We start from the raw sequence: 72089 nt of genomic DNA, 5'->3' as shown, positions 1-72089 counted from the left end.
GTTGGATAAAAAGAGAGACTCTGCAAACTACAGCTCATATACATCCGGAACATCAATCACATCCTTTCTAGACACAGAGGCTTAGGTTAATATGATGAGCAACAGTCACTCCAATGACCTCAAACCTGGCCACACACTGCAACTGACAAAAGTGAAAATATTATCTTATGGAGGAACAGACTCTCTTCCACTAGAAGGTGTACTTCAATGCTCGGCATCCTATGGAGGCACACCAGGGAATGCCAGATCATTTGCTGTGTGTAGGATAGAAATTTTATTCAATTGCTCCATGGCTGAAGTTGATAGAATTTGCTGCAGCCATCCATTTGAGGAGTGTGGAAGAAGTACTGACAGACTTCCTACACCTTTGCAAAGTCCTTTGCTAACTAAAAGCTCCTCCTGTTTCACTGAACATCAATAAGCACTGAACCTATTTGCAATACAGGACCGTCAGATCTTGCTTCACCTTTGTTCCGCTATTGAAGCTGACCTAGTTTGAGGATTTTAAGGTTATCGAGAATGTCCAATGGCGCACTCTCTGGGTCTCCCCCATGGTAGTTGCCAGTAAACTCAAACAACCTGGACATATCAGAATTTGCATTGACATGTGACTGTCAAACAAGGCAATAAAAAAACGAGATACATTACACCAACAATAGAATAACTCATGAATGACCAAATGGAGCTTTCTGACTTTCAAAACTTAACCTAAATTGTGGATACTACCAGATTGAGCTCAGCAAAGTGTGCCAGTCCATAACCACATTTTCTACTCGCATTGGCCGCAGGTGATACAGTCGTCTCAACTTCGGTATCTCATCGGTGGTTAAAGTTTTTCACAATTTGATCAGGGAGGTCCTATCTGAATTAGTTAAATTATAAATGTCAGCTATGATATTGTAAATTTTGCTTGCGCTGTTCAAGAATGCCAGAAAATATTAAAGGCCGTGCCTCAAAGAATTACAGGAATGAAATTAATGCTCAACTGCAACAAATGCTGCTTCTTACAACAAGAAGTAGAGTTTTATGGTCACACTTTCTTTGGCGATGGCATAGGAGTAGACCCTGCCAAAAATGTAGACATCAGAAATGCTGTGGCTCCACAGTCCTGTGCTGTGGTTTGCAGTTTTCTGGGGCTAGCCACTTACTGCAGCTGGTTTATATGCAACCTCGCCTGGTTTATATACAACCTCGCCTCTTTAGCTGTGCACTAAGAGAGTTTACCAAAGCATCGACCCCATGGGCCTGGGAAGCGAAGGAAGAAAAAGCCTTTTGTGATATAAAAAATGCTCTGCTACACACTTTGACTCAGCCAGGGGGCCGGAATGTATTATGGATGTGAGCCCCATCAGTGCAGGTATTAAACAGCACACAAATACTGATGTGTGGAGACAAATTGCCTTTGCAAGCCGGGACCTGAACAAACACAAAGAGACCCTATGTGCACATTGTAAATGAGGTGTTAGCCATCAAATGGATGCATCCATTTTCTTCTATATCAATATGGCCAATCATTTAGAGTAGCAACAGACCACAAACCACTCATACAATTGTTTGCAAGGACAGCACCCACTGCGACTAAGGAAGTGGGTACTGCAACTTCAAATATTTAAATTCCACTAGGATTTAACCCGGCTGTATCAACCCTGCAGACTAATTGTCGCAACACCCCTGGACTTTACAAGACACACAGTCAGAAGCCAGGGCAGGAGCAGACGAATATGTAGAGAGGATTACAACTTTTAACTGCACATGCAACTTCGGACTTGAGGAAGTAACAGAAGCCACAAGTTATGACTCGTGACTCCAGAGGGCATGCATAGCAGGAAGGTCAAATTAATGTAAAGACTTTCTGCAGAATGTAAGTGATTACAAAGACACAATGTTATAATGACCGTAAGGCACTCTGGCATGTGCACAATGAGATCACCAATGATGGCATTCTGTTTCGAGGGCGCAGGCTAGTCATTCCAAAAACACTAGGATGTCAAATTGTGCCAATTGCCCATTCAGGGCATTAAGGCACAAACAAAACAAAAGCATGGTGTTGTGCAAAGGTATGGTTCCCTACCATGGACACCAGTGTTGATGAACTAGTTGTCTGGTGCCATTGGTACCAAGCCCACAGCATGTCAGACAGATCACCACCTGTTCTTACGAAAGAGCCCATTGCGGTTCCATGGCAGAACCTAAGTGTGGATTTTGGATCACTGCCAGATGGTCACCATTTGCAAGTTATAACTGATGACTCTTCCAAGTTCCTGGTCATTTAGCTACTCACCAGTTCTAATTTTAAACTAGCACGAAACTGACCAGATAAGATATTTGCCACTTTCTACCTTCCTAAAACTTTCAAAACTGTTACTAGTCCATATTTAGAGGGGGCGACTTCAGACCATACATTTTGTGGCTTTGCTCATCAAAAGATAACACCCTGGTGGCCCCAGGCCAATAGTGAGGTTTGAAAAGTTCATGAGAACTCTAAACAAGGCCATTTGCATAGGTCCGGAGCAACAGGACAGCGTAGATTTAGTGATCCACAAATTCCTGGGAGCCTATCAATGGACACTTCACAGCACCACTCCGTGCTCACCAGTAGATGTCATGCTCATACATGTTGTACAAGATGCTATTTCTCATGCAGACTCATGAGTACCTCCACCCCTCAGTCTGGGTGTGAGTCAGTGCAGGAGAAGAAGCAGCAACGCACAAGCCAACCAAGCCCACCTCTCAAGATAGTCAGCCATTGCTGTTGGAGATGTTGTGCTGGTGCGCAATAGACAAAGTAGGGGCACATTCTGTCTACCATTTGGAAGGCATTCATGGGTGGTTCAAACTAGGCAAGGCACTCTAGGCACCGCAGCTCGGGGTGGCAAGCAAGTCACAAGAAACATTTCAAACTTTAAAATGTGTGATGGTGACACTCAACTAGAGGGCATAGGGCTCAGCTGATAATGGGCATGTGATGAGATCTGGCAAATTCAGGAAACAGTATCATCTCTTGATCACCTGAAGAGCCCCCGTTGAGAGGAGGGAGTGCACCTTGTTAGAACTGGCTATTTCTGGTTGGCTAAGGCTGACGCCAAAGCTAGGCAGAAACCACCATTCTAGTCAGGGCAAGGGAGTCACACGCCAAGATAACCCCTGCTCACCCACTTGGTAGCTTGGCACGAGCAGGCAGGCTAATCCCGGAGGCAATGTGTAAAGCATTTGCGCACGCACACAACAGCAACAACATCCCAGGAACACCACAAAAGGAACTCCACACAAGGTTATATAAAAATAACTTTTGTATTGTCAAAACACATCAGATAGTAATCACACAATATTCATTGTGCCAACTGACACGGGCAATATTCACAAGGGATTATTTACAGGACAGGGCCATAGGGGCCACTGTCAGAATCAACACTTTATAGAACTAGAAATACTGTTAGAAATAGCACTTTGTAGATCACAGAACAATCAAAAGTTTCACACATGATGCATAGAACATTCAGAGGTGTAGGAAAGACACATGATGTATAAACATACATTCAGCGGTGTAAGGAACAAGGCACATGACGCATCAAAACACATTCAGAGGTACCGGAGAAAACACATGATGCCTAAAACATTCAGAGGTGTAGGTAAGAGACATAATGCATAAATCACATTCAGAGGTGTCACAGGCATAATGGGATAGCACATTACGCATAACTCACATTTGGGCCTAACCAGTAAAAACTACAGTAGGCAATCTCTCACTAGTCTAAACACATTAGACACTCCCCCTAAGCATAGCTCACATTTAGGGGCGTAACTCACATAGTGAAATAAACTCTCACTAACATAAACCTAGACAGGTAAAATAACCTCATAATCACACTGCGCAAACATCACCTTAGGCAATTACAATCAAAACATAGTAATCACATTGCGCAGAAATCACATACCAGCCCCCCTGGCCAACTGGCCATCCAACAAGGGGACTCAAAAAGCCCTGTGTCCAGAATGTCAGGGCGCGCTGCCAATGCAGCGCTAGTCAGGGGTGCGCCACCGGCGCAAACCTAAACATTGCAGCTGCCCACTAATTGCTGGGCAGCTGCGAACACCAACAGGGCCTAAACGTTGCAGCTGGCACTAAGTGCTGCACAGCTGTAGAAGGCCTGGCACCTCTGTGCCATCTCTGTCCCACACAGGGACTCTCTCTCCCTTGGCGCCTAAACGGTGCAGCTGCCCACTAATTGCTGGGCAGCTGGAGACAAAACTGCGACAGGGGCTCTCACTATCCCTTAGGAGTAAAGTTGCGCCACACTGAGCCACCTGGCTCTGGAACCACCACTGTACCAACGATGGAGCCCTCTAGCTCCTGACCTCAACTATGCCCCTCTAATAAAGCATGGGCCCCTCTGGGCCCCGGCAAAGACTAGTCGCCAAAGGTTGGGAGCCATCTGGCTCTTAACACAAATGTCCCACACGTTGGAGCCACACAGGCTCTGACACGAAGCCTGCCTTGAGCCTCGCAGGCTCCTAAAACAATTGTGGCCCCTTCGTTGGAGTCCCCCCTCTGGGGACTCGTGATCAGACGAAATGCCCCCTGAGCCTCCCTGGGCTCGTCAACAAATGTGGGCATTGGAGCACTGGGGCTCCGTCGAAACGTTGGGGCGGCCCACTGCCATCTGGGGCCGCCCTACCTCCACCCTCGTCCTTGTGCCTCTCTCCGGCACCAACAGCAGCCCCCACGGAGCCCCCCAGCCCTTTTTACTCACCGGGCTGTTCCTCTGGCGGGGGCTCCTGCTTCACTCGCAGCGGGGGCAGCTCCTTCAGGCGGCGGCGTGCGCGGGGCTCTCTCTCCTCCACAGGAGAGCCCCGCCTTTCTCTTTACCCGGACCCTTCCTCCGGACCGAGACAATCCGGCCATGCTCCGGGAGGCGGGGTGGGCTCCCGTCTTCCCGCGTCGGGCATCTCTCGCTTGCCCAATCCTATCGCGGCTCGCTGGACGAGCCCCCCTATGGCGAGGCAGCTCTTCCGGCGCTGTCCAATCACAGCGCGGCCTCAATGGACGAGCCTCCCGCAGCCAACCAATGGCTGCACGGCTCCTCTGAGAAGCTTTCCTCTGCGGCTCAATCCCAATGCGGCCCCGGGCCTGATGGCGGCGAGGTTCTCTGGCGATTTTTGGCCCCGGGCAGCGGCGGTGATAGGCAACCCGGGCTAATTGAGGGGTAGGCTCCCTCACAATCGGGGGCCCATCGCAAGGCTCCAGGTTCAAATAAAAACGATCACCATGCAGATGCAGGGTGGGCTCCTGCGCACTTGGGGCACACAAGGGCAGGAGTGCTTCCCTTCGAGGGAAAACAACAGCGCTCTGCCCAAAAATAACGATTCAGAAAAGGGGGTGGATGATGAACAGAGTGTCTGAATTAAGCAGACCACTCTTACCCAGTCCAAAGATCAGGGCTTGATCCATCACCGTTATTTAGCTCACTGCACCATCCCAGCTCAGAACCTGGCTATATGCAAATCAGTGTGTCCCTGGCCCAGTGCATCATGGGAACAGGGCAGACTAAACTACCAAGCCAATTCTTCACCAGAAAGGAGACAAGCTTCCGGGGACCGGTTTCTGGCATTTCAGCCATCGTCGGCCCGGCTTGCTTGAATCCCGATGGTGCAGTGAGCAAGGGACTCATGTCTGAGTATACCCTGCCACACCTATAGTGGCCAAAAACGATTCAGAAAAGGGGCTGGTGATGAACAGAGTGTCTGAATTAAGCAGACCACTCTTACCCAGACCAAAGATCAGGGCTTGATCCATCACCGTTATTTAGCTCACTGCACCATCCCAGCTCAGAACCTGGCTATATGCAAATCAGTCTGTCCCTGGCCCAGTGCATCATGGGAACAGGGCAGACTAAACTGCCAAGCCAATTCTTCATCAGAAAGGAGACAAGCTTCCGGGGACCGGTTTCTGGCATTTCAGCCGTCGTCGGCCCGGCTTGCTTGAATCCTGATGGAGCAGTGAGCAAGGGACTCATGTCTGAGTATACCCTGCCACACCTATAGTGGCCAAAAACGATTCAGAAAAGGGGGTGGTGATGAACAGAGTGTCTGAATTAAGCAGACCACTCTTACCCAGTCCAAAGATCAGGGCTTGATCCATCACCGTTATGTAGCTCACTGCACCATCCCAGCTCAGAACCTGGCTATATGCAAATCAGTCTGTCCCTGGCCCAGTGCATCATGGGAACAGGGCAGACTAAACTACCAAGCCAATTCTTCACCAGAAAGGAGACAAGCTTCCGGGGACCGGTTTCTGGCATTTCAGCCATTGTCGGCCCGGCTTGCTTGAATCCTGATGGTGCAGTGAGCAAGGGACCCATGTCTGAGTATACCCTGCCACACCTATAGTGGCCAAAAACGATTCAGAAAAGGGGGTGGTGATGAACAGAGTGTCTGAATTAAGCAGACCACTCTTACCCAGTCCAAAGATCAGGGCTTGCTCCATCACCGTTATTTAGCTCACTGCACCATCCCAGCTCAGAACCTGGCTATATGCGATCACCATGCAGACGCAGGGTGGGCTCCTGCGCACTTGGGGCACACAAGGGCAGGAGCGCTTCCCTTCGAGGGAAAACAACAGCGCTCTGCCCAAAAATAAAGCGCTATGCCAGAAGTCAAAATCAAGCGCTCCTTTGCGCAGAGAGAGACCCAGGGGCATTTTAAAACCACGCAAGCACCCACAAGGTCAGCGCTGGGGCAGCCCCCAAGTCACTAGGGCTACAAGCAGTCCAGGAATAATAAAGATGGAGCAAACCAGCTCCCAACAAAGAAGAGTCCTCCAGCCTCCAAGTCCATCAGGTATCCAGGGGCTGGGCAGGGCCCAGGGAGGCAAGCCTTCCCCTGGGCCCAAGCAGCAGCACACCCCTGGCAGGATTCAAGTCAGAAACAAGAACATTTAGGCAGGGGACACAGCCCCTTTTTATACAGTAAAATCCTTTGTCTAGCAGGGTGCAGGCAATGTGAGAACCAGCTACAACTGGTTATAGGGAACTCCTTTCACAGGCCAGGCTAGGGACATCAGACGCACCACAGGGGGTGGAGCCAGCATTGTGTGGGGAAAGCCCAGCCCTATTCAGGCTAAGTATGGGCGGAAAATCCATTTCGCTCGCGGATTTTGCGGATTTTCGGTAAATTCGCAATCCGCGAGATTCGCGAATTTCCCGCAAAATCCGCGAGCAGCGGATTTTATGGCTTGCTCGCACTGTTCGCGTGAGTTCGCGGCTTCCCAGTTCAATTTCGCGCCCCGCGAATAAGCGCTAAATTGCAGAAATACGATCTTAGCAAAACTGAAACTACTTACCAGGTTCAAAAGTTCAAGCTCATCATTAGTAGCCATTTCCTGTAGTGCTTCCTGAGGGGCCCCTCCAGAGTTCAGTTGCCTACTTGCAACTATTATGTGACCCTGCTCTGACCCTCAGAATAGTTACACATATGCCACAAAGGTCCTGAATTACAGCTAAGGGAGACAAGCAGGAGCCAGGCTGGAAGTTCAAATCCAGTGACACATTAATCAGCCCCTAATTCATTATTGTCAGTTGGGGCAGGGCAGGTGTTGTAACTAATTTTGCAACAATGAAAGCACTTAGCAAGTGCAAAAGATCACTAATCAGGAAGGACTAAGGAAGCAGGTGCCAGCTAAAAAAATATTCTGTGACACATTAATCAGCCCCAAATTAATTCAGGTCACTTGAGGCAGGGAAGGTGTGCTTTGCTTTGCCACAATAATGTACACTGGACAACCAGAGGGTGCTGTGATGAAACAGAGGGTGGGATGGGTGAGCCAGAGGGTGGCATGTGGTGACAGAGGGTGGCAGTGATGAAGAAGAGTGTCCCAAACAGGCTGGACACGTAGAAACAACAAGTTCGCAAAACTTGCGACCCAACAGGTAAGTTCGCGTTTGCGAAATTGTACAAAAACCCTCGCGACCTGGCAGAAATCCGCGCGAACACACACAAAAAAAAGAATCTGCAAATTCGTGAGAATTCGCGGATTTTGCGGATTGCGAGTTCGCAAATCCGCAAAATTCGCGAACGCGAGATTCGCAAAATTCGCCCATGCTTAATTCAGGCCCAGGTGCACCCCTCCCATCACATCAGCATGCTAAACACTCCATTCACCACCGGGGGCAGACCCTCCCAGACTCTTGGAGCCAGGCTCACCAGCCAATCACACGCCAGACACAATTTACACAAATATGCCAACTTCTAAAAGTGTTATCAGACAGGGGTTGACCCAGTATAGTCAAAGGACCTGGGTATTCAATAGTATAGAAAACAGTTGGTCCTCGACATAATTTTGACATATAAAACAATTATTGCATTCGGTTAAGTTAATTTTCTTCGAACCAAGACTGAATCTGTATTGTTAGTTCAATAGGTAATACTAGCCCACATTGACAAGATATCATACAGTAAGCACCAACAAACCATTAGAACGGGGAAAAGTCCAATCAGATTGGCATGTTTAATGTACAGTACAACAAAGTTTAGAATTCAACGTATCTTTATACATATATTTACATTAATGATGAACCAAGATATATTTCTACAATAAAAGAGAAACGTGCACAGAGAAAGATTAAAGTGTGTGCTCAAGTGAATGATCAAGAGGATCAGAGAAACATAGTATAGGTCATTTATATACAAGAAAATTGAGCCTGCCCTAGATAACGCTTGTAAAAAATGTACTTCTTTTTTACTAGCTTGTATGCTATATACAGTTCCGTAGTCCTTAATTTGCACAGTTGGCAAGGGGATTTGGAATTGGGGCAGGGGGCAGGGGTCAGTAGGTGCAGGCTCCCACAGGGAATTGTCATCAACGTTTCGACCCAACCATACAACGGGTGGTTCAAGTCCTCAACAACGGGTCTTCATCAGGACGGGATTGAGGGGGGGAAAAATACAAAAATTCTTTCAGAGTGCACGTAGGTTAAAAACCATTATCATTGGGCACCTGTAATGATAAATGAAAAAATGGGGCTACGTATCACTAAATCATATCAAATGAGTCCATTATTGAGGGTCATGGAATTGCACTCACCCTTTTGTGGTGCATCAACATCAGTGCGACGTTTGGTCCGCACTCGGAAATAAGTAGTTCACAAGTTATAACTGTAAATAAAGAAAGGAAAAGGTAGCCATTAGTGCTACACAGGTTATTCCCATGTGAGTTGCTTCACACATAAGGGAAGATTTTTCATCATCAGTTTTGAACAGCAGTCTCACTTAAAATTATAACATCTCGTGCATATCGCATCATTTACTCAGGGTTCCTACAATAGGTGGAAGAAAAACCACTAAAGCGTGTAGTGGATTATTTGTTTACGGCTTAGTTCACCCAATTTAGATTGGCTGTGTGTACAGTCCAAGTGTAAAAACCGGATAAATCTGAGGTATCTATACAAACTCATAGTCAAGACTCATACACATTAGTACTCACCCACTGCGTTAGTTCGGGATGTTTTCAAAGAGTTTGACATCAAGTGCTAAAAAAGAGCGAGAAACGTCTCTGTTAGACTCCGAAGCTATGGATATATACAATAATGCTAGATGCAGTGTAATACAGTTGAGGGTTCGAATTGAACCTACCCAGATTCGCTGTATCCAGCACGGAGAGATTAATCCTCTAACTGAGCGTGCCGCACGGCTTGCCAGCTCCACCTCGCGTTATGGAATGCGGAAGCATACCGCTGCGACGTAGCTACCCTAGTTACCAGGCACTCACGTCGGTTGTCTGGTAACTAGGGTAGCTACGTCGCGGCGGTATGCTTCCGCATTCCATAACGCGAGGTGGAGCTGGCAAGCCGTGCGGCACGCTCAGTTAGAGGATTAATCTCTCCGTGCTGGATACAGCGAATCTGGGTAGGTTCAATTCGAACCCTCAACTGTATTACACTGCATCTAGCATTATTGTATATATCCATAGCTTCGGCGTCTAACAGAGACGTTTCTCGCTCTTTTTTAGCACTTGATGTCAAACTCTTTGAAAACATCCCCGAACTAACGCGGTGGGTGAGTACTAATGTGTATGAGTCTTGACTATGAGTTTGTATAGATACCTCAGATTTATCCGGTTTTTACACTTGGACTGTACACACAGCCAATCTAAATTGGGTGAACTAAGTCGTAAACAAATAATCCACTACACGCTTTAGTGGTTTTTCTTCCACCTATTGTAGGAACCCTGAGTAAATGATGCGATATGCACGAGATGGTATAATTTTAAGTGAGACTGCTGTTCAAAACTGATGATGAAAAATCTTCCCTTATGTGTGAAGCAACTCACATGGGAATAACCTGTGTAGCACTAATGGCTACCTTTTCCTTTCTTTATTTACAGTTATAACTTGTGAACTACTTATTTCCGAGTGCGGACCAAACGTCGCACTGATGTTGATGCACCACAAAAGGGTGAGTGCAATTTCATGACCCTCACTAATGGACTCATTTGATATGATTTAGTGATACTTAGCCCGATTTTTTCATTTATCATTACAGGTGCCCAATGATAATGGTTTTTAACCTACGTGCACTCTGAAAGAATTTTTGTATTTTTCCCCCCCTCAATCCCGTCCTGATGAAGACCCGTTGTTGAGGACTTGAACCTCCCGTTGTATGTTTGGGTCGAAACGTCAACGACAATTCCCTGTGGGAGCCTGCACCTACTGACCCCTGCCCCCTGCCCCAATTCCAAATCCCCTTGCCAACTGTGCAAATTAAGGACTACGGAACTGTATATAGCATACAAGCTAGTAAAAAAGAAGTACATTTTTTACAAGCGTTATCTAGGGCAGGCTCAATTTTCTTGTATATAAATGACCTATACTATGTTTCTCTGATCCTCTTGATCATTCACTTGAGCACACACTTTAATCTTTCTCTGTGCACGTTTCTCTTTTATTGTAGAAATATATCTTGGTTCATCATTAATGTAAATATATGTATAAAGATACGTTGAATTCTAAACTTTGTTGTACTGTACATTAAACATGCCAATCTGATTGGACTTTTCCCAGTTCTAATGGTTTGTTGGTGCTTACTGTATGATATCTTGTCAATGTGGGCTAGTATTACCTATTGAACTAACAATACAGATTCAGTCTTGGTTTGAAGAAAATGAACTTAACAGAATGCAATAATTGTTTTATATGTCAAAATGATGTCGAGGACCAACTGTTTTCTATAACTTCTAAAAGTGGCCCTTCTACACTAGACACAATCATGCCGCATATATCATTGCGCAGCATTCAATCTCACGAGTTCGCACACACCAAACTCGACCCTGCACTCCCCACACATCAGGAACTACCATGGGCATACATATTCCCCATTCATTCCTATGGGAGGGCAGGTCACTCACCACACATACACAGATAGCTCACACACTTTACACTGTACCACAGTGAAAAAGTGCGCAGAGGCCTAAAATCACCAACACCAGGTCACAGAAACAGGCTAGGAAAAAGCAAAGAGTTTTGGGGTGAACCTGCCAAAAGGGCTGGGTCCAGCACACTTCATCAGCTGGAGAGACAGAGTGAGCTGAAGGAGGAGGTCTCCTCTCGACCAAGGGGCTATCCGTATCAGTTGAGGCCACATACCCAGAAACCATGGAAGCTGAGAGACTAAGTATAACTGATATTTCTAGCCTAATAGTTATATTTTTTCAAAGTTATGATACATGTAAGTTGAACTCCAAAGGAGGTAGTTTTGCTTGATGTAAAAGAAAACAATGGGGGTGGAACTTAGCGGATCAGGTGATCCACAATGTGACTGAACACACACTCACACATCCTGACTCCAGGTGTGGCATCAAGGGTTAAAAATGAAAAACAGAACAAGGGCATGCATAGACACCTTGGATTCCTCTCTTGCATCCCATATTTGTGAGTCATATTTTTGCTATACTGACAGGCCCAGGTCACCTCTCAAGAGATGCTTTTCATTGAACATAAGTAGCTCCTATTAAAGAAAAGGTTGGAGACCTCTGGTAAGGTATTTGTAGATCGCAATGTTTGGACTCTTGATGCCTCATCATCTGCTCTCTAGAGCAGTGCTTCCTAAATGTTTTAGAACCACTATCCAATTATTAGAACATTAAACGATTGCAACCCACCTAGCTTTAATGAGCAATATGGAAGCAATTATTTAATGTAACTAAATCATCATGTGGTAGCACACTCATATTTACAGACAGCACATTTTCCATGGAAATGGCACCAACATTTGCACAGACATACCGTTTTACTGATAAAACTATATTGAACACAAATGATAATTTGATTATTCATCATTAGTCAATCACCAAGTAAATGGCCTTTAGAAAAAAAAGAGCGTTATCAAATATTTGTTAAAAACTACAAACATCAGCCATTACAGAATCAGGTATGACTTCCCATGCAGTATATAACTGTAGAGCATCCCATGCCAAAGAGGTATCATATACCCGTAAATATAGGAGCATTGGATCTGCAGTGTAATAATAGAAAGAAGATAGTATATTTTGATCTCGAATTAATGTGGGATGATCCATTAGGTTGGTTATCGCAGGTGCTTAAAGTTGCAAGACTCAACTGGAGGTAACTACCCAAACATGGAAAAGTGGTGGAGGGGGGACAGGGGCGGGTCAAAGAGGTGAGGAGAGGACTTTGGAGAGGGAGAGAGCAGGGGCAATTCTTCCAGGGCAGCAGTTCAGCAGAGTGACTGTCCTTGCAGCAGCACACCAGTCCTGACAGAGCTTTCTTACAGGTCTAAAACGGTCAGATTTGATGGGGTCGGATACCCAGTACTTATACCTAGCTGTAGCTTTCGAAGTGGGGTGATTTCCAAGAAGAGTCTATGAAGTACAAAGAAGTCCTTTCTTCACAGCCCTGACTCCAGACTATCTGTAGGAGGTAATCAACACTTTTCATCTTAGGACACTGCCTATTCAGGTGTAATTATAAGCTCCTCCCTCCCATCCTGCTCAGGATGAGCCATCAGGATGCAATGGGCCCTAAGACACACCTAACCTTCCTTTGTGTGTGGTTCTCTAGAGGGAATGCACAAAGTCAAGCTGTCATCCACCCCAGACGTGTATTGGAGACAGACTGCAGGCACATAGAAATTTAAGAGCAGAGATATGACAAGTTTCTAAAGTGACATTTCTAGATTAGTAATGTTAGCTACAACTTTACCAGTAAAGAGGCTTCATCATTACCATTCCAAAGATATAAAACATGCCACAGCTACTCCTTCTGAATCACAAATTGCAGCTTAGAAGTAATAAGGAATTCCCAATGTTAACCTATAAGAAGGGTAGGCCTCACAGTAGTGAAAAAAGCATTAAGGTGTTTTCATCACCAGGACATACAAAACTTAAAAGTACATGTCCTTTCTTTTACTTACACAGCACCCTGCTGTACGGGTTACCTAGGCAAACTGTACAAATTACTTTTCTGTAATAAAATAGGAGTTTAAGACTTGGCAAGGGGTTTTAAATGCTGAGTCCAAATGAAAGTTAACTGCACACACAAGCCCTGCAGTGGCAGGTCTAAGACATGTTTGAAGGGCTACTTGTGTGGGTGGCACAATCAGTGCTGCAGGCCCACTAGTCATATTTAATTTACAGGCCCTGGGTATATGGTATACCACTCTACAAGGGACTTACAAGTAAATTAAATATAGCATATGTGGACAAATCAATGTTAGCATGTATAGGGGGAAGCACATGCACTTTAGCACTGGTCAGCAGTTGTAAACTGCTCAGAGTCCTAATTAAATTCCAACAAGAAGGATAATCAAAAAGAGGATGTAAGCAGGCTAAACGTCTGGGGGAAGAGCATCCTAAGTCTGAGAGGTCTAACAGAGCCATTACTGCCTTGAAGAGACACTTTGATCTGCAAATGAACCCTCATTTTGAATGATTGAAATCCAAATAAGCTTGACAATGTGAGATTGAACCCATTCAATTTTTCCAAGCTATCGAGTTACAAGATTCACAAAGTGTGACATGCTCCCCATGTCCAGGGTCACTACTAGGGCCAGTATACAGTCACAACATGTGCCTGTGTTTGAATCATTAGAGGCTTCTCATGCATGGATGAAGATAACGTCCTCCCACTAGAAGCCCATACTAAACAAGACATCTTCAAATGGGCACACATTAATCTATCCCTCTGGGGAAGGGTACAGATGGTTGTGGTTTTCTGGTTTAATTATCTTTTTGGTATGTTTTCTTTTTGACTTGTCCGGTGGAGCCTTGCTGCCATTGATGCAAATGTTAAGGCATATATCTGGAGTGGGCACAAACTCAAGCTACAGGCACCCAGGCTGTGGGCAGACACTGAAGCAGGGGGCCTGTGGCTGCCCCACATGTGGTTCTAGAATCTTGCATTATATCTGCCACAACTAATCTCCTATATGTGTGCCCTGAAAAGGGCGCCATGGTAGGTCTGTTTCGAGAGAAGCCTCATTGTTTGTCCGCCTTTATCACTGCCCATGTATCTTGACACCTCGGCTTGTGCAGTAGCCACAAACCTGATTTTACAGGCCTCGCTTGTGACATGAAAAGAGGACCACAAACGTATGGCGCTGCCACCTCTCCTGCATCACAAAGCCCTGCTGTAGAACAATTAGGCCCTATAAAAAGGCCGGAAACCTTTCTTCTGGGCACCCTTGCATGGAAAGGGCTTCAAAAGTATAGATCAACTATATAGTGACAAGACCCTCAAACAGTCCCACGCTCTGAGTCTGGAATGTGGGTTTTCGAACCACTGATCACTGGTGGTGCCGCCAACTGGTGTATTGCCATCAAACAACCCTGTAGGTGCCCTCCATACGACTGTATCCTTCCCCTGTCCTTTGCTATCTTGATTCCATGTGCCAATTTAGAGGAGTGGTCTCTAGATTATGTGGGGTGTTTATTAAAATCATACACACAATCCCCAACCTTATTGTGAACAGGCTTAGCTAGCAGATGCCACTACATAAAGATGACACTATAGAGGACGGGGCTACCCTTCTCCTTGACCATGACTGGGTAATCCATGATTCTAGACTGAAGGTTTTATATTTTAAAATCCTCCATGATTGGCATTGGCCCACCTGGAAGTTGACGAGAGCTAAATTGCTGCCGCAAGACCTTTATTGGAAATGTAACTTAGACAGCTACATTCTGTACTATATCCTGCGGTCTTATCCAGCCTTGTCTGAATATTGGTCAAAAGTGCAGTCACAAATGTGTCACTACAGCTCTCTTCCGGTCCTCCCCCCGACTGCCCAACGTCCAAAATGTATTGAATATCACTGATCTGATGACATACCGCACCACCGTTTGGCAATACCCCCTGCAGTGGTCAACATTTGTATTCTCATTCACTGGAGACTGGCCTCCTTCCTGATATGCACCGAATGGCTCACTAAACTATGTAAGGTAGCAACCCATGAACAAATCAATTAGAGGATCAATTATAGACTGGACACCTTCTACAGCATTTGAGATGGCTTCTTATTGTCTGGTGCCCTGCCATATTGATCCACCCTTCAGTCTGCCACTACATATCCTACAGAACGGTGCATAATCATGCTACCAGAGGGATTAGTTTAGGTCACCCCCCTCTTGTGACTACACGTATGGACTTGATGGGTCACCGCCGGATAGGTGGAGAAGTGTGGCTCACTGGTTAGAGCAGGCAGACCCTGAAGCAGAGGTCCGACCCGGGACCAGGGTTCGATTCCCGACGCGGCAGGGTGTTGAGCTCAAATGTCCACGGACTCGATAATTCTCGCTTCGGTGCCTGACCTAATCATGGGTTCACACTATGCAACTCTGGGCATTAAGCTTGCTTAATCTCCACAACGGCCCCCCCGCGGCGGGATGCCTGGCTTTCACCTTGGGGATGCCCTGTAGGGGCTATCTCACAGGGAAAAACCAGGACGGGTTCCCAAGGCAAGCGCGGAGATACCCCTTCGGGGGTCGATTCTAGCGCTATATAAGAAATGCAATAATATTAACAATAATAGGTACTGAGAACAACATTCACTGCCCACCTGTATTATGACTTCTAGGCCCGCCATCTTTTTCGCCTTCGCACCCTTGTCCTTGCACCTCTAACTCTCCCCTCTATCTACACCCCCTCCTACATTGTTTTAGGGTATAATTTTGGGAATATTGTTGTCGGGCAATGACAGTTGATTTGTGAAGTTCTCCGTTATATTTCCCCAATGCTGCTATTCCCCCTTTCTTTTCTGCATCCCCCTTCTTATGTTTGAAACTGTTAATAAACAAAGATTTCAAGGTTACAAGAACTTGGGAGCACTTGCACAGACAATGTTTCCCAAAAAGACGTGATAGCACAGATAATTCAAGGATACAGGTCATCCACCCTAAAGCGATGGATACATAAGAAATTTAGGCTTGACGCTTGGTAAAATTCTCACTCTTGCTTGGCCCATAAACTGTCAAATGTTTGAGTGGAGCAGATGGAAGTTGCCCTTTAAAAGCAGTCTATCAAAGGAAAAACGCCTGACTCAAGGGCTGAAATAGTCACGACCATCACCAGAAGAAAACCACTAAGACTACCTGCAAGAACCCCAAACACTGCACCCTCAACAACGAAGATGTGTGGCTATTAGGGGTTTAGCCATCGATTGTGTGTCTTTTGCTTTCTTGCCCTAAGTGCGCCGGGTATGCCCTGATGTGGGCTCACTGTGCCACTTGATTCAATATTTTCTGGCTGATGAGGGGTGAAACCCCGAAACTGATCCTAGGATGCTTGTTTTGGGTCCAGGGAGGACCTGGCTTGGCAGTTTGGGCTGGACTGTCCCCATGAGGCACAGGCTCAAGACTTATTTGCATATGGCTAGGTCTAAACTGGGGTGGCATGGTGAGCAGAGAAATGAGGGATTCAAACCAGATCTCCTGAAGGTGGTGAATGTTTTCATTTGTTCTGCATTCCGTCCATCAATTTTGTGTCTTTTATTAGGGGTTTGCGGCATCGTTACCTCATGACTGCTTGACAAATGGTAAGATATGCTCCACATGCTAACTCCTCAACCATTTTGCCAGAGTATGCAGAGGAGGCGCCAAATGGTGATTTCAACAGGGAGACCTCAACACCAAGATGCATGCCTTGTGACAACAACCATGGATATACCAGCCAAATCTTGATATTGCTAGTTCTCACCTGACAACGTTACATAAGGCAAAGAAGTAATCAAACTTATCTTTCATGTCATGCAGGGTTGGATAAAAAGAGAGACTCTGCAAACTACAGCTCATATACATCCGGAACATCAATCACATCCTTTCTTAACACAGAGGCTTAGGTTAATATGATGAGCAACAGTCACTCCAATAACCTCAAACCTGGCCACACACTGCAACTGACAAAAGTGAAAATATTATCTTATGGAGGAACAGACCCTCTTCCACTGGAAGGTGTACTTCAATGCTCGGCATCCTATGGAGGCACACCAGGGAATGCCAGATTATTTGCTGTGTGTAGGATAGAAACTTTATTCAATTGCTCCATGGCTGAAGTTGATAGAATTTGCTGCAGCCATCCATTTGAGGTGTGTGGAAGAAGTACTGACAGACTTCCTACACCTTTGCAAAGTCCTTTGCTAACTAAAAGCTCCTCCTGTTTCACTGAACATCAATAAGCAGTGAGCCTATTTGCAATACAGGACCGTCAGATCTTGCTTCACCTTTGTCCCGCTATTGAAGCTGACCTAGTTTGAGGATTTTAAGGTTTTCGAGAATGTCCAATGGCGCACCCTCTGGGTCTCCCCCATGGTAGTTGCCAGTAAACTCAAACAACCTGGACATATCAGAATTTGCATTGACATGTGACTGTCAAACAAGGCAATAAAAAGAATGAGGTACATTACACCAACAATAGATTGTTGGTGTTTTTCACAATATGATCAGGGAGGTCCTACCTGAATTAATTAGAATATAAATGTCAGCTATGATATTGTAAATTTTGCTCGCGCTGTTCAAGAATGCCAGAAAATATTAAAGGCCCGCCTCAAAGAATTGAGGGAATGGAATTAATGCTCAACTGCAACAAATGCTGCTTCTTACAGCAAGAAGTAGAGTTTTATGGTTGCACTTTCTTTGGCGATGGCATAAGAGTAGACCCTGCCAAAAATGTAGACATCAGAAATGCTGTGGCCCCACAGTCCTGTGCTGTGGTTTGCAGTTTTCTGGGGCTAGCCACCTACTGCAGCAGGTTTATATACAACCTCTAGCCAACAAAAAAAAACATGTCTTGGGGACATGGATTATGTCAGTTAATTTTATTTTTGTAACAGAACAGTCAGTTAGTACTGCTAACTGTTATCCTACCCTATATATTTTTGTTCTAGTAAGGGGACGTTTCACTGCACTCTGTCCTAAGTTTCTTAAAATTGAAGAAAAGACCAATAGGCCAGCAATTCTTTGACAGTCACACAGAACACACAACAATCAGTCTGACACCTTTAATCAGTACCAGGTGTCCACCACATAAGGTTGGACCAAGTTCTACTTAGAAAAAATGTGTGAAAGAACCGAATGACACCTCAAGGAAACACCACCAACGGGGTAACTGGTATGAAATCTCCAGACAGGGCCCCTGTCTCATCATCGATTGTCATCCGGTTCAAAAAGAAAAAGAGAAAGTGCCCGAAACAACAAACCAAAAAGTGCATGGAACAGTGGAAGAAGAAGAGATCTGCTAGTGACAATCAAAAAGTGCATAAAAACAGCAAACACTCCTCTCCATAACTTTATTTGTAGAGAAATTGGTGTGAGCTGTTAATTTTAAAAGGCTGGTAGCTATTCATGCACACCATTACCTATTTCCGACATGTTTCACTGCCACGACAATTTTGGCAGATTCATCATGGCCGCACAATTTGCTGCCACTCCACTATTGGACAATTGTTCTATGTCGACTGTCAAAGAAAGAGGCACATACAAGAGGTATGTTCGAAGTTGCATGTGCAGTTAAAAGTTGTAATCAACTCGCAACAACCTAGCCTGGTTTATATACAACCTCACCTCTTTAGCTGTGCACTAAGAGAGTTTACCAAAGCATCGACCTCATGGGTCTGGGAAGCGAAGGAAGAAAAAGCCTTTTGTGATATAAAAAATGCTCTGCTACAAAATACAACATGGCAGACTTTGACTCAGCCAGGGTGCCAGAATGTATAATGGATGTGAGCCCCATCAGTGCAGTTATTAAACAGCACACAAAAACTGATGTGTGGAGACAAATTGCCTTTGCAAGCCGGGACCTGAACAAACACAAAGAGACCCTGTGTACACATTGAAAAAGAGGTGTTAGCCATCAAATGGCTGCATCCATTTTCTTCTATATCAATATGGCCATTCATTTAGAGTAGCAACAGACCACAAACCACTCATACAATTGTTTGCAAGGACAGCACCCCCTGCGACTAAAGAAGTAGGTACTGCAACTTCAAATATTTAAATTCCACTAGGATTTAACCCGGCTGTATCGACCCTGCAGACTATTTTTCGCACCACCCCTGGACTTTACAAGACACACAGTCAGAAGCCAGGGCAGAAGCAGAGGAATATGTAGAGAGGATTACAACTTTTAACTGCACATGGAACTTCGGACTTGAGGAAGTAACAGAAGCCACAAGTTATGACTCGTGACTACAGAGGGCATGCGTAGCAGGAAGGTCAAATTAATATAAAGACTTTCTGCAGAATGTTAGTGATTACAAAGACAAAATGTTATAATGACCGTAAGGCACTCTGGCATGTGCACAATGAGATCACCAATGATGGCATTCTGTTTCGAGGGCACAGGCTAGTCATTCCAAAAACACTCAGATGTCAAATTGTGCCAATTGCCCATTCAGGGCATTAAGGCACAAACAAAACAAAAACATGGTGTGGTGCAAAGGTATGGTTCCCTACCATGGACACCAGTGTTGATGAACTAGTTGTCTGGTGCCATTGGTACCAAGCCCACAGCACGTCAGACAGATCACCACCTATTCTTACGAAAGAACCCATTGCGGATCCATGGCAGAACCTAAGTGTGGATTTTGGATCACTGCCAGATGGTCACCATTTGCTAGTTATAACTGATGCCTCTTCCAAGTTCCTGGTCATTGAGCTACTCACCAGTTCAAATTTTAAGCTAGCACGAAACTGACCAGATAAGATATTTTCTACTTTCTGCCTTCCCTAAACTTTCAAAACTGTTACTAGTCCATATTTAAAGGGGGCGACTTCAAACCATACCTTTTGTGGCTTTGCTCATCAAAAGATAACACCCTGGTGGCCCCAGGCCAATAGTGAGGTTTGAAAAGCTCATGAGAACTCTAAACAAGGCCATTTGCATAGGTCCGGAGCAACAGGACAGCGTAGATTTAGTGATCCACAAATTCCTGGGAGCCTATCAATGGAAACTTCACAGCACCCCTCGGTGCTCACCAGTAGATGTTATGCTCATACATGTTGTACAAGATGCTATTTCTCATGCAGACTCATGGGTACCTCCACCCCTCATTCTGGGTGTGAGTCAGTGCAGGAGAAGAAGCAGCAACGCACAAGCCAACCAAGCCCACCTCTCAAGATAGTCAGCCATTGCTGTTGGAGATGTTGTGCTGGTGCGCAATAGACAAAGTAGGGGCACATTTTGCCTACCATTTGGAAGGCATCCATGGGTGGTTCAAACTAGGCAAGGCCCTCTAGGCACCACAGCTCGGGGTGGCAAGCAAGTCACAAGAAACATTTCAATCTTTAAAATGTGTGATGGTGACACTCAACTAGAGGGCATAGGCCTCAGCTGGTAATGGGCATGTGATGAGAGCTGGCAAATTCAGGGAACAGTATCATCTCTTGATCACCTGAAGAGCCCCAGTTGAGAGGAGGGAGTGCACCTCATCAGCTGGAGAGACAGAGTGAGCTGAAGGAGTAGGTCTCCTCTCGACCAAGGGGCTATCCCTATCAGTTGAGGCCACATGCCCAGAAACCCGATGTATGACGTTACAACGCACACTTTTACAACGCATACCTTTACAACACATTTTTTAAAATGCAACATCCATTACAACGCATTCCATTACAACGCATGCCATTGCAACGAAATTTTAAAAACTACATTTACAACACATTCCATTACAAAGCATACTACCTTTACAACGCATACCATTACAACACATAGTGTAGGGGTAAAATGTACTATTCTAACTCCAGGGGGTGCACCAGTAGGGTAAGTGTTTGATAGTGTATGGGGTAAAAATTACTATTCTAACTCCAGGGGGTACAACAGTAGGATAAGTGTTGGATAGTGTAGGGGTAAAAATTACTATTCTAACTCCAGGGGGTGCAACAGTAGGGTAAGTGTTGGATTGTAATGTTATGCGTTGTAATGGTATGAGTTGTAATGACTGAGTTGTAATGACATGCGTTGTAGTGGTGTGCGTTGTAGTGTCATGCGTTGTAATGGTTGCATTGTAAATGCATGCGTTGTAATGGATGTTGCATTGTAAAAGTTTCGTTGTAATGGTAGTGCGTTGTAAAAGTTGCGTTGTAAAGGTTGTTTCCCCCAGAAACCATGGAAGCTGAGAGACTAAGTATAACTGATATTTCTACCCTAATAGTTATATTTTTTCAAAGTTATTATACATGTGAGTTGAACTCCAAAAGAGGTAGTTTTGCTTGATGTAAAAGAAAAATTGGGGTGGAACGTAGCGGATCAGGTGATCCACAATGTGACTGAACACACACTGACACATCCTGACTCCAGGTGCGGCATCAAGGGTTAAAAATGAAAAACAAAGCAAAGGCATGCATAGACACCTTGGATTCCTCTCTTGCATCCCATATGTGTGAGTCATTTTTTTGCTATACTGACAGGCCCAGGTCACCTCTCAAGAGATGCTTTTCATTGAACATAATTAGCTCTTATTATAGAAAAGGTTGGAGACCTCTGGTAAGGTATTTGCAGAATGTTTGGACTCTTGATGCCTCATCATCTGTTCTCTAAAGCAGTGCTTCCCAAATGTTTTAGAACCACTATCCAATTATTAGAACATCAAACGATTGCAACCCACCTAGCTTTATTGGACATTATGCAAGCAATTATGTAATGTTACTAAAGCATCGTGTGGTAGCACACTCATATTTACAGACAGCACATTTTCCATGGAAATGGCACCAAAATTTGCACAGACATACCGTTTTACTGATAAAACTATATTGGACACAAATGATAATTTTATTATTCATCATTAGTCAATCACTAAGTAAATGGCCTATAGAAAAAAAAGAGCGTTATCAAATATTTGTTAGAAACTACAAACATCAGTCATTACAGAATCAGGTATGACTTCCCATGCAGTATATAACTGTAGAGCATCCTATGCCAAAGAGTTATCATATAACCGTAAATATAGGAGCATTGGATCTGCAGTGTAATAGTAGAAAGAAGATAGTATATTTTGATCTCGAATTAATGTGGGATGATCCATTAGGTTGGTTATCGCAGGTGCTTAAAGTTACAAGACTCAACTGGAGGTAACTACCCAAACATGGAAAAGTGGGGGAGGGGGGACAGGGGCGGGTCAGAGAGGTGGGGAGAGGACTTTGGAGAGGGAGAGAGCAGGGGCACGCTTGCACTTTCCCCCATGTGGAGCTATAGCTTATGTGGGCCGTTGGGCCTTGGGGAGTTCAGGGGTGAGGAGCTATCCATTGTGGTAGGCGTTCTGGTTGGTCTGTCATCTACCGGCCTCCCTGGATCTCGAGGTACTGCTGGGGTAGGATTACTGGTTGGGGCTGTTAGCTGGCGAGAGGGGTTTTCCTGGGGTCTTGGGGTAAGTCAATATTGTCAGACATGTGCTATTGGTCAGCGGCACAGGCCCCTCACCTCCACACGGTAGAGGACCGTTCTTTCAGCTTCTGCCCATCTGCTGAAGGAGCCCTCCTAGGTAGCCATGAACAGGGGTGAGAGGAGCTTCAAATTCATTGTGATGGATTATTTAGCTAGGATGCGTGCCATAGCGAGGAAACACAATACTTTCTTGTGTTTCATGGGGAGTCTATGGATTCCTAGGGCAAAGACCTCCCATGTGTCACCCTGTGGCCCTCTCCAGGTGGCGTAGAATGCTCTCTCAGAATGGACGAATACTGATACAGTCCCACAGTGTATGGCATAGGTCAACAGCTGGGGCGCTACATCTGGTGCAATTGTCCGTAGCTCCTGAAAAGATTCGGGAGATCCATTGGAGAGAAAGATAGGTTCAATACAATATGTAAAGCTAGAACAACTGGTGGCAGGCATTTCTGGAAATCTTTTTCAGGTAGGCCTGTGCCCTGGCCCACTCCTACTACTGGAAGCCCTGCCAAATTCACTCTCCGATATGTCTCCCAGCTTCTGCATTGAGAGCTGTGTCTGTGCTGTGAGGGCTCTGGCCAACCAACTGATCAGCCTACTGCCTTCCCCGAGATTATATAGGGTGTGAAGGAGTGTTTTGACAGCTGGTTCAGAGTCCTGGATTCCCCAGAGTCTCGGAGCAGTCCAGTGAGCACCACATATAGTAGTCACTGACCTTCATGAATGCTGCATTGTTTATCAGGGCTTCAAGGGACAGGCGCTGTCTGTTTTGGATCTCCCACTGTGTCTACGCCCTGTGCCCAAGGTGCTGGTGCTGTGGCCACTGCAGTTTTTCAGGCTTAGCACAGGGGTCGCCAGTGGATATGGGACCAGTGGTTAGGTAAGCTGTAGGCCTTGCTGTGGCACCCCAAAGTCACCTGCAGGGGTCATGGGGACTGGGGCCACAACCTTGTGTTGGGAAGTATCCATTGCAAGAGGGTTATCCGAGAGATGGGGATGTCAACGGTGCTGGAGTCTGTGAGGTAACTTCCCGCCAGCCAATATGAGAATCATTGCAGTTGGTCCGCCGAGTAATAATGCTCGAAGTTAGGTACTCCCAGCCTTCCCATATCTGGAGGAAGCTGCAGCTTTGCAAGAGTGACTCACCCCTGCAAGGAATGTCACAATAATTTTCCAAGGACGCTTTGGAGGTTCCGGAAGAATGAACAGGGAAGCATAATCGGGAGGTTCGCAAAATAGTAGAGAAAACGTGGGAGCATCACCATTTTAGAGATCAATATCCTGGTCATGACGGACAGGAACAAAGACCTCCAGAATGCCGCCCGGGAGTGAAGGGTCAACAGAGCTGACAAAAGATTAGTTCTTAACAGATCAGGGGTAGAGTGAAATTTCTGGATTCCCAGATACATGAAACAAGGGGGTTCCCACATCGGACTGGTCCCATTGCCATGTCTAGTTATTGTGGTCTCGCATTCGGGGAGAGTGGGAATAATCATGATTCTTTCCAGCTGGCCCGCAGGCCTAAAGGGGCCCCCAAACTCAGTTGGAGTTGAGCGATGGAGTGTCAAGAACCAGGCTCCTCGGGACTCTAGGTGGAATTCCAGAGTCTCAGAGTGGCTATACGGGGACAAGGGATGTTGTGAGGGTACTGAAGCAAAAGAGACCAGTAGGGAAGGCAACAACACAAATTGAGATTGTCTGTCATATAACCTATCAATATTCTTTTGTGCAGAGCTCGGTTCAAGCCAGGAGACTTTAACCAAGTTCTAGTAAGTGTTCATGACAATATGGCTTGTTGTGGCAAACCATTTCAAGCACAAGTAGTATTAACCAAGGTCATCTAAGAGTCAACATTAGTAGTAACAGGATTCTGCTGCAGGATCAGCAAACAGAGTATAAAACTGAGTTATGCTTTACACAAGAACAACTATTCCACATTCATACTGGATTCACATAAACAATCCTACTTTAAGTTGAGCTAATAGTTCTTGGAATATTGTCAGTAATTGTTCCTATTATTTGGCAAAATTCCAATCTCTATTCCTCGAGTTTGGTCCACAACTATATTAGTAATAACTAGGCTATCTGGTTTTAGGTTTAAACCTATAATAACGGATAAAACCCCACCGAAAGGAAAATAGCCATCGCCTGAGTAAACATATAAACACTGACAAAACACCTTTGCAACCACAAACTAAGTGCCATTAAAAGAAAGAAAAAGATGAGTGAGTCATTTTTATTTCTTCCTGAATAGGACAATGCAATGTAACTTTGTTATACAAGGTAGCATCAAGAAAGACTGGGCTAACATCATTCTGCTTGAGTTTTGTAGTTTAGGGATGTCACTAAAACATTGTCTCTTCTTCCTTCTGCTTTGTTCAGTTTTGTGGTCTTTGGTCTAAAGATGCAGTGTTTAGAAGCATGTTTTGGGTCTTATTTAGGTATTTTATAAACTGTAGAGAATTGGGAAATATCAAAATCCTATTTGATATTTTGACTACATTTGATTTCACTGATAGGTAAAATGGCTTGTTTCATAAGAATCTTTCCTAATATGTACCATGACATTTACCCATGGACAGAGAATGGGTGCAACCCTTTCATGCATCAGACTCCTTTTCTAGCGAGTCACTATTGTAAGGGAATTGCCAAACACCTCAGGCTTTAAACATTCAATGCAAGATGAAGTGACAAGTATATGTGAAAAGAATGTTGTTACAAAGCATCTGAGATAGTGGTGAAAATATGGCACCAGATGTTTGGTAAACATGGAACGCAGTGGCAGTTGGAATGCTGCTGAAAAAAGTTCCCACCAAGTTCAATAAAGATTGGAGTGATATTATTTGTATTTGCAGTAGTTCAGCAACACAAAGGAAAAAGTTGCATGATGGCCTGTCAAAATGAATATCTGAGCTGAAGGGCTTCCCTGTAAGAGATCCTTGTCACTTGCTAGATGGTATGCTGAAAGCATCTTTACAATCTTCAGAGTTAATGAAGAATGCTATTGATTTTGTAGTCCATTCTGGGACAGTAAAATGTATTTGGACCTCATATACTGTGCACACGCTACCTAGACACATTCACTATCAGTGCAGAAAGCAAGCAATAATTAAAATTAAATTAAAATTCTATAAACACTGGAAAAACACTGTTTCTGTTGTTTTTCATGGCACGAAAATGTGTAACCACTGATACCCACTGTTTTTTTAAGGTATTGAAAAAACTGAAACAACCCCACCAGAATTTACCCAAAATAGAAACTGAAAACAGGAAAGCCTAGTCATAACTAGGCTGTCCGGTTTTAGGTTTAAACCTATAATAACTGATAAAACCCCACCAGAAGGGAAATAGCCCTCACCAGTGTAAACATATAAACACAAAAACTAAATGCCATTCAAAGAAAGGAAAAGGATAGTGAAAGAGTAATTTTTATTTATTCCTGAAGGGCCAATACAATGTAACTTTGTTATATAAGGTAGCAGTAAGAAAGACTGGGCTAACATTATTGTGCTTGAGTTTTGTTGTTTAGGGATGTCGCTAAAATAGTTTCTTCTTCCTTTTTTCAGTTTTGTGGTCTTCGGTCTAAAGATACGGGGGTTCTAAACATGGTATAGGTGTTATTTATATATTTTATAAACTGTAGAGAATCAGGTAATATCAAAATCATTTAGATTTTTTGGGCTACGTTTGAGTATTTCAGGAAAAATGTAGGTATCATAAGAATCTTTCCCAATAGATACCATCACATTTATCCACAGAAAATGGGTAAAAACCTTTGATACATCAGCCCCCTTTTCTAGGGAGTCAGTATTGATAGTAGGTGAATTGCCAAACACCCCAGGCTTTAAACATTCGATGTAAGGTATAGGTATAGTGACATGTATATGTGAAAAGAGTGCAGTCACAACGCATCTGGGATAATGGTGAAAACATGACACCAGATGTTTGGAAAAAATGGAACACTGTCACTTGGAATGCTGCTGCAAAAAGTTCTTACCAAGTTCAACCAAGTTCAACAAAGATTGAAGTGATTTTGTTTCTATTTGCAGTGATTCAGCTACGTGTATGAAAAAGTTGTGTGAGGATCTGTCAAAATCGATACCTGAACTGGAGTGCTTTCCTGTAAGATATCCTTGCCACTTGTTACATGGTATGCTGAAAGCATTTTAACAATCCTCAAGTTAATGAAAAATGCAATTGACTTTTTAGTCCATTCTGGTGCACTGTTTTGTTATGCACGGAAACTAAAATGCAAACAGTTCTCATTTTGTGCTTTGTGTGGCATCAACGAAAAGAGTCATCCTCATCCCAACTGTGTCACTTGGCTGGTGGTTCTCAGTCCTAGAGGCCATGAATGCTACATTATCCATGTGGCAACAGTCTACAGAACTTTTGCTGAGTGATGATGCCACATTGGTGTAGATGTGAAATGAATAACACTTCTTTCATACCGGTTGAGGCAACTGGAGGCTTCCTTAGGGTGAAAGGGTAAGGGTTGCCTGAGATGAAACCCTACCACTGTGGAGCCCAGCTCATCCCCAGACTCGTTTATTTATTTATAAAGTTTTATACAGTGCGAACATGATCCCGATGGATATCAGAGCGCAACTTACCTCGCAAGTCTTCACGCTGTTAGTAGACATTAGTTACATGGCTTGGGCAGCAGGTTTGAGCCCTATGCCCGGGTTATTGCTATCTCTTTTCTTTAGTCTTCTAGTTCACTGTTTTCAATGTTTACTTGAGAGTAGGCTGGGCGACACTTTTAGTGACTTTGGCACTGCAACATATTCCATGTTAGAGTGCTTGCCACTTGGTAAGCAAAGAATGTTGAGGAGGAATTCAGGAACTTTTATTTTACAATGTATGAGAAATAGCCCTTCACCAATCATGGCATTTGAAGTCAATGAAGCCTCACTGTGGTACTCTGCACAAGTTATAGATCCCTTCCGTAATGGGAAATTTTCTCAGGAGTTTCAAAAGTGCTGCCTCATTTTTGACCGCTTCAATAACTCTGAGGGCATATGCGCCCAGTTCATTGCATATTTTGCAGAACCTGTCGTAGAGAATCACAATCTTCATGGTCACCAGTATTGGCATGGAAAGTTATGTCAGTGGCCAGAGTTAGCAAATTGTATACTGGCTATTTTGGTGTTGCCTGTCTCAAGTGCTGATGTTGGGAGGACCTTTTTTACAGATAAAAGTTTGCATGAGAAGGAAAGAGTGAGCATGCACGACCAAAGACTCACTGACGAAGTATTGTGTGGTGCACTATGATAAGTATGATTTGTAAAAATGTATCTGGACCGCATTTACACTGTACGTACACTGTCTATATACCATGCACTATCAGTTCAGAAAGCAAGCAATAATAAAAGCAAAAGTTCCATAAACACTGGAAAAACATTGTTGCTGTTTTTTTTAATGGCGTGAAAATGTGCAACCACTGATAGCCACCCTTTTTTTTATGGTATTAAAATCACTTGAAAACAGTAAAAAAAACACCAGAATTTTCAAAAAATAGAAACTGAAAACTGGAAATCCTAGGCATAACACATCTGGAAGTCTTTTGAGATGAGTCTCAAGTATCCATTAGGTTCCAATCAACAACTAAGTAACACAAGAAACAAGCATGTCCTATCCAGGAGCTGGGAGCGTTGCCGAACTGCTGTGCAGAAAATAACTGCAATGTTGCTGCCTCTTCTTGCCTTCTATCCTCAAAAGCTTACCTGGAACCAGACCTGAGTCAATAACAGGCACGGATGTGTGAAAGAGACTTCCTTATATGGGAAGACTAATCCAAGATAGCTACTGAGACTTTACTGTTCTCGCAAGATATTGCAGAATGGCGACCACCTTGAAACAATATTTTTCTGAAGAAGACTAAGTGGCGGCCATCTTATCCTACTCTTGCTCCAATGTTCTCCTGTTGGGCAGGACACTTTTGCTCATTGTCACGTGCAGCAGAAGCAGAACTGATGCCCCTGCTGGAAGTCCAGCAATACCACCATCTACAACCCCTCTGATGATGCCTCTTGCTAAATGGTGGATGTTGTTTGCCCTGGGGAGGCTGTGAAGTGGAGACCAAAAGTTTGTTCTGATCCAGGGCAGCAGAGGTACCTGCTTCAAGATGGGGACGGACTGCAGCAACGATGGGAGCAAGTCGTGACATGGCGGGCAATCCTGTAAAGAGTCCTAAAGATTAAAACGGACATCATCTGCATAAAGCGATATGATGTGGGTGGCGTCTGTGAGAGGTATTCCCTGGTTGCCACTTTGCTGTGGAGGCCAAGCTGCCAGGGGCCACTGTGCCAAGGAGAAAGGAGGGGAGACAGGGGACATCCCTACCTCCTGCCCCAGCCTACGAGCATAGGGTCAGATAGTTACTTCCCGTATCGCACCCTGATTGTCTGATTGTTTGTGCAGAGGAGGGTCATCAGGATAGGGCGAGGCCGAATTCCAAAGCACTTCAGTACACTAAAGAGGAATTCCCAGCAGAGGTAGTCAAATACTTTTTGTAGATCCAGGACTAAATCAGTTCTGGAGCTAGGGTAATAGGGATAGTCTTGTAGAACTCTGCCGGTGGGCCATCCATCCCAAGGTATTCCCGGCAGCCATTCCTGCTATGGTTGCTCAAATATCTTGTTCCATAATGGGGGTTTCTAAGTCTTCCCATTCCGCCAATGAGAAGTGGGGGAGTAACACATCTGTCAAATAGGTGAGCATCGTTGGGTTTGGGGAGGGTAGCAGGTGGGGCATAAAGGGATGAGTGATATGATGTAAAGGCATCGTGGATCTTTTTTGAAGTGGAGGAAGGTGCCCGTCAGATTTTAGACTGAAACATTTTAGGGCAGTCAGTTTTCATGATGGATCAATAACTCTAGGAGATTACCTGATTTGTCTCCTTTTGAGTGTGTGTGGGCTGTGCATGAGGTATAATCTAGATATATTAGCTTCTCCACAAGCTGAGGTTCTTCTCACGAAGCTGGATAAGAGAGGGTCGTAGTGAGTGGTCCTCGAATGCCTTCCACTCTGGATCTATGTACGGGGATTCTGCAGTGTACATGCCATGGAGTATTGACTTCCCTTCTCCTGGAATAACTTGTATCTAAAAAAAACCAGATTGCCACATTAAAAGCCTCCCATTCAACTGAGTGCCAATTCGCAGTGTCTGCATTGTTTTCAAAGTATTCGGTGATCCTGTCAGTCATGGACTCCCGGAAGCAGGGTGTTCCAGGGTGGAAGGCTGTAAACGCCAGGTGGGAATTGGGGAAGGGAATGTCCCCATCGGGTGTAAGCTATCAAGGGGCTTTGGTCAGATAGTTCTCATCCCAGTTAGTTCAGCGAGGAAATGGAATGACATAAATTGATAGAGCCAACCAGTCACTCCAGCTAGGCATGCTTGTCAAGGACCTGCGAGTAATATAAATTAGGTAAGATCCCTGGGTTAAAGGAGCACTGTTGGAGGCACTGTGTGTGGTCCATGCATTAGTCATCGTCAGGGTGTTGGAAAGGCAGGACTGAGAGCTGTCCATGTTGGGGTCTAACACGTTGTTACAGTTACCTCCTATCTGCCATGGCAGATGTGTCCAAAAGGCCCGGTGGGAAGACAGTCACTAGAGGAACTGTGGTTGTTTTGAATTATGGATGTAAATGCTTACCAATAGTAGGGCTACACTATCCAGTATGGCCTCAAGGAGAGCAAAGCGAACATCCGGGTCTCTGCTCTTTGACAGCACCCAGTGCCCTGAGCATAAGTGGAAAAGTCAGTTGTAGAAACCTGTACCCTGTACCATTTTGGAGTAAAAGCCCTTCTACCTCTGTGGTTTGTGCCTTTTATAAGAGGGCTATCTGAATTGCCCGCCTCTGGAAATATGTTTGGATCTCATAGTGCTTAGAAGGCTAGTGCGCGGTCCTTATATTCCCGGAGATTATTTGATGGGATTGTTTGTTAGTCACATCATGTGGAGCCCTCCTCTTTGATAATCCCATAGGGAGGCAAAGGGTCCTGACTGTGGATGTAGTGGGCTGAAGTCCAGAGAGGTGGCCAGGGACTTACATACAAGAGGTGTAAAGGGTAAACATTGAAACATTGAAAACAGTGAACTAGTAGACTAAAGAAAAGAGATAGCAATAACCCGGGCATAGGGCACAAACCTGCTGCCTAAGCCATGTAACTAATGTCTACTAACAGCGTGAAGACTTGCGAGGCAAATCAACGAGTCTGGAGATGAGCTGGGCTCCACAGTGGTAGGGTTTCATCTCGGGCGACCCTTACCCTTTCAGCCTAAGGAAGCCTTCAGTCGCCTCACCCGGTATGAAAGAAGTGTTATTCGTAAGTTTGGGTCAGGTTCTGGCGAGGGGGTCTCCTCCCTCACAGGGGTGGTTGGGACTGGGGTTGGGCATCCCCTTTCATGGAGTGCAGACAGCACCCCTGATGATGCTTGGAAGGGGTCATGGTCTTCAACCAGCCCCAAGATATCTGAAGCAGCAGCGAAGAAGGGGGTTTCCTAACCACAATGACTTTCAGTTTGGCGGGAAAGAGAAGGTACACCTGATCCTCCACTGCCAAAGCTGTTGTTTAACTCTAAGGCAGGATAATCATTGTCTTTGTACTGTCAAGGTGTAATCTGTCAAGATAAGGACCTGTTTGTTGTCTCACAGGAGGGAGTCCTGGTGTCTCACCATTTTAAGCATTTCAATATAGTCTTTAAAGTGAAGTATTTCCACCACTACCGGGCGAGACGATGTCTCCACTGGAGGGTGTTTTTGCCAGTAACTCTTTGGGCCCTTTCAATTGAAAAGAGTGGGTTGAGATCTTGGAGGGTGTGCGGGGGGAGGGGTTAGTAGGTTCTTAAGCCAGGTCACTAGATCATCAGCCATGTTAGGGACTTCACTGCCCTCTGGCAGCCCCACTATGCAGATGTTACTGTCACGGGCGCATCCCTCAGCATCTTCTGCATAATGCTCAAGCAAGCAGACTCGCTCAAATAGATCGTTAAATTGCTTCTAGAAGTAAGAAGTGCAGGGTTGTAATTCAGCAATATATTTCTCAGACTGTGTAACCCTCTCTGCAAGCTTCCACTGTTAATCGCATAAGAAGTTAATGCCTTCTTGCACGGCATCCACTATTGCCTTTAGGCGAATCCTAGAGGCTTCAAATGTCTGTAAAATGGGTCTATCTTGTCCGGAGCAGCTCCTGAAGAAAGAGATTCAGTAGCGTTTGAGGAAAGCTGTTGGATTCCTGGCCTTTGGGGCTTCTTGCACCCCTCCCTAATTGGTTTTGGGATTTGCAGTCCCAATATGCTCCCCGGTGAAACCGGGCCTGCTTGCCCAGCACCTCTCCAGTGAGTTGTGGGAGGTGGCAGCATGAGCAGCCTAGGCATCATCTCTTGTTAGATGAACTCACGGGTCCTGTGCTAGGCGAAGCTCTGTGAAAGGTACTGTAGGCTGTCAGTCCAGCAGCTGGGCAACGGGTGGAGGTCTCTGTGGAAGGGGGGTGTAAACTAGAAAAAATATAAGGAGGCCCCCTATCTGGGTTTGTTTGGGACCAGGGGGAATAAGCAGAAAAAACAAGTAATGTCCCCCAGTACAAACACTAATGTCAAGCTAACTAAACTTGTCTACTAGCCAAATCAGAACCCCTTGCCTCTCCCGCAACTGATTATTAATAATTAGGTTCATATTGTGAAAAATTCATGACACTTCTTATCTAGAAGTTTTTTGAGCTTGACATTAGTGCTTGTACTGTGGGACATTACTTGTTTTCTCTGTGGAAGGTGGCCTTCAGTCGGCCAACCAGCCCATCATCAAGTGGGAGATCCTTTAGCCTGCTCACAGGAAGAGATTTGACAGAGGGTCCAACATTGGGAATCCTATTGCCTCCATAATGAGTCCAGTAGGGAAAGTATATCCCCCTGAGTCAGCAGTGTCGCTACACTTTAAAAGTGGTAAGCATATAAAACTAAACCTTTAAAAAAATTAAACTTACCTTGAATGATGATGTGCAGCACACTTTTGGCTGCAAAGAACTCCATAGATTCCTCACAACACTTCATCGGACACCTACTGGGCTATGCCTCAGCTTCTCAGCTGCCTATCAGCAGTTGATTGCAGAATGTTGAACTGTGCATTTCAGGTTGGTCAGAGTGAAAACACCAGCCAATCTGAAATGCGCAATTCAGTAGACACAGCCTACAGGCCAACACTGACAGAGTTAGCCAGCACATGTTGAGGCCTCAGCAGCTTATATGAGGCATCTGTCCACATGCACAGCCATTGCGGAGGCCTCCAGCCCCCCAGTTCTACGGGGGAGGAGAGCAAAGGAGGGCAGAGGAGTTCCTCACCTCCACAAACAGAGCATTGCAGTCCTCAGCCCAACTACAGGAGGCATCTGTGTGCTAACACTGGGGCTGCGGTCAGCCCCTCCCTCAAGGCCACAGTCTAAGCCCCACTGGGCTGGGTACCCTGACACCTGCACAGCAGTACCAGTGAGTACTGGAGGGCCCTCGCTGATTGCGGTGTGCCCCGGTAACTACCTCAATGCTGGGCTCCGCCACCACGGGCACCTCAGATGCAGGGAGTCTGAGATGCTCAGCACCCCCTTCGCTCAACAGCCCCGTAAAGGCATGGCAAGGGTTCCTGGTTTCTCTTCTGCCTGTTTTGTCACCAGGGTCACCTACCAGAGTAGCAGATTAGGGCCAATTTGTGAGCCCACTGCCTGGAGCTATGGGTCTCGTCTGCCTCTATGTTTGCTCACCAAGCCACGGACCCAACAAATAAAGCGTCTTGATTGTTATGATCCTATTAAAATCTTTATTTCTATTTCACTTCAGATTTTTAGAAAAATGTGGTCATTTTTTGCTTCCTTACCTGCTGAATGTGCACAATTAATTTACAAGTATTTACATTTCTTTGCGTGTTACAAAAAAAAATGAAACCCTACAGCCTTCCAATTCACACTCCTTGTACCCCAGCAAGAGTGACACATAATTCACTTTACTTTTCTTTCTCTGATGCAAAGTGAAAGGAGGTTGTAAACACCAATCTCCATGTTAAACAAGCATTGGCAAAGCGAATAGGTCTCACCTATGTGAAGGCCACTGGCTTTGCCAGTGTCTTTAAGGCATGTTGTACACCTGTGGCCAAACACAGTTACACTTTTTAATTTTAGCTACGTATAAGAGAGGTATGTGTGAAAACAAGATATGCAGTGTGTCTATGTGACATGAACCATTTCAGGTCATCTGCTCAGCTTAGATTAAGGAGGAGGTGGTTCTAGGTGCCAATGTGTAATTGCCTGCTATGTCTAGTGGTAGGGTGGCAAAGGTGGAGTGACAGGTGACAGCTGACTTGTTTGCAAACCTTAACCTTAAAGAGTGATATATTCAATTATGCCTCATTAGAATGGGTGCACTTTATCCAATCAGTAATGAAAGAATGGAGTCAAACAGCACTTTCAGATCCTCAGAAATTTTCGCAATCACAAAAGCTTATTTGTATTTGGAGCAAACAGTTTGCCTTGGTGAGAAATTGGTCTGCTTTGTCTACATTTTAATATGTACGGTCATATTTGCATTCATAGCATTTACATGGACGTGAATGCAGAACTATGGATAACTAGTGCAATTGTGGTCATGTTTTCAATTCCTGGATACAAAGAGGAATGCTACAAGGCTGTGTTTGCATAGGTTGGGGAGCATGCTGAAATCTTCAAGAAATGTGCAATCACTAATTTACTTTTCTAATGCAGATTACATCATATTTTCTTTTCTTTTTTATATATTTTTATTGTATTTTTTTACATAGACATGATATACATAGACATACACGGGTACAATGCTCTTTCTGACGCGTCGATCACTTCACCCTTACAAATAACATCTTCGACAAATGGGTGATTTTAGCAGGGATTCCATTCTCGTACAGAACTGTGCATAGAGATTTGGAACCTCAGTGAATTAGGATGTCCCAAAACTCACCTTAGTACCCAAAATCCCCTTACCGAGCTATCTACAGTGTCTCATTGGTCATAACAAACTCCCAATATTTAGACAAACCAGAACATGATCTTAGAATACCTCAGGTCACGTGGAACACATAGACACTCTTTCGTTATATAATCATTTCAAACCAGAACGTGGAGTAAAAGAGGACACATGCATATTTGAAATATTTATTTACTAATGCAAGGTTCTCAAATGCAGTATCTTAGATAATACAAGCAAACATATTATAAGAAGCAAAGTTATCAGCATAGTTACTAGTCCATAAAATGCAAATGGTGATAACATGCTAACATGTTGTAATGAATAGGAGTTAACAACACCTAATTCTCACCCTCCCTAACTAGCATATTATATTATATCTAAGAAGGTCTCTTTGGGCTTTAGCAGGGCGACCCCATACCTCAATCTCTCAGTGGCAGAGGATCACACAGTCTTCCACCAGCTCTCTGCATGCTAAGCACCATCAAGTGTGTTTATCTGTTCTTGTGCAGAGCAATATAAAATGCGCCTAAAGCCAGATTTGCCAGCAGCTGCATTTATGTTATGTCTAGGGAAGTGCGAAGATCAGACCTTACAATAACAACGTGTTTACTCATCTTTCAAGGCTTCAGCACTCACTGTATAGACACCGTTATGCTAAGCAATGTTATCAAAGCAATAACATATTATTCTCGTATAAATCACAACGCTCTTCTAGGCTGAAAGCTAAAGCAATAATTATGTGTCGTGTACAGAAGCAGCAAAAAGGTAAAATGGCGTTTAAACATTTAATAAGCTCATGCTAACTTAACACGGTATATAGGTAAGCAGTAACAATATGACATCCTCCCATGATCGGAGCACGGCTAAGATAAGATAAGATAAGATAAGCCATCTGGCACATCAAGAAGACAGAGTTCAAGAACAATGAGCCAGGTCAAATTACAAAAATTCAATGAAAAATGTACTTGTAAGTCAATTTAGAAAAAATCGAACTCGTCAACCCAGTTTTTATTTCTGCTCAAGTCAATAGGTCTGGGCAACGAGAAATTCACGCATAATTTCCAATTTTTTTTTAAAAATCACTGCAATCAAATACGGGGCAATTGATTAATAGTCTTGAATTTAACTCAGGACAGGACTGAATATGCAAAATATGCAGCAACAGCCTCCAGCATGAAGTCACTGTCATCATCCGAAAACAGTTCAGCCATCCAATTCAATAGTGGGAAAGAACATACGTGCTCTTCAAGTACCGGAGCCTCTAGCATCATCAGAGGACAACTCGGTGGGTTCTCAATAAAGCTGTGTGCCAAGAAATCGTGCGCCGCTGCGAGTTTGTTCCAATGACCCATCAGTCCATGCATTGCTGCCATGGCCGTAATCCCTCCGCCAAAACAAACCACCGCGTGAGCAACTATGGGGCTCATCAGATGATTAAAATCGACGCCAGGAGACACCGCCTTGCAGAGACACAAATCAAGGGCCCAGTCGAAATCGCAGCTCAGGCAATGAAACACAGGCTGGACACAAGTAAAATACGAAACGATAATCCATATGCCGTGCTTAAAGTTGCAAGCGGCAATGTGCCATAGTATTCAAGCATCCGGTTGCGGAACAGCGCCAGGTGGGGCTGTGCTGCGTGTAATACAGTATGGCATCCATTTTTAATAAAACAAAATATAACCAAAACGCCTGCAGCTAGCGCCAGCGAAACAGGAAAGCCACCAAATAAGCTTGAGAATATGGAATGGAAGAAAGCAGGAATGACTCCAAATATCTTCTCAAATGAAGTCACAAGACCACTGCTAACTATTTTTAAAAAGTGTGCAAGGCCAGAAGTGGAGGACGCTTTAAAGATTGAATGTATCAATTCGATGAAATGCAATGGTGAGTCAGTATTCAAAAGGGCCTGCACCTCTGTGCGGGTGTTAGCGATGTGAAGGACAAATGTTTCACGAGCCGAACTCAGGGCCACTTGTTTATGAGACAAAAGGGCTCTTATTCTACTCATTCCATTGAACTCTGCTTTCAAGGTTGGGTTGGGAAACATCTGAATTCCCATGTGGAGGAGGATACAGAACATTTTTGCAACACACCACACGTTCAGATACAGTTATCACATAAGCGATGCCTCGAATTAACCCACAACAATCTTCATTATTTAAAAGTAAATAACTCCCGTTTGCCAGTAAAGTGAAAGTAGGGACAATTGCTGGAACCGGAGTACCATTCAAAACACAGGCTAAATTTGGATGATCCTGATTACAGGAACCATGTAATTGGATATGTCTACACATTAATGAGTGATCTGGCATTTTGGTGCACTCTTCACCTTTTAAATAAACCTCCTGTCCATCTTTAAGACATCTATATGTAAATGGGAGGGACCAGGCCTCGTGCAAGAATGCACTACCAAGGGGTTCATATCGGCCTATTGCAATATATCGCATACAATTTGTAAATTTAAATAAAGCAAATGGGAGCGTGATTAACCCGTTGATAAGCCACGTTGCAGCAGCGGCTTCTGCCACATAAAACGGTAAGGACTCCAGCCTCTCAATGTGTAACATAGAAAAAGATGCATCCCTCATTGAAAGTAAACGTTGCTTGTCAGTTAAATTAAAAGGGGCAAAGAGGGAGGACACGTTCATGTAATTCCAAGGCAATTTTCCAGACTTAAGTGTCTGCAGGGTCCAGGCAAATTGCATAATGGAACGTAACTGATTCTGGCCATGGTATAACACAGATAATTCCTCTTGTACAATATCAACAACAGAAGACACAATATTATCTAGCGTGTAAATGCGGGAAGAAAGTATATTACACGCTATTATCTACAACTGCAAGCACTTTTTCTAGATTAGCCTGATCAATGGCCCTAAGGCGTTTAGTCGCCTCAATCTGTGAAGTCTTCCAGATTTCATTATAAATCGCATATATCCATCTTTTAGACCTACCACTAGCCGGGCCTTTTATGAAATCATTTAAATCCACATCATCTGTCAGCCTGGATAGATGCAGTTTAACTGATGCCAATGTAGAATGTTTGAGCCAATTCTGACATAGTTTGCCTACTGAATAAGTGGTGACCGAATGGTCAGTTTCAAAACGAGGATCTGGCCTAACATTAGTAAAGCCATCAGTCAAACCTTGAAAACGACGTTGGCAGGAATCTGCACTTGTGTGCCACACTAGCCAACCCTTTGGGTTGAAACTGGATATATTAAATGAAGAATTTTACAAAAAGGTATGTAATTCTCGAATTGAACCAGAAAATTCTTCCAAATCAGGTAGGGCAGGAGAATTCAACCATTTTGAAGTAGCCAATCCAAAGCATGTGGTTTGAAAAATGGTAGAATTTAAAAACAACATATGATTTGGGATAGAACATGCACAGTGCAAAGCCTCAGTGCCTTGTACTTGCCAGCTCTTAGAACCCCAAACTGATTTAAGGTCAATGGTTTCCCTCCAGAACTCATAGCCCTCTACAGCCAACTTGTCTAGAAAGGACTTCGAATACAACAATTTGTATCGGTAAGTCTAACCTTGGACATGGACTTCTGTGTCATTTTAAAATAAAAGGACTCAGGATTGGACTGATTAAAGTCAGTAAAATAAGTGTACTTTTTCAAAAAAGTACCTGAACTGCCTTGTAAAGAAGCCGAGCAATGTTCCCACTGTGTATAATTAACAGAACTTCTTCTGGAACTTGTTTTATGCAAAAAATGATTACCAAAATGTTGGAAGCAAAAAAAATCACCATAATTAGCATATTCTAAGTACAAATCTTCAGCATCAAAAGCAGCATAATATTTCAAATCAGAAAACAACGCTTCTACGGCCTTAATATCCCAATCATCAGAACGGATGTTTTGTTTCACTACATCCCCATGTTCACTCTGAGCACATTAGGGACATTAACAACTTCAGTTGGGCCATGGATTTGAAATTTAACCGCATCCCACACAATCCCATCAAGGACAGGCCAAGCATTGATGTTAACAAAATGTAAGTCTCTCTTCAGCCTGTGTGCTGAATGTGGTGAGGAAAGGGGGGCCAATGTTCCATTCAGATGCCGAATGCTCTTTCCTCGACATAGTGTCCATTGACAATTCGATAAAAATAAAATACAAAACCAATTGACATAAAAAGGTAAATTGAAAAAAGCACCAGCCAAATATATGTCCAAGGGGGAATTAAAAAACTGTTTTTTAAATAGGGTGGCATAAATCGCAAAACGTGAGGGCTTGTTCGAATTATGTGAAACAGTATCAAATGAAAACCTGGATTCTGTGGCCAAACGTGTTTGTAAATCAGGCATAGATAAGTCAGTTGGGTAAGTGTAATCAAGTTCAACGTTAATACCAGGCAAAGTACTTAATAAATTACTGGAAATTGTAGGCATCTCAATGGCCACCTATGGCTCAGGATCAGAAGTAGTGGACGAAACAGAATTTCTCACAATCGAAGGACAGGAGACCGCCGGTGTCATACTATGAAGAATCGGCCACTCTGTGTCTCTTGACATTGTCAATTGAGATAAACCTGTTTTCCTTACGACCTGGAAGTGGCGGTAAAATGATTGTTCTTGTGCCCTTCACTCCAAGCACTGGAACCGGAGCTCGATACGAGGGACCAAATTCTTTCTTGTTATCGATCTTCTCTCGAACCAGTTCTCCAACTTCGGGTAGCCAGCCAACTACCGGGATCTGCAACAAATCATCCGATGTGGAGGGCAAGTGTTCCTTTGCAATACTGTCTCTCGTCTTTTGTAGATCCTGTAAAACATTGCAATGTTCATCTACGTCAAAGGCCGTGGCTTGGGCCACGCAGTTCAAACCGTCAAGGTCAGGGACATACATCTTGATATCAAAGAGCATCTCGTATGGGGTCCGCCCACCCAGAGACCTTCTAGGGAGATTATTAAGAGCACGCTGCACGCCATTGAGATGGGCCAGCCAGTTTCTGCCAGTGCCTATAACTCGAGCTGTCAATGATTGCTTTAAGTCACGGTTCATTCTTTCCACTACACTATTACCCTCAGGTCTGTATGATGTTGAAAACTTGACTTGGACCCCCATCAAAATCATTGCATCCTTGTACGCCTTAGAGGCGAAAGCTGAACCCTGATACGAATGGAAGGTACCACAGGCCAAAATCCCTACAAAGACACGCAAATCTCTTATGACACTCCGTGAATCAGCGCTGCAATGGGGCCAGACCCACACAAAGCGTGTGCATGAATCAACTGCTACTGAGATGTACTTATACGCAGTATCAGAAGAAAAAGGACCGCAGTGATCTAAATAAACGCAACCAGCGGTTTATTAGATATGTACAACTGTGTCTGTGGCGGATGCGCAGCAGTCGAAGGCTTGATCTGCTGGCAAATGTCACATTGAAGGACATAATAGCGCGTCTGTTTGTACAGTCCCCGCCACCAGAAACGTTGTTGTAACTGTGCAACAGTGGCCGAGACGCCCGCATGCACAGACGCCACACCTTCATGTGCCACTGTAATCAAGGTATTCCTGCGGGCCGAGTTAGGAATCAATCGATCCCCGACTACAGGAAGTTTCACATAAGGAACCTTATCGGGACTTAAGTGGTATGTGTACTTCGAAGGGAAACCTGTAGGAATTTTACCTCCCTTCTCAGTGGCAGCCACCGCCACCAAGATGTCATCATCTATCTTTCTTTTGGACCGTGTAACTGCTGCAACTAAATATGTAGATACCGCTGATTTCGCCGCTTCATCAGCAAGCGAGTTACCCACAGTGTGAACTCCAACACGCTGGTGGCCAAGAGTATGAATTACAAACACAAGTGGCAACCGCTCTTTAAGCTCAGCCACTTGGACCCAGATCATTTTATGTTTCATTGTGCTACCCTTGGAATCACGAAAGTCATTCTGAATCCAAAAGAACAAGTTTTCATTGTAAGACTGGACACAGTAATAGGAATCACTCACAATCAGAGTCGTCACACTAGGATCCGCGTACTCTAATGCAAGCAAAAGAGCCCGAAGTTCTGCCAATTGTGCAGTGCAGTCCCCTAGAGTCTGCGTATGCACGACTCTGGACTTGAACTCATCGTTCACCATGGCACCGACCACAATGGCGCATGCGTAAACGTAGGCATGTTTAGAGCCATGCGCAACCTGCGTGTGTTGATGTAATGATGTAAATGATGCAATGGAATCCTCCAACGGCCGCATAGCTAATGGAGCCGGATGAACGAATTCATCCTGTAAATACTCCTGCAACCGTAATGAGGCATCAAAAATAAACGTGACATCCGAGGACGTCAAGGAAGCAGCCCATTGTATCCACCGAGGGTGCAAAGCTTTCGAATTTGGTACACTGGCTTTTGTAACTGCCTCCGAGGCAGAACATGGGGTAACAATCAACATGCGCTTTCCCTGTGACAGAGCACGTTCCTTGAGAATCGCTATCTGTACAGCCGTCAAAACTTTCTCCACAGTGGAAAATCGCATTTCAGCCGAAGTGTACAAGTGTGACTTGTAAGCAATAGGTACTGTGTCTCCTTCATTAAAAGTAAGGTACGTGAAACCCACCGTCCCAGGGATGATTCTTATCACCAGGTTGGTGTGGTTGTCACGAGTCTGTAAGAATTTAGAAGTGAGCAGATCAGCCTACAAAGATTGCAGAATAGCTGAGTGCTCCGGCAGCCAGCATGATTTGGAAAAAGTTGGTTGTATCAAAGCATACAAAGGCTTGATACGCTGGGTATTTTCCGGAATGTATATTCTCCCGAAATTGAGAAAACCCAGTAAAGACTGTAATTTTTTCAGAGTTGATGGAGCGCGCAGTTGTGCGCATTTCTCCAGAAAGTGAGGAGCTAAACCTCTACCTTCTTCATTGAGCTCGTAGCCCAAGAGCAACACTGTATATTCTACAATGTGCGATTTTGCAAAATTAAATTTGTAACCCATGTCTGCGAAGCTACCAATTAAGAGATCAACGCAACACAGATGCTCCCAAAGTTCGTCGTCTGTGAGATAAATATCATCCACATACGAGCATGCATCCGGGTCCACTCTCTCTAAAAGAGAGACAATGCGGGCAGTGAAAATCCCAGGACTATTCTTATAGTACATAGGCAAACGTCGAAACTATTTTTTGACACTGCCGCAAGTAAAGGAGGTCCATTGGGAACTTAGACCATCCAATTGATGAGCATAAAAACCGTTGGAAATGTCAAGCGTGGTCTTAAAACGCTTACGCACAAGATATCCACCAAAGCAGAGCTGCGAGTATTCTGTACTGCACAGGTACGGCAATGCGAGTTTAAATGCCGGTAATCCAATACCAAACTATATGAACCGTCTGACTTGGTCACAGTAAAAAGAGGGTTATTCATTGGTGACACACATGTTTCAATTACACCTTGATATTCCAATTGTTCAAGGATTGCCGCGACGGAAGCCTTTGCTTCACGTCGAATGGGATATTGTCGTTGAGGCTGTGGCTGAGACCGTAAAGGAATCTCATGGTTTGGGGAAAATTTATCCCAACCACAATGTGTACGGTACAGAGCCGGCGCCAGTGCATTAGCCCACTCTTCTGCAAAATTCAGCGCATGATCCTTCGAGTCTGTGTGCGCGAAACTGGGGAAGATTACCTCCTCTCCTCGCGGAGCTGTGAGAACAAAAGGTGGAGGCCAGTCAGCCTCTGAAAGCAAAATGTCATACATAGACGAAAGATTTTCCCAAAATACCCCTTTTATGGTACGTTGTATGTCACCTTCAATAAGCAAGACTATTTCATAAAGTCTGTCAGGGGGAGCAACTCTAGTATCAGCTGGTTCGATCACAACATAACGATCAGTCGCTGTCACTTTCAGTAGTGGACGCAGGGCCTCCCGCACTATGGTAATCTCCGCCGCGCTGTCCAGCAAGGTCAGAGCCCATGTCAGATTCCGAAGCCGCGTTCTCACTATCTGTGGCATATTTCGCTGTCAAGGCGGCGACTCCCTTCTTTTGAAACTGCGGTCTTTTCGGCGTAGAGCCGTCCTGCTTTCCTGCACCTTCTTTCGGGCGGGGCTGGTCACGTCCTTGTTGACCACCCTGACCCCTTCCGCATCCTCCTCCTCCACCGGTTGTTGAGGCCGAAAGGAACGAGGAGAGCGTTGATCAGAAACCTGAAAACGATCAGGAGTTTTAATCGTCGCGCGATTGTGCAAGTCATAGACACGTTCCGTAGGCGCAGGCAATGGAGACGCAGGACGAGATTCCTCTTTCTGTTGCTGTTGCTTTCCCTATTTCTATTTTTTAGGCCAATTTTGTTTTTTGGACTTGGGCTGAACGTCCGTTTCAGACTTCTGCCCTTGGGGTTGTGTTTTTTCCTTAGTCGAAAAAGACTTTAGTCCCCTACTATTGCGACCCACGGTTTTATAAGTCGCCACAATAATCCTCGCTAACTGACAGGGTTTCTCAGCATCGGGAAGCGCCGTAAAAGCATTGGCAACCTGAAATTTCACTGCATCCCCCTTGACATTAGCAAGAACGAGATCGCAAACCACATCAAAGGAGCCACACATGCGCATACCCAATTCAACCGCCGACTCCGGTCCGTGGTCATCTTGAATACGTTTAATGACCGTAGGAAGGACAGCCATTGACGGAGTGTCGCAAAACACCTCGCAAAGACCGCCGCAAATGTCTTACCCCAGGATTCACAGTCACCGAGTTCAGGGGTCAAGTCTTTGGGTATACTAATCGTCACAATCCTGTGTTTTTCACCAGGAGACGTATTAGGAAATACTGCTTCCAGCTGGTCAAACTTCTCGGCAAGCCGGAAAGGAAAATCATCCTTATCCTGGGGACGCTTGCCCATCATGGCGTTGACCATCACTGGACTGAGCTTCATACTGCCCTGTCCAACCGGAAGCGCCGCCCCCCCGGGGGCCCACCCGGAAGATTGCGGATTATGTACTGCACCAAAGCTCGAATAACTCTAATCGAGACCACATGTAGTCGTCTCAACTCTGCCACATTACATGCACCGTGCAGAGGATGAGGCGTAAATCCAGCCAAAACAGGCCAACTAGCGCCTGGAATGGACAAAGGACCTAACCTCGGAGCGGTCAAAGAATGGGGGAGGGCGCCACGAAACCAAACTCTATGCTGCCAAGCATCAACAGGTACTTCCAGTGCCCTGTATGGTGTATATTCATTCGGTACAGGAGAGGGAGTGTAAGTGTGGAACACACCAGAATTCGCATCCACAGCCGGAAATGTCACCTACGAATAAAAGATTTCGTATGGGTGAGCTGTCTCCGCACTCACCATCATTATCATGGCCATGCCATCAATTGGGACTTGGTAATCCAGCAAATGAATGTGCACCGCAATGCGACTATGCAGGGGAATGTCCACGGCAGCCATGACGGCACAGAAATACAGAAGAACAACTTAAACTTTGTAGCACAACTGGGTAGTAATTCAAGGAAACCGTTTAGTAAGAATCAAGCTTGAAAAGGACCTATTACATAAATAGGTAGGTTTTTCCGACACCACCGTTTTCCGGCAACGACAGCGAAGGGGTCAAGGAATGAATGATAAACTACTCAAGTGTCATGATATAAGACCACCAGAAACGTTGGGCGCCATGTAGCAGGGATTCCATTCTCGTACAGAACTGTGCATAGATATTTGGAACCTCAGTGAATTAGGATGTCCCAAAACTCACCTTGGTACCCAAAATCCCCTTACCAAGCTAGCTACAGTGTCTCATTGGTCATAACAAACTCCCAATGTTTAGACAAACCAGAACATGATCTTAGATTACCTTAGGTCACGTGGAACACATAGACACTCTTTCGTTATATAATCATTTCAAACCAGAGCGTGGAGTAAAAGAGGACACGTGCATATTTTAAATATTTATTTACTAACGCAAGGTTCTCAAACGCAGTATCTTAGGTAATACAAGCAAACATATTATAAGAAGCAAAGTTATCAGCATAGTTACTAGTCCATAAAATGCAAATGGTGACAACATGCTAACATGTTGTAATGAATAGGAGTTAACAACACCTAATTCTCACCCTCCCTAACTAGCATATTATATTATATCTAAGAAGGTCTCTTTGGGCTTTAGCAGGGCGACCCCATACCTCAATCTCTCAGTGGCAGAGGATCACATCGTCTTCCACCAGCTCTCTGCATGCGAAGCACCATCAAGTGCGTTTATCTGTTCTTGTGCAGAGCAATATAAAATGCGCCTAAAGCTAGATTTGCCAGCAGTTGCATTTATGTTATGTCTAGGCGAAGTGCAAAGATCAGACCTTACAATAACACCGTGTTTACTCATCCTTCAAGGCTTCAGCGCTCACTGTACAGACACCGTTATGCTAAGCAATGTTATCAGAGCAATAACATATTATTCTCGTATAAATCACAACACTCTTCTAGGCTGAAAGCTAAAGCAACAATTATGTGTCGTGTGCAGAAGCAGCAAAAAGGTAAAATGGTGTTTAAACATTTAATAAGCTCATGCTAACTTAACACGGTACATAGGTAAGCAGTAACAATATGACATGATCTATGCGTTGTTTTACTCCGTTGGGCGGTTACTCCCCTGTCCATTTGGGCTAATAGTTCTATTCCATATATCGGTGGACTTCTTACGTTAGCTCTTAGCTTTTTTGTGAACATGTAACATGCAACATGTAACATATAGCTGTTGGCAGGTGGTTAAAGATCGTCGTCCCACCGTATTCTACCGAACCGTGGTTTATTTGGCTACGGTGGTTTGAAAGGGTCAAGTGCACTGTCTAACGCTGACCACATCTGTCTATTGGGCTTCTTCCATGGTGTGTATTTTAGAGCTGTTTTGTCAGCGCCTCTTAGGAATGTAACCCAATTTATCCATCCCTTAAAGGTGGCTTTGGAGGTGTTTTTTCATTTGGCTAGTATGATTTTTGTGGCACTTGTTAGGAGGAAATCTAGAAGGTTTCTGTCTTGTTGTGTGTTGATGTCTGTGTTGATGTGTGCTGTTGTTAGGGTGCAGAACTCCCGCTTGAGGGTGCAGCTTAGTGTATGGTTGGTGAATTCAAACACTTTGTCCCAGAATTTTCTCACCTTGCAGCAGTAGAAGATTAGATGGGCCAAGTCCCCTTCTGCTTTGTTGCAGTTCCAGCACTGACTATTCTCTCTAAGGCTCAGTTTTGCTAGTTTTGCTGGGGTCCAGTGTACTTGGTGTATCAGCCAAAATTTGGTTTGCGCTAGTACTGGCGAGACTATGTTCTGTGTGGGGGAGGCCCAGATGGTCGTCAGTTCCTTCTCTGTGAGAGTACGGCCTATCTGTTTTTCCCAGTAGAGTTTATGTTTTTCATTCAGTTTTTAGGTCTTTTGGCGGAGAAGTTTGTATAGCTGTGATATGTGGTGCCCAGTTTTGTTTAGGTCTTCTATGAGTTGGAAGATAGAAGGGGTGAGGCTACTTGGGTTCGCTTTTGTGATCGCTGTTTTGATGGTTAGGAAGTTATAAAGTTCTACCTCTGGGAGGCCGAACCTACCCTTTATGGTGCTGTAGGAGAGCGTTTTGCCTTCCTCTTCTAGGTGTGCTGGGTGTGAGAAGCCTAGTGAACTCCACGTCTTTATGTCCAGGGGCTTCCCTTTGTACTTTATTTTCGGGTTAGCCCATAGCGCCACCCATTTAGAGTTTTTTAGGCTTACTTCTAGTTTCGGATCTACCTTGAGGAGGGCACATCTTGTTGCTTTGAAAATTGGGTTCCCTTTTAGTGACTGTTTATTGGCTGTGAGGAGGGTTAGAGGGTCCAAGTTGTCCAGGATGGCTTTTTCCAGGGCCAGCCACGTTGGTGTGTATTTCTGGTTATGGGTTACCCAGTGCAACCCTTGTCTGGCTATGCAGGCTGTCTGGAATGTTTTTAGATCTGCCACGTTTAGGCCTCCCAGTTCTTTTCTTAGTCTAATTTTTGAGGGCAATTCTTGGTTTTTTGTCCCTCCAGATGAATTTGTTCAGTGCTTGGTCTACTTTTTTATGGAAGTTTTCGGTTAGAACTAGGGGAAGCATACATGCTGGCTAGTTAACTATAGGTGTGGCCATCATTTTGACTGTTTCTATTCTTCCCCACCAGGTGATACATTTTGGTGACCACTTTTCCAGCAGATCTCTTATCTTTGGCAGTGTTCTCTTTTTGTTCAGGTCTAGGGTAGTGGTTTTGTTAATGGAGATGCCTGCTATGTTCTCGTTTGTGAGAATGTCCTTGATCAGGGGTTCGAGTACTAGTAAGAATAGTAGTGGGGACAGTGGACATCCCTGTCTAGTTCCTCTTTGGAGGTCGAAGGGGGCTGAGGTCATGCCGTTAATTGCGATCTGCACTTTTGGGTTTCTATACATGGCCATGACCCTTCTGGCATACATGTCACCCAGGTAGTATGCTTGCAGGCATTCTTTTAGGAAATGCCAAGACACCCTGTCAAAGGCCTTTTCTGCATCAAGTGCAATTGTAACCGCTGGATTTTGTGCGTGAGAGCAGTGTTCGATGACTTGGCACAATAGTCTGGTGTTGTCGCTGGACAATCTGCCTTTCATATATCCTACCTGTGTGTTGTTTATCAATTGTGGGAGCACGGCGCACAGCCTGGTAGCTAATATTTTAGCGTATAGTTTGCAGTCAAGGTTGATGAGTGATATAGGTCGGTAGTTCTTTGGCCATTGTGGGTCTTTAACCTCTTTCGGAATAACTATGATGTTGGCTTGTGCCATTGTCGCGGTCACTTCCCCAGCCATCCCGCAGTGGTTAAAGGCTTTCGTTAGAGTAGGAGCTAGTAGCTCTTGGAATGATTTGGAGAAGGTTGCTGTGTAGCCATCTTGGCCTGGGGCCTTGTTATCTTTTAGCGCTTTGATGGCTGTTATCACCTCCATTTGTTTGATGTCTTGACCTAAGGCCCTCGCTTCTTCATCTGTGACTTTTGGCAACTTCAGGCTCTCTGGGTAGGCCTTCGTTCGCGTTCTTTCTAGTCCATCATTTTTTTTGTACAATTCCCTGTAGAATTCCTTGAAGGTGTCAACAATGTCTTTGTGTCTGGTGTGTGACTTGCCTGCGGTGTCTGTGATTGTTGTGTTGTCTCTGCTTGCGCTTGAGGTATGCTGCCAGTGTTTTACCTGCTCTGTTTGCTTCACACAGATTGATCTATTTGTACTTTTTTATCCAGAGGCCTGCTCGTTCGCTGAGTACTCTATTGAATTCATATTTCTTTTTAGTGAGTTCTGTTAGTATGTTTTGGTTGTCTATGTCACTTATGTGCTCGGTCTCTAACCTTTTGATGTCTAACAGCATATCCAACATAACCATTAAGAAGCTACAGCATGACGAGGAAGGCAGATTACTAATCACGCAGCTGAAAAGAGGTGAGGAGACGATTCTAGTGGCGAACATCTATGCACCAAACACAGACGACTCCCCTTTCTGGGAGAAAGTAACCAAGGACCTGGAGAATAGAGCCCCACACAGTATGATGGTAGTGGCAGGAGATTTCAACATGTCACTAGACCAAACGCTAGACAGACAGGCCAAAAACAAAACACGAACGCCAACATCGCACAAGGCACTGAAGAACATTTGCAACAAACTGGACCTAGCAGATCTATGGCGCCTACAACACCCCGACACAAGAGATTACACCTTCTACTCCCACCCACACAACTCCTACAGCAGAATAGACTATATCCTCATATCCTCAACCCGCACCCACCTAACCGACCACACAGACATCGCAGCTAGAACCATATCAGACCACGCGTGCATCAGCCTACACCTAGCAGGCAGACACAATAGGCAACGGACACACAGATGGCGACTTGACCCCACAACCCTCAGCTAAGCAAGAGGACAGAGCCAAGATTCAGACAGCCATCAGAGAATACACGGCAGTGAATGACATACCAGATATAGACCCGGGCATGTTATGGGAAGCACTAAAAGCAACCATAAGAGGAGTACTGATGGAAATAAAGGGGAGAAGAGACAAAGTTACATCATATTTTCAACGTCACATTTCTTTCAACAGTAAACAAACATTGAATGTATAAATACAACGATTTTCACAAGTCAGGGGCGATGGTTGATTAGTTTGCTGGTACGATAGCCCCTGGGCCTGAACGTTTGCTAGATGCTTAGTTTCCAAAAGGTTGTGATGCATAAGCCCTATTCTGCAGATCAATTTTTCTGTATCTCTTCAATGCATCCAATACAAAACCTCCACTAATTGCCTCTAAATTGTAGATATTCTGGCACTGTAGTTCGAACCTACTTACTTCTTCTTTTACAAACATTTGTGGACGATAATATATTCTGAAGCAAGCACATTCCCATATGTGGAATGCATAGCATCAGCAAAAGAACAACACACATGCACCAAATAAAACAAGCCCCACAGTATTCAAGCACCACAAAGGCTGACTTATGTACTATGTTGTTCACAAATTCTCAAGGAGGAGCAGTGTCAGTGGATAAATGTAGCATGGTTCGTTAACGGGTAGAGATTAGCAGCCTAGAGCAATGATGGCCCAGAGTGAGGAGAAGGGTAATCTACAACAGCAACACAGAGGGGTGCAATGTGCAGCAACAAAAAAATGGTAAGCTCCAACAACGATAGATGGGGAGAGGGTAAATGTACAACAACGAAACGTGACAAACTACAACAACCAATATGGGGAGGTGGGCAGGCTACAAAAATGAAAACGGGGCAAGGTACAACAATAGAGAAACTGTGCAAACTACAACAAGTACAACTGGGCAACGTGCAACAACGGACACAGAAGAGGGAAGTTACAAGACCTAAAGAATAAGCCGCAATTTATCAGATGACGTAGCCTGACATTTGACCGTTATTTTGAAGTGCAGCAAATGCAACAAGATATATAGAATTTAAAGCATAAATGCCAACATTTTGCAACTAAAAAGAGGGATATTTTGAAGAAAAAAAAGGGGACTAATTTTTCCCATTGATGTTCACTGAAACCAAGGCAGTTTAGGGGAGAGTCAGCTAAAAAGAAAGCCACTTTTGGATTAAAAAATCAGGAGCTCCCACCTGAATACATATTTCCCGGAATCGGGACAAGAATTTTAGATTCTATTAAGGGCACGGAGGCGAGGATTATGCTTTCTCTATTTCTTTACTCAACAGCAGCCAATGAGAAAAAAGTAAGCATTACACAAAACGAAATTTCCCATGAGGCTTTGTACCACACCTCCTTAATCAACCAATAACATGAGAGGATAACATACAAAATAATGAGGCACCATCTTGGCCCCCTTTTCCTTTGCAAAAACTGTCCTTAAAGTGTTCGAAAAATCAACAACAGTCCTGACTCTGAACGGAGAGCAAAAAACAGCAGATCCAACTCTCAACGGAAAGTATGTCCCCAGAATCTTGGATACGACAGCAATCCTCCAACGACGAGGAAATCCATCCCATAGACCATTGCTGATTTAAGTCTGTTTGGAATCAGTTCCTGATACAGAAACAAGTTTAAAAAGAGGGAACCCCAAACTTCCGAGATCTTAGGGAGGGCAAATAACATTGCATAGTAAATTGTTTAGCAACATGAAAGTTAACATCTTGCCTGTCCCATAACCCTGTATGCCTATGCAGCACAGGGTCTTCAAAAATTTAAATTCCCAGCAACTGGGAGTTCAGGGGTTAATACATGCACCAAGCACTGATTGAAAAAAGGTTGCCTGAAGTAATGGACCGGTATTGGCACCACCGACTGCCTGCTGCATATTATCCCCCGAAGCCAACCCGGGATAGGCGTCTGTCCAGCTTGTGAATGAGGGGCTGCACGTGTGCACAGACGCGGGCAGGCCCAAGACGCACGCAGGCTTCCCGGTCGGGATTCCAGCGTACGCGTCGCTCCCTGAAGGGGAGGGGCCAATCCCCATCAGCGTGTGAATCGCTCCAGGGAAAGCTCACGTCGTGAGATCAAAACTTTAAAATGTAAGCTATTACGAGGGAAAATTAAAACAAAAAACCAATGCCTAAGTACAGCGCAACACGCTCTGGGGGAAAGAGCATGAAGAAGTGCGATCATGTGTGCCGGTCACGACGCAGCGTTAGAGCACTACAACACACTAATAAGCAACGAGTGTAGTCATACACATTAAATCAAATAAATCATAAATCATAGACTCGTAATATTAGAAACACAATGATAACATGAGCAAAATAATGAGGCACTTATCCTGACTGCAGAGCAGCAAAGAAAGAGGAAGCCAAGATGGTTCCTCATTATTTTGTATGCTAACCTCTCATGTTATTGGTTGATTAAGGAGGCGTGGTTCAAAGCCTCGTGGGAAATGTAGTTTTGTTTAATGTTTACTTTTTTCTCATTGGCTGCTGCTGAGTAGTAAAGAAATAGAGAAAGCATAACCTGAGCCTCCGGTCCTGCCATAGAATAAAAAATTAGCTAGCTATCGAGCCAAGAATTTTCAATTCTATTAAGGACACGGAGGCGAAGATTATGCTTCTCTTTCTTTTAATGCTACACACAGCAGCCAATGAAAATCGTTGTATATGTAAATAAACTACATTTCCCATGATGCAAATACACATCACTTCCTGTAATAGCCCATAAGAACTAGGCAACACCGGATATAGTCCTCTTTCTTTGCTACGAACATGAGTCCATTAAGAACTTTGATCCAACATGAATCGCCTCCAACGTGGAAGAACAGTCAACTGGAAAGAATTCCATCAATCCGCCAGACATTCAGTCCATCTTCTTTTCAGAACCTGAAAGGATGAGAAAAACACGCCCGTAAAGTCTGTCAAACAGAACATATCAGGGTAGGCATAATATTACAATGCATATAATAAACCGGGTGGGATAATCCTTGCCTCCTTAATAGAATTGAAAATTCTTGGGTCGATAGCTATCTAATTTTTTATTCTATTACAGGACCGGAGGCTTCCTATTATGCTTGTTTAATGCTCTTGAAACACTACAGAGGAAATATCACCCACCGGCTTGTAGTAAAACTGTTTGAAAGTGTATTCAGAAGACCAATCAGCTGAATGTATTATGTCTTGAATAGTACAACCTAACATAAAACTTTTAGACGCCATGGCGCCCGAACAGAATGTGCACCAAACACCTGGGTATCAATACCCGCTTCATGCATAATATATTTCAACCACCTGGCTATAGTAGCCGCAGTAACAGGTCTGAAAGGCTTCTGTAAAGCAATCAGTAATTGCGAAACACCCTGAGGTCTTACAAGTTTTGCACATTCTTCGTATGCTTTAAGGCATTGAACCATAATACGAAGCCTCCGGTCCTGTAATAGAATCCAGTCTGTTAGCAGGGCCAGACTGGGAACCACAACAGGCCCTGGCAAAGTACCCGCCCCCCCACTCGGGGGCATTGGAGGTGCCGCCGAGCTCTTTGCCAGGGCCGGTTTTCGGCCGATTTTGGTACAGGGCTGATTTTGCAGCTATGCTGCAAAAACGGCCCCCAGGGGCCCTAAAACCAGCCTCCACCCATGCGGCCCACCGGGGGATTGCCCGTTGCCCGCTATGGCCAGTCCGGTCCTGTCTGTTAGCATGTATGTTTAGGGCATATTTATTGCTTGGACTTTCGCGACCTACTATTTAGTAAACGCTGTTCTAGGGTATGAAGGCCCTTGCCCTTTGGAGGGACTCTGTCAGTCGGAATGATAATCTTAAATATGCAAATTTGATGTAGAACAAACATTTCATTTGTTCAGAAGCACAAACTCCCAAAGAAAACTTCCGCCTGACTGCAAAGAAATGCTTCACACCACTAACGCTTCTCTCTTTTTTGAAAGGCGGGCAGCGTGGTGTCATGTTAGTTTGAACTGAAAAAAGTGTCTGCTCCATCCTAAGAAAATCGAGCATTGTTAGACGCAATGTACAGCCTGTGTTTATTTTGTCTGCACTGCTTTTGATCAAAACAAGCGTATTGTTTTACCAAGAGCTCTGCTTATTTACATTAATCACGTATGCTGCTCAAACATACAGTGCAGTAGGACCAGGGCCGGCTCTAGGGCGGTGCGATCTGCTCTGACTTGGGGTGGGGGACCATGTTCATCTTTCAAAAGCACCTGATGCCCTGTACATTGACCCAGCAAATTACAGACATCAATAAAAATGACAACTCCGGTGATTAATGTTCTTCCTGGAGAAAGACCAGAGTTTTGTCTAGTAGAAGTTTAGAATCATCACAGTGCAGAGGGTTTATGTGCCTGCTGCATGTAAATTGCAAGGGAAATATTAGAACCATATCTCTTTTGCCCAGTCTTTCGTTGGCCTAATTTTGCAAAAGGGATTAATTTGAGGAGAAATCAAATCTTGTTATTAAAGAAACAATGGTGTAACATTTTAAATTAAATTAAATTCTGAATTTGTGCTTAAACTATACTGCCTACCAGCAAGTATGACCTGTGACTCCTACTCCTTGTAGACCTCTGTCCTACGAAACCTTTCCTATATACTGATTTGCATAGCGATGATTGTCTCTGTGCAATGCGTGTGTGATGTAAAGTGTTTTGACATCTTAAAATCGTATGTGAGGCGCTATAAAACTAAATGAATCTAAGAGACAGGGTTATGGATACTTGGGGTGCATTGTCAAATGATGATAATGAGGGAATCCATGGCGGAGGTGGTCATTGGGTGTGTGCCAACAAACATTGTAGCACAGGGCCTCACCAGTGCTACAGCCGGCCCTGAGTAGGACTATGAGGTCCCAGGTCTCCTCTACATGCACAAGAAAACTAGCGATGGCCAGGCTCGTGGTTGTACACAATTGACATGGAAAACTCGAAAGACAAAGATCGGTGGAACATCCTGCACAGAATGCAAACCCAACGGCCATCTTGGCACTGACTACTTACTCATCAATAGAAAGGTAGTGAGGATCTAAGCAGTACTTAAACGATTGTAATTTACTTTTTAAGTTTTGTTGTTTTATTGAGCTTAATTTCAATAATTGTGTATATAGATTTAGTATGAATACATTAACAATAGTGCCTGCGACCTAAAGAATAAGCCGCAATTTATCAGAAGACGTAGCCTGACATTTGACCTTTATTTTGAAGTGCAGCAAATGCAACAAGATATATAGAATTTAAAGCATAAATGCCAACATTTTGCAACTAAAAAGAGGGATATTTTGAAAAAAAAAAGGGGACCAATTTTTCCCATTGATGTTCACTGAAACCAAGGCAGTTTAGGGGAGAGTCAGCTAAAAAGAAAGCCACTTTTGGATTAAAAAATCAGGAGCTCCCACCTGAATACATATTTCCCGGTATCGGGACAAGAATTTTAGATTCTATTAAGGACACGGAGGCGAGGATTATGCTTTCTCTATTTCTTTACTCAACATCAGCCAATGAGAAAAAAGTAAGCATTACACAAAACGAAATTTCCCATGAGGCTTTGAACCACACCTCCTTAATCAACCAATAACATGAGAGGATAACATTCAAAATAACGAGGCACCATCTTGGCCTTCTTTTCCTTTGCAAAAACTGTCCTTGAAGTGTTCGAAAAATCAACAACAGTCCTGACTCTGAACGGAGAGCAAAAAACAGCAGATCCAACTCTCAACGGAAAGTATGTCCCCAGAATCTTGGATACGACAGCAATCCTCCAACGACGAGGAAATCCATCCCATAGACCATTGCTGATTTAAGTCTGTTTGGAATCAGTTCCTGATACAGAAACAAGTTTGAAAAGAGGGAACCCCAAACTTCCGAGATCTTAGGGAGGGCAAATAACATTGCATAGTATATTGTTTAGCAACATGAAAGTTAACATCTTGCCTGTCCCATAACCCTGTATGCCTATGCAGCACAGGGTCTTCAAAAATTTAAATTCCCAGCAACTGGGAGTTCAGGGGTTAATACATGCACCAAGCACTGATTGAAAAAAGGTTGCCTGAAGTAATGGACCGGTATTGGCACCACCGACTGCCTGCTGCATATTATCCTCCGAACAAAACAACAATGGGAGAGGTAGGGAGAATCGAGGACACTCTCTCAGTCCCCGGTTAGATGCAAGTAAACAAGAAAAGAGAGGTCAAATCAGTCTCAGAACTGCCACAAGAAATGGAGCGAGATAAGGATTACGCACTCACTTGGGTGGATAGGAAGGCCCTCACACACCGACCTAGTCAGTGTCATGATTCATCACTGGGCCCCACCAAAGAGGCCGAGTGCCCCTTTGGTGTGCTGCGACGCCAGAAAGACTGCGGAGCGGGTTGTGTGAAGAAGGACGTGTTGTGAGGGTGAAAATAAAATTAAAAGTGTCTAGAGGGTATCAGTAAAAAGTTTAATAGGTGATCCCTAGGACACGAATACAGAGTATTATGTGTCTGAATTTATATGCCAAGGTTAAGGATTGGTTAAATTCAGAGGAAATACATTAAATCAGTCAACATGTTTCTGCCATATGGGTGGTATAAATTTACCAAGGCATTCATCAGGACTATACCCCGGCGGTATGGACTCTCTAATCGTCCACCCTGACCTGGGGGCGTGAAAGTGAAAATTATAAAAAAGGTGAAAAAAGTGCTTTTGAAAAAAGGAAGAGCTGGTTGCTCATTCCAAAATGCTCCAAAATCAGGAGTATCTCAGCACCTGCGAAGTGAAGTACACATACAAACACAAACAGACAAACATAATCAATTAATATATGCCATTGCGTTTGGTCGTAGTGCTCCTTAGTTTGTGGCATAAGTAGTGTTCCCAAAGTAGACACTAGTTTTAACACCATCCAAGTAACCCTATAGGGATGATATCGGTAACTCTGGGAAGTGAAGTGATAAGGGTGTCATTGAAAACTCAATTGGTGAAAGGGAAGGTTAAAAACATAATATATGCACTCCTTATGAAGAGATCAATGGACCAAAGGTCTGTGACCCCCTAAGATGGTAAATTTCATTGATATCTCACTTTAAAAACTGGCGCTACTTGCACCATGGGTCTCGGGAGGGGGGTTGAAGCGTGCCTGGCACATCCTGCAAAGGAAAGAGGTTAGCTGTTAGATCCCCGCTAAACGGGTGGCACTTAGTTTTGCAATGTGGATCGGCGCTCTTGTGGATCGGGTGCACTCACGCCCTCAACGCTCTCAGCCCGCCAGATAACCTAACTCCAGCCTTGAAACCGGACCCCGACGATGGAGAGCGGGGCTGGTGTTTGAGTATTTAAGCATCGGGACTGCACGTCGCGTTCTTCCGGGTGGGCACGTCGTCCCTCCCGGTGGGCGTGTCTAGCCCGAATGAGGCTTGGGACGCGCCCGCCCGGTATGGAGGGGGCGCGGCTTTTCACCAAGTCGAGGCTTGGTTGTGAAATCAAAATAGACAGCCTCACCGGACTACGAGCCGATTTAAAGCTTGAATTAATGCTCATTTGTGCCAAAATATTCAAGTTAAAGACTTTCTGTAATAACGGAAAATTGAATACCTTTTACCATTATACAGACAGTGCATCGGAGTACTCGGATACACTATATTGATTGGGATGCTATACAACAAAGTTAATGTGTTTGTGGAGAAAGAACAAGTTGGCCTGTGGCTAGTGGAATTCAATATAGGGCAGCTGGTTACCTTCTAGGTTAATACAGAGGGTTGCCTAGGAAGTGATATTCCTGGTAGAGGGCACAGAGGAGTCCCTGTCCAAATGGCATACATCCAAAAAGCCCTATTATTATAGAGATAGATGATTCATATTGTCTTATGATATCCTGCTCAAGATAGCACAGTATTCGTTGAGGCCGTTGGTATTAGTGCCTAAACGATACACCCAACGCTGCTCTTTTTCAAAGAGTCTACTTGTAATGTTAGTTGTGCCATTGATTGATTCGATAACAATCCATCTCATATCATTAGGTGTATGGTTCTTGTCTAGGAAATGGCGGCTCAGCTTGGTTGTTACTTTCTTGCACCTGACATTGCTACGATGTTCGCAGATGCGCTGTTTGACCCTGCGTGTGGTCATGCCAATGTAACGAAGCTGGCAGGGGGCAGGTAATTAGATACACTACATTCATTGAGTTGCAGTTTGTGTGTTCTCTCTGTGTCCAAACCTTTCCTGCTTCCAGCGATAGAGTTTTTGTTGCTTCGGTCAGATGGCAGACACTACAGTCAGAGCAGGGGTAGTGCCCGGTGATTCGTGGTAAACCCCATGCTGCAGTTATTGTGGGCAAGATGTCAGGAGGCTTTTCTTTTGGTCTGGTGTGGACAAGGGCATCCTTCAGACTCCGTCCTTTTTTGAAAGAGAAGAGCGGTTTCTCCCAGTTCTCTTTGCAGGATGTTATAATATTCCAATGTTTATTGATAGTTTTTTTCATTAAGTTGGACAGACTGTTATATGTGGTTACACATGTGAGTGGTATTGAGTCAGGGTTGTTGACCTTTTCTTCCAAGAGTGCATCTCTTGGTTGGTTTCTGGCTCTTTTGAAACCCTTGTTCAAAATAGGAGCTGGGTAACCTCTGTCTCTGAGTTTTTCTGTGAGACAGGAAGACTGTACTTTGAAATCAGAAAGGGTGCTGCAATTTCTCCTTAGTCTGAGATATTGCCCGTAGGGAAGATTTTCTTTGAGTGGACGCGGATGAAAACTGCTGAATTCAAGGAGGTTCTTTTTAGCTGTGGGCTTATGGTGGGTCTTGGTTGTAAGCCCAGTTCCATTAACAGAGATAACCACATCGAGGAAGACGATGCCAGTTTTGCTTGTGGTATTGGTAAATCTCAGGTTGTGGTCTAGAGTATTGATCCAAACCAAAAAGGTCTCCAGTTCTCTGTCACTAGCTGTCCAGAGGAGTAGAATGTCGTCTATATAGCGCTTCAATAAAAGCGTAGACGATGAGAAGGCCGCAGTTGGTGGCAAAATGTGTTTGGCCTCAAAGTCTGCGACATACAACCCGGCCACACTAGGAGCAAAAGTACTGCCCATTGAAGTTCCTGAGCACTTTAGAAATAGTTTGTCTTTAAATGAGAAGAAGTTCTCTTTTAGGGCTATAGTGGCACACTCGATGATAAAGGCCTTGAGTGTCTGGTAATCCCATTCCACGGAGTCTAGTGATTTACCCAGGACTTCAATGGTGTCGTCCTGTGGGATGCTCGTGTAGAGGCTTTCTACATCGAGGGTCACTAGAGTGACTGAGTTTTCAGTGAATGTGACCTCTGTTAGTAGTTTGAGTAGGCTCTTGGTATCCTTGAGGTAAGTGGGAGTTGATTGTACTATTGGTTTCAGGAAATAGTCACAAAACTGTGACAAAGGCTCCAAGAGAGAGCCAATCCCTGACACGATGAGACGTCCAGGAGGTGGCAACTGGTTTTTGTGCATCTTGGGCAATGTGTAGAAGTATGGCATGACATTGCCAGTATTGTTCAGGAAGTCCGCTTCGTTTTTGGACAGGTGACCACATTCCTCTGCATGTCTCACCAAGGTCGTGATCTGTTGGGGAAGCTGTCACTAGCGAGGAGGACGCCCAGGTGAGGACCTGCAGCATTACCCTGTTGCCGTGAGGGGAACGGCTGTTGACACAATAGCGCCAGCATCCTGACCGCCGCGAGGGCAAGGGACTACATCCCCCAGGTGCCCCGGCGGTCGGGTGAAGTCAGCGGAGCACCCGGAGGCGCGGGTAAAAGTCAGGAGAGCCGAGCGCTGCTGGCGAGCGCTGTTGGGGAAGCTGTCACTAGCGAGGAGGACGCCCAGGGGAGGACCTGCAGCATTACCCTGTTGCCATGAGGGGAACGGCTGTTGACACAATAGCGCCAGCATCCTGACCGCCGTGAGGGCAAGGGACTACATCCCCCAGGTGCCCCGGCAGCCGGGTGACGTCAGCGGCGCGCCCGGAGGCGCGGGTAAAAGTCAGGAGAGCCAAGCGCTGCTGGCGAGCGCTGTTGGGGAAGCTGTCACTAGCGAGGAGGACGCCCAGGGGAGGACCTGCAGCATTACCCTGTTGCCGTGAGGGGAACGGCTGTTGACACAATAGCGCCAGCATCCTGACCGCCGCGAGGGCAAGGGACTACATCCCCCAGGTGCCCCGGCGGTCGGGTGACGTCAGCGGAGCGCCCGGAGGCGCGGGTAAAAGTCAGGAGAACCTCTTGCATCGCGAGTCGCGCGCGGGAGCGCCCGGGCTAAGCCCGGGACAAGGGCGGGACCATCTAAGGCCATCATAGGCCAGAAGAGGCCGGGACGGGCCACCTCCCCTGGCCGCGCAACTAAAAGAGGTAAAATAACTTGTCTGAAGGCATTCCCAGTCCCTGTAGGTGCCTGCTGCTACTTACGCCATGTCTTTTAAGGGGGGCCGCAAAATTCCTACTTTGACAAGGGACATGGCTAAGGGGACGATGGTCCACTACTTAACCAAGACAACACCACCTACTGTCCAACAACCTGTAAGAACAGAACGAGAACGATTGTCTATTGACTGTTCCAATAGTGTTTTCACTCCCCCACAGTCAGCCGCCGTATCACCAAATCTATCATTTCTGGAGGAACTTAATAGTCTATGCAAATCCAACTATGCTGCTGTTAAGTCTACATCAGAGCACATTAATGCATCCTTTTGTCCTACAGTCATCACAAGCCCCCAGTCCAGTACATTATCCCCACCCTATGGAAACCCCCTGGGTACTTCCCTCTGCCCACCTGAAACAGGTAACACGAACCCCAAAATGTCTCTCCAGGACCTCTCTGGTAAAAGAAAACGACCAGTGGATAAATACACAGGCACCCAAGCAAAGCAGAAAAAACTGTCTGCACCCCCAACCTCACCAACCCTATTGGCCCAGCTTCAAACTATGATTAACTCTGCGATACACCCTTTAATAGAAAGAATGAACAATCTTGGGGATAGGATCGTGGCAATAGAGGAAATGACCAAGACAAATTTGCTACTCCTAAAAAGTATGGCAGGCCCCAATTATGTACAGGCACTGTAACGACTTTAATAACTCCCCAAAGTAATATTCATCAACATCGACAGGCAGTCCCAGGTATGCTAACGCCACCCATTGAGAAAGTTCCCGCTAAACTAATAACAACACATAGTTGTTCCCTTGAAACGGGGCTGAAGAAAGTAACCATACCGCCCAAAGGGCAACTTCCCAATACAGGGAACATGCCACGAAAATCAAATCACATCCATTTACCACCGGAGGCTACCCCGTTTGTGTGTGTCCTTTCTGGTGTGCCTGAGCTCACAAATGGAAAAACTGAAAGTCAACAGGAGCTAAGAAATAAGGCACTGTTTTGGTTAACAAAGAATAGACCCCTGCCCCCTGACATCGACGGTAGAATACAATGTGTTAGAAGGGTGGGATGGTTAGGTCCGCTTCGAAAAGAGAGATCTGGCGATTTGGTGCTGATAAAGTTTATAAATAGCAATGTTGTCCCATACCTACAGACTTGGAAACCACAGATAGGAGATGGATCTATACATAACTGGTGACTATCTGACTTTTATCCCAGAGAATCACTCCACCCCCATACAAGATTAATGAAGAGAGTAACTTTTGGTTGGGCTGAAACAGCTCCGGGGTGAGGGGCATTAACATCTAGACTGACTTGACATACTATCGATTTGGTACCTGACCTCTTTTAAAGATTTTATGCTATAATGTTATTTACTGTGATATGAATTGAAATGTATTGGTGTATATATTTTGCAATGTGCTTTTATGATTTTATACCTAAAAATCGAATAAAGCTATTTCTACTACCACTACTACCATTTTAGGGGGTCACAGACCTTTGGTCCATTGATCCCTTCATAAGGAGTGCATATATTATGTTTTTAACCTTCCCTTTCACCAATTGAGTTTTCAATGACACCCTTATCACTTCACTTCCCAGAGTTACCGATATCATCCCCATAGGGTTACTTGGATGGTGTTAAAACTAGTGTCTACTTTGGGAACACTACTTATGCCACAAACTAAGGAGCACTACGACCAAACGCAATGGCATATATTAATTGATTATGTTTGTCTGTTTGTGTTTGTATGTGTACTTCACTTCACAGGTGCTGAGATACTCCTGATTTTGGAGCATTTTGGAATGAGCAACCAGCTCTTCCTTTTTTCAAAAGCACTTTTTTCACCTTTTTTATAATTTTCACTTTCACGCCCCCAGGTCAGGGTGGACGATTAGAGAGTCCATACCGCCGGGGTATAGTCCTGATGAATGCCTTGGTAAATTTATACCACCCATATGGCAGAAACATGTTGACTGATTTAATGTATTTCCTCTGAATTTAACCAATCCTTAACCTTGGCATATAAATTCAGACACATAATACTCTGTATTCGTGTCCTAGGGATCACCTATTAAACTTTTTACTGATACCCTCTAGACACTTTTAATTTTATTTTCACCCTCACAACACGTCCTTCTTCACACAACCCGCTCCGCACTCTTTCTGGCGTCACAGCACACCAAAGGGGCACTCGGCCTCTTTGGTGGGGCCCAGTGATGAAGCATGACACTGACTAGGTCGGTGTGTGAGGGCCTTCCAATCCACCCAAGTGAGTGTGTGATCCTTATCTCGCTCCATTTCTTGTGGCAGTTCTGAGACTGATTTGACCTCTCTTTTCTTATTTACTTACGTATTATCCCCCGAAGCCAGCCCGGGATAGGCGTCTGTCCAGCTTGTGAATGAGGGGCTGCACGTGTGCACAGACGCGTGCAGGCCCAAGACGCACGCAGGCTTCACGGTCGAGATTCCAGCGTACGCGTCGCTCCCTGAAGGGGAGGGGCCAATCCCCGTCAGAGTGTGAATCGCTCCACGGAAAGCTCACGTCGTGAGATCAAAACTTTAAAATGTAAGCTATTACGAGGGAAAATTAAAACAAAAAACCAATGCCTAAGTACAGCGCAACACGCTCTGGGGGAAAGAGCATGAAGAAGTGCGATCACGTGTGCCGGTCACGACGCAGCGTTAGACCACTACAACACGCTAATAAGCAACGAGTGTAGTCATACACATTAAATCAAATAAATCATAAATCATAGACTCGTAATATTAGAAACACAATGATAACATGAGCAAAATAATGAGGCACTTATCCTGACTGCAGAGCAGCAAAGAAAGAGGAAGCCAAGATGGTTCCTCATTATTTTGTATGTTAACCTCTCATGTTATTGGTTGATTAAGGAGGCGTGGTTCAAAGCCTTGTGGGAAATGTAGTTTTGTGTAATGTTTACTTTTTTCTCATTGGCTGCTGCTGAGTAGTAAAGAAATAGAGAAAGCATAACCTGAGCCTCCGGTCCTGCCATAGAATAAAAAATTAGCTAGCTATCGCGCCAAGAATTTTCAATTCTATTAAGGACACGGAGGCGAAGATTATGCTTCTCTTTCTTTTAATGCTACACACAGCAGCCAATGAAAATCATTGTATATGTAAATAAACTACATTTCCCATGATGCAAACACACATCACTTCCTGTAATAGCCCATAAGAACTAGGCAACACCGGATATAGTCCTCTTTCTTTGCTACGAACATGAGTCCATTAAGAACTTTGATCCACCATGAATCGCCTCCAACGTGGAAGAACTGTCAACTGGAAAGAATTCCATCAATCCGCCAGACATTCAGTCCATCTTCTTTTCAGAAGCTGAAAGGATGAGAAAAACACGCCCGTAAAGTCTGTCAAAAAGAACATATCAGGGTAGGCATAATATTACAATGCATGTAATAAACCGGGTGGGATAATCCTCGCCTCCTTAATGGAATTGAAAATTCTTGGCGCGATAGCTAGCTAATTTTTTATTCTATTACAGGACCGGAGGCTTCGTATTATGCTTGTTTAACTCTCTTGAAACACTACAGAGGAAATATCACCCACCGGCTTGTAGTAAAACTGTTCGAAAGTGGATTCAGAAGACCAATCAGCTGAATGTATTATGTCTTGAATAGTACAACCTAACATAAAACTTTTAGACGCCATGGCGCCCCGAACAGAATGTGCACCAAACACCTGGGTATCAATACCCGCTTCATGCATAATATATTTCAACCACCTGGCTATAGTAGCCGCAGTAACAGGTCTGAAAGGCTTCTGTAAAGCAATCAGTAATTGCGAAACACCCTGAGGTCTTACAAGTTTTGCACATTCTTCGTATGCTTTAAGGCATTGAACCATAATACGAAGCCTCCGGTCCTGTAATAGAATCCAGTCTGTTAGCAGGGCCAGACTGGGAACCACAACAGGCCCTGGCAAAGTACCCGCCCCCCACTCGGGGGCATTGGAGGTGCCGCCGAGCTCTTTGCCAGGGCCGGTTTTCGGCCGATTTTGGTACAGGGCTGATTTTGCAGCTATGCTGCAAAAACAGCCCCCAGGGGCCCTACAACCAGCCCCCACCCATGCGGCCCACCGGGGGATTGGCCGTTGCCCGCTATGGCCAGTCCGGTCCTGTCTGTTAGCATGTATGTTTAGGGCATATTTATTGCTTGGACTTTCGCGACCTACTATTTAGTAAACGCTGTTCTAGGGTATGAAGGCCCTTGCCCTTTGGAGGGACTCTGTCAGTCGGAATGATAATCTTAAATATGCAAATTTGATGTAGAACAAACATTTCATTTGTTCAGAAGCATAAACTCCCAAAGAAAACTTCCGCCTGACTGTAAAGAAATGCTTCACACCACTAACGCTTCTCTCTTTTTTGAAAGGGGGGCAGCGTGGTGTCATGTTAGTTTGAACTGAACAAAGTGTCTGCTCCATCCTAAGAAAATCGAGCATTGTTAGACGCAATGTACAGCCTGTGTTTATTTTGTCTGCACTGCTTTTGATCAAAACAAGCGTATTGTTTTACCAAGAGCTCTGCTTATTTACATTAATCACGTATGCTGCTCAAACATACAGTGCAGTAGGACCAGGGCCGGCTCTAGGGCGGTGCGATCTGCTCTGACTTGGGGTGGGGGACCATGTTCATCTTTCAAAAGCACCTGATGCCCTGTACATTGACCCAGCAAATTCCAGACATCAATAAAAATGACAACTCCTGTGATTAATGTTCTTCCTGAGAAAGACCAGAGTTTTGTCTAGTAGAAGTTTAGAATCATCACAGTGCAGAGGGTTAATGTGCCTGCTGCATGTAAATTGCAAGGGAAATATTAGAACCATATCTCTTTTGCCCAGTCTTTCGTTGGCCTAATTTTGCAAAAGGGATTAATTTGAGGAGAAATCAAATCTTGTTATTAAAGAAACAATGGTGTAACATTTTAAATTAAATTAAATTCTGAATTTGTGCTTAAACTATACTGCCTACCAGCAAGTATGACCTGTGACTCCTACTCCTTGTAGACCTCTGTCCTTCTAAACCTTTCCTATATACTGATTTGCATAGCGATGATTGTCTCTGTGCAATGCGTGTGTGATGTAAAGTGTTCTGACATCTTAAAATCGTATGTGAGGCGCTATAAAACTAAATGAATCTAAGAGACAGGGTTATGGATACTTGGGGTGCATTGTCAAATGATGATAATGAGGGAATCCATGGCGGAGGTGGTCATTGGGAGTGTGCCAGCAAACATTGTAGCACAGGGCCTCACCAGTGCTACAGCCGGCCCTGAGTAGGACTATGAGGTCCCAGGTCTCCTCTACATGCACAAGAAAACTAGCGATGGCCAGGCTCGTGGTTGTACACAATTGACATGGAAAACTCGAAAGACAAAGATCGGTGGAACATCCTGCACAGAATGCAAACCCAACAGCCATCTTGGCACTGACTACTTACTCATCAATAGAAAGGTAGTGAGGATCTAAGCAGTACTTAAACGATTGTAATTTACTTTTTAAGTTTTGTTGTTTTATTGAGCTTAATTTCAATAATTGTGTATATAGATTTAGTATGAAAACATTAACAATAGTGCCTGCGTAACAAAACAAACCCTAATAATCCGTACCAAACACATTTTAAGTAGTTACATTCTCCTAAATATGACTTTGACTCATTTGCGTTTGCCTTTTCATCCTCTCAACAATTTTAGTTTAGTTGACTCTGATAAAATAAAGCATTGTAATTTAAGATGGCGTCGCACGCTGACAATCTTTTAGGCTTGAATATGTGGCTTAAAGAAAGTTCCAGAACCCCTGCCCTTATTTCATCAAAGAGTAGGCGCGGGTTGGGGACGCTGTCTGTAGAGTTCCTCATTTCTTTATAGTTTAGCCACAGTTTAGGAAATGAGCAGCGGGGGTTGGCTGGCTCATAGCGAGAATTTCCCGCTATGCAGTGCGGTTAGAATGTTGCTAAACATCTTTCCGAGTGCAGTTGCCAGCACAGTGTTTCAAGGTCAAAGATGAAGCAAGTTCACATTTCCAGTATGTAAATAAAGCTAAACGTGAATAGCAAGTCACTGTCCCGTGTTACAGTCCGAACTTTCTCCTACCAAAAAAAAAAGAATAAGCATTGGCAAAGTCATTGGTCTGGTGTTGGGTGGCAGACTTTGGCTTTGGCAGTAATTGATTTGCTCTGTAACTTTTAAAAACGGCGTTGTGGGAGATGTTGAGCCCTCACTTTAATGAAACAATATAATAATTCTCTGAATCAAAAATATTTTTGGTGCTCAAAAAGCGAGTATTGACACAGTATTCACTGGGACTCTAACTGATCTTGTGAAAGAGCAGAATACCGTCACTAAAAAATCTCGGAGGCGAGGATTACGCTGACTCTTTCTGCACTGTTTATTATCGATTTACCAGGGCAGCCAATCAAATTTAACATCAACATAGAGAAACTACATTTCCCATAACTGCTCATGATGTCATCTGCAGACCTCCAATCAGGCCCTGCTCTCGATTTTATAATCCTAGGACGCCATATTACATCCTCCTTTTCTGCTAAAATGACTAACAGTCTTGAAACTTGAAACACCTGTAACAGACTGAAGTGGAGGAATCAAAAATTTGCTAGCATTCGCGACAAGAATGTTCAATTCTATTAAGGACACGGAGGCGAGGATTATGCTTCTCAATCTTTACTGCATAAAACACAGCAGCCAATGAAAATGTATCTTTTCACAAAAAACAGTAAATAAACGTAATTTCCCATGAACACACATGAGCATAGGCACGCCCCCATAGTCCATAAGAACCCCTTGCATGCTCCCATCATCCTCTTTCTTTGAGGCGAATCAAGTCCAACGAAACTTGAACAGGCACAACTCCTCCAACGTGGAAGAAACATCTGCAGGTTAACATCCTGACATCAGACGTCGTTTAATCCGACTTCTTATCAGATCCTGAAAGAAAAGAATACCACCACCGTAATCACTGGATAACAGGGTGGGTAAGCTTATTACATACTGTACATTAAGCCGGGTGGGATAATCGTCGCCTCCGTGTCCTTAATAGAATTGAAAATTCTTGTCGCGAATTCTAGCAAATTTTTGATTCTATTACAGGACCGGAGGCTTCATATTATGCTAGTTTAACGCTGATTAAATACCACTGAAGTAATATCTCCCACCGGCTTTTAATAAAACGGTTTAAACGTTGATTCAGAAGACCAATCTGCACAATGCATTATATCTTGGATAGTAGAACTCAAACCATATGATTTTAACGCCATAGCGCCTCTTACTGAATGAGCACCAAAGATCTGTGTATCAACACCAGCTTCTTTCATAACGGAGCGGAGCCATCTGGCAATAGTGGCCGCAGCCACCGGTTTAAAGGGCTTTTGGATCGCAATCAACAACTGAGTACAGCCCTGAGGCCGCAAGGCCTTGGTACATTCCTCGTAAACCTTTAAACATTGGACCACACATAGTTTTTCATTATCAGGGAAAGAATTGTGAGAAATATGTCGTGACAATGTTTTAGTACGACCTGTAATATGGAAAGAAACCCCTTCCGGGGTAAACACTCTACCTGTTACGTTGAGTGCTCTCACATCTGAGACCTTCTGCAAGACGATAGGCAAAGCAACATGGCCAATTTCGCCGACATTTGTTTTCTAGACAGAGCATTGATCGGCCAACTGGTAAATAACGAGATCACTAAAGAAACGTCCCATAACCCGGTATACTTGGGTTTGGGAGGATTAGCCACCATGATTCCTTTCAATAACTTGCAAACCACCGGGTGCATGCCTACCGGTTTCCCGTCTACCTGAGCATGCCCCGCCGATATAGCGGAACAAAAATTATTGACCGAACAGTACGCTAAACCGCCGGCAGCTTTCTCCGACAGAAAATTCAAAACTTGGGGCAACTCTGCACCCACGGGATTCAAATGTCGTCCCACTCACCAATCCACCCAGTTCTTCCAGGCTGCGGAATAACGTTTCCTGGTGGAAGGTGCCCATGCCTGCTTGATGAACTCTGCAACTTTGCTCGAAAACTCCCGGCAACTGCCACTGCTCCGGGAAAGCCTCCATGCCATCAGCGACAGCCTGCCCTCCAACAACAACGGATGTTGCTCCTGACGAGGGCCCTGCAACAACCATTTCGAGTCCGGTAGTAACCGTGGACAATCTCGACTCCACTGTAACAACGTGGGAAACCATGCCTGCGACGTCCACCACGGTGTCACCATTACTATTTCCGGCCGTTGTCAGATCACCTGAGTCATCACTCTGGGAATCAACAAGAACGGGGGAAAGGCATACTGAATCCCTTGAGACCAATCCTGCAGAAAGGCATCGGTCGCTGCCACCATCGGGTCCAGTCTCCAGCTGAAGAACCGGAGTATCTGATAAGTCAATCTGGAGGCAAACAGGTCAGTCTGAAAAGGATCCCAAATCGCCTGCAGCCAGTGAAAGACCTGGGGAAGCAGTTTCCAATCGCTGTAGTCCCGCAAATGCCTGGAATTCCAGTCCACCACTTGGTTGGCCTTACCTGGTATGTATTCCGCTATTACCGAGATTTGATTCTGGAGGCAATAGTGCCAAAAGTCTTTGGCTATTTGGACTAGAAGAGACGATCTCGTGCCGCCCAATTTGTTGATATATCTCACCGCTGACACGTTGTCCAGGCGGAGGAGAATGCAACACGATGTCTGCCTCGGGGATAACGTGCAAATCGCAAACGACCCAGCTAGTAACTCTAAACAATTTATGTGAAGTTCGAGCTCTTGCTCCGACCATCTGCCGCCTGTGGAAACATCTCCACAACGCGCGCCACAGCCTCACCTGCTGGCGTCTGACTCTATCACCACTTCTGGTTGCGATTCGAAGATCGCCCTGCCGTTCCAGGCATCCACGTGGCCCAGCCACCACTGAAGCTCGGTACGGACCTCCTCCGAAAGGGGAACCGAGTCCGTGTATGAAAGTCCCCTCTGAAGATGCTTGATCTTCAGGCGCTGGAGGGCCCTGTAATGCAGTGTGCCCGGGAATATCGCCTGAATAGACAATGCTAATATCCCCACTACTCTGGCAAGCGCCCTGAGCATGACCATTTGCTTGTCCAGTAGTTTCACAATCTCCTCCTTCAAATTCCTCAATTTCGCTTGGGGCAGACACAGTTGCGCTGTCTGAGAGTTGATAGTGAATCCCAGGAATTCTATCACCTGTGTCGGGACTATCACCGACTTCTTTAGATTTATCACAAACTCTAAGTCCTGAAGCAGCGAAGTAGTCATGATTAACTGCTGCTGTAGGACGAACTGATCCTGTGCCATGATCAGAATGCCGTCCATGTAAATGATCATTCGCACTCCCCTTTCACTGAGATAGGCTACCACCGGTTTCATCACTTTGGTGATGCACCAGGGAGCCGAGGAGAGACCAAAAGGAAGGGCCAAGTATTCGTAGCACTGGCCATTCCAGAGAAACTGCAGGAACCTGCGGTGTGGAGGAAAAATCGGTATAGAAAGATATGCATCTTTGAGGTCCAGACGGACCAACCAATCGTTTTCTTGGAATAAATCTGCTAACAAATGAATACCCTCCATTTTGAAATGGATGTACGTCAGGTACTGGTTGAACTCTTTGAGGTTGAGCACTAACCTGTTGGCACCTCCTTTCTTCTGAACAATAAAGACATTGCTGGAGAAACCGCGAGGGGCTCTCTGACATCGAGCAATCGCGCCTTTCTTCAGCAAGTCTGCCACCTCTTCGTCTATGAAATTATGATCTAGTTGGGAAAAATGGAGAGGTGGAGGGGGGAACTCTTGCGCAGGGTGAGAGTAGAACTCCAGTTGAAACCCCTGAATGGTCTGCAGCACCCAAGCGTCGTGGGTCAAGGCTTGCCACTGAGGCAGACAGTGCTGCGTGAGCCCCCCCAATGGAAGTAGAGAGACATCTGTTACACTCACCGGTATTTTGGCTTGACTTGAAGCTCGCTCTGTTGTTTCCCGACTGGAAACGTCCTTTATTGAACCTCCTTCTGGATGGGTAGAAGGCGCCACCGCGGGTGGAGTCCCACTCTCCACGACCACGACCAAAGTCTCCTCTTTGGGAGCCTTGCTGGAAACCACGGCCTGACGAGCGACCCCCGCCTCGCCCGGCCCTGTTGAAAACCCTTGATTTAGGGCTCGCTTAATTACACTTTGTGCCTTGTCCAAGGCGGAGAAGGTCCCTACGTACTTAGTGACGTCCTTGACGAAGCGGTCTCCGAACAAAAAACCCCCTGCCAGAGGGCCTGGCTCAGCTTCGGCGAGGTCAGTCAGATCACTGTCCATCCTTAGTAACAAGGACTTGCGCCTCTCGGAAGAGATCGCGCAGTTCGCATTGCCCACCAAGCAAATAGCACGCTGAGCCCAGCCAGCCAATATGAAAGCCAATACAGTCCGAACTTTCTCCTACCAAAAAAAAAAGAATAAGCATTGGCAAAGTCATTGGTCTGGTGTTGGGTGGCGGACTTTGGCTTTGGCAGTAATCGATTTGCTCTGTAACATTTAAAAACGGCGTTGTGGGAGATGCTGAGCCCTCACTTTATTGAAACAATATAATCATTCTCTGAATCAAAAATATTTTTGGTGCTCAAAAAGCGAGTATTGACACAGTATTCACTGGGACTCTAACTGATCTTGTGAAAGAGCAGAATACCGTCACTAAAAAATCTCGGAGGCGAGGATTACGCTGACTCTCTCTGCACTGTTTATTATCGATTTACCAGAGCAGCCAATCAAATTTAACATCAACATAGAGAAACTACATTTCCCATAACTGCTCATGATGTCATCTGCAGACCTCCAATCAGGCCCTGCTCTCGATTTTATAATCCTAGGACGCCATATTACATCCTCCTTTTCTGCTAAAATGACTAACAGTCTTGAAACTTGAAACACCTGTAACAGACTGAAGTGGAGGAATCAAAAATTTGCTAGCATTCGCAACAAGAATGTTCAATTCTATTAAGGACACGGAGGCGAGGATTATGCTTCTCAATCTTTACTGCATAAAACACAGCAGCCAATGAAAATGTATCTTTTCACAAAAAACAGTAAATAAACTTAATTTCCCATGAACACACATGAGCATAGGCACACCCCCATAGTCCATAAGAACCCCTTGCATGCTCCCATCCTCCTCTTTCTTTGAGGTGAAACAAGTCCAACGAAACTTGAACAGGCACAACTCCTCCAACGTGGAAGAAACATCTGCAGGTTAACATCCTGACATCCGACGTCGTTCAATCCGACTTCTTATCAGATCCTGAAAGAAAAGAATACCACCACCGTAATCACTGGATAACAGGGTGGGTAAGCTTATTACATACTGTACATTAAGCCGGGTGGGATAATCCTCGCCTCCGTGTCCTTAATAGAATTGAAAATTCTTGTCACGAATGCTAGCAAATTTTTGATTCTATTACAGGACCGGAGGATTCATATTGTGCTAGTTTAACGCTGATTAAATACCACTGAAGTGATATTTCCCACCGGCTTATAATAAAACGTTTTAAACGTTGATTCAGAAGACCAATCTGCACAATGCATTATATCTTGGATAGTAGAACCCAAACCATATCATTTTAACGCCATAGCGCCTCTTACTGAATGAGCACCAAACATCTGTGTATCAACATCGGCTTCTTTCATAATGAAGCAGAGCCATCTGGCAATAGTGGCCGCAGCCACCGGTTTAAAGGGCTTTTGGATCGCAATCAACAACTGAGTACAGCCCTGAGGCGCAAGGCCTTGGTACATTCCTCGTAAACCTTTAAACATTGGACCACACATAGGGGCCGATTAGGATGGAGGATTTTCCGCCTCCTCTGGGCCGGCGGAAGCCACCTCCGGCCCGGAGGAGGCGGAAAATCCATTGCGGGCTCACCAAAGACCCACCGCCACATTACGATGGCTGGTGGGTCTTGGTTTCTGTCCGCTGCTTTTCCGCCGCGGTCGGATTACAACCGCGGCGGAAAAGCTCTCATTTGGCTGGCAGTGTCTATCAGACACCGCCGGCCAAATTAGGAAGCATTTGAAAACATGCTTTTCCGCGGCGGTTTTTCCGCCGTGGAAAAGCATGTGTACTTTTGATTTTGGGGGCCCGTTGCGGGCCCCCAGGGTGTTGGTGGGTGGGGGGTGCACATGGGGGGTACCTATGGTACCCCCCAGCATTTACATGCACAATGCGGCAGGCACCGCGCGGTGCCTGCCGCTTTGTGCATGTAAATGTTACACATGCACTTTTAACATTGCGGCGGGTGCTGCTTGAAGCAGCACCCGCCGCAATGTTAAATATCCAGGATGTGACCGCCAGGGTGGCGGTCACATCCTAATCGCACATGAGGGAACGCCGCAGCCCATGCGGACGTTCCCTCATACTCTGGGGTCGCGGACGGACTCAAGTCCGTCCGCGATCCTAATCGACCCCTAAGTTTTTCATTATCAGGGAAAGAATTGTAAGAAATATGTCGTGACAATGTTTTAGTACGACCTGTAATATGGAAAGAAACCCCTTCCGGGGTAAACACTCTACCTGTTACGTCGAGTGCTCTCACATCTGAAGACCTTCTGCAAGAGGATAGGCAAAGCAACATGGCCAATTTCGCCGACAATTGTTTTCTAGACAGAGCATTGATCGGCCAACTGTTAAATAACGAGATCACTAAAGAAACGTCCCATAACCCGGTATACTTGGGTTTGGGAGGATTAGCCACCATGATTCCTTTCAATAACTTGCAAACCACCGGGTGCATGCCTACCGGTTTCCCGTCTACCTGAGCATGCCCCGCCGATATAGCGGAACGAAAATTACTGACCGAACAGTACGCTAAACCGTCGGCAGCTTTCTCCGACAGAAAAT

This window comes from Lissotriton vulgaris, chromosome 1_1 (assembly GCF_964263255.1).
Source record: "Lissotriton vulgaris chromosome 1_1, aLisVul1.2, whole genome shotgun sequence".
NCBI classification, from domain to species: domain Eukaryota; kingdom Metazoa; phylum Chordata; class Amphibia; order Caudata; family Salamandridae; genus Lissotriton; species Lissotriton vulgaris.
Note: the sequence above shows the minus strand (reverse complement) of the source record.